Source organism: Arvicanthis niloticus, chromosome 1 (genome assembly GCF_011762505.2).
Source record: "Arvicanthis niloticus isolate mArvNil1 chromosome 1, mArvNil1.pat.X, whole genome shotgun sequence".
Taxonomy (NCBI): domain Eukaryota; kingdom Metazoa; phylum Chordata; class Mammalia; order Rodentia; family Muridae; genus Arvicanthis; species Arvicanthis niloticus.
The window spans coordinates 20075315-20133218 of NC_047658.1; the positions used below are offsets into that span (position 1 = coordinate 20075315).

General features: G+C 51.2%; 1 protein-coding gene across 2 annotated transcripts; it reads left to right on the forward strand.

The window, feature by feature from the left end:
• Positions 1-15678: 15678 nt before the first annotated feature.
• Positions 15679-57667, forward strand: Kcnc1 (potassium voltage-gated channel subfamily C member 1). Of its 2 annotated transcripts, none has more exons than XM_034501145.2 (4): positions 15679-17275; positions 46392-47325; positions 54366-54554; positions 56251-57667. In XM_034501145.2, the coding sequence occupies exons 1-4, from the start codon at positions 16706-16708 to the stop codon at positions 56319-56321; spliced, it is 1764 nt and encodes a 587-aa protein (XP_034357036.1). In that variant the 5' UTR covers positions 15679-16705; the 3' UTR covers positions 56322-57667. The 2 variants fall into 2 exon arrangements, with proteins under 2 accessions (XP_034357036.1, XP_034357044.1); XM_034501153.2 differs by having other exon boundaries at positions 15724-17275; positions 56487-57667.
• The last annotated feature ends 237 nt before the right edge of the window (positions 57668-57904 follow it).

The window sequence follows — 57904 nt, forward strand, 5'->3', positions numbered from 1 at the left end:
ATATCCGGGGCTCAGTCCCCAGCATCATAGAAACCTGTCGTGGGGGACACAGTTGTAGTTTCAAGGCCCGGGAGGTAGCACAGGAAAATCAGAAGTACATGGTCATCCTCAGCCACACAGCAAATTCCAGGCCACTTATCAGGAGATACATGAAACCCTGCCAATGGAGTAATTTATTAATTAGAAACCTAGTTCTACCCACTTAAGATCCTGGCAGAATGAGTCTGTCCAGGACCAGTTATTGTTGCTTTCCAAAGTCTCCTTTTAGGGACTCTAAAGTATGTGCTAAATTGAGAATGGTTCCCAGCCACACAGTGTGTCCAGAAGGCTCTGTGGGAGCTAATGGCCCTGGAGCCACACAACACCCTCACGCGTGTGGAGGAGGGTGGGATGCTCCAGTCCAAGAAAGGACAGCAAAAGGGCCCTGGGGATGGGCCATGAACCATGTGGCGTATGCAAGCTCTTAAAGATAGTGGAACTGCACAGAGACAGCAGAGTCAGGAGCCAGCCCTCAGAACATCTACCACCAGTCTCATCTCAGCAGAAGGTAGAGGCTCAGAGCCTGCAGGGGAGGGAGGGAGCCTGACCAGCACATCTCCAGAGCTGTGGTGCTTCCATCGGGCTGTGTAGAGGGCAGGAGGAGGCCATTGGTGCAGCCAGAATACAAGGTGAACTTCCTGGACAAAGTGCTATTTCAGATGTGTAAGGAGAGACAAGTGTAGGTAATGGTAATGCACAATGGTTGTGAGGAACACACACACACTCACGCACCTCTATCCTACCCTGGAATGGCCTGGCACAAGTTCTCCCTCCCTCTAATGCTTGTCCCTAGGACCTCAGTCCCCCCTGCACTCCATTTGCTCCTCTCCTTAAATTCCCATAGGCCAGGTTCAAGGCACAGAAAAGACACCTTCAGGAAGGACCAGTGCATCCAGAGAGTGGGCTCTGCTCCCCCAACACCATCCCAGAGGAGATGCTCAAAGCTTTTTCCATTACTCTCATGTTCCATTGGCTCCTCAGAGCTCCTTAGGGTTCCTTACACACTCCCTCAAGGCTTCTCGGGGATCAGACATGACTGTCCATTGGACAGATGCCAAGGCCTGTACTCAAGGGGAGGAGGCCACTGGACACACTTCCTCTCTTTGGAAAGCAACCAGACACTTGGGGGTTGAGTCTCTTCACAGTTGGTCACACTGTGATTGATGACACATAGAACACAGACCTTAGGAGAGGACAGGAGGAGTAGCACAAGCAGAGAGCTGCTAGGGAGAATCCTGCCAGGACTGGACAGCAGAGGGAGCTCAGAGCTGAGGTACAGCGAGCACAAAGGGAGTGGGGCAACCTTGTGGACCTGCAGCTGCTCATGAGGGAGCTAAGGAACACAGAGGTGAGACGGGACCACGTGAGCCTCAGCTGAGCTGCGTTTGGAGGGCAGCAGGGAGTCCCAGAGGGATCAACAGAGGGAAAGAACAGAACTAAATCTGCATTTTAGAACAATCCACTTGGACTGGTAAAACACACAGGAGGGAACAAGATGAGACAGGTGTTTTGTGACTTTCCTGGGGGAGATGTGAACATATATCACTTCATGGAGAGAGGAAGCCAACAGCCCAAAGAATGATTTCATCCAGTCCAGCATGGCAAATGAATGAACGTACTGGGGTTACTTACAGGAGAGTGGGCAACTTGCGGGGAGATGCACAGTGAAATCCCGCCCCTAGAAAAAAAACGTTTAAAATCCTCTTTTAAATATTTGCTTGTTTGTGTGTGCATAGGTATGAATGTGTGTGTGCATGTGAGTGTGCATGTGTGTACACATGTGTATGCGTGTGTGAGTGCCATGGTGCATATGGACAGTCAGAAGACAACTTGAAGGAATTCATTTCCTCCTAATACGTCGGTTCCAGGGATTGAACTCACGCCGTCCACCTGAGCAGCAGGTGCCTTTGCCCACTGAGCCCTCTTGCCAGGCCCCAGCATTTTTTAGGCTCTTATATACTTCAGGACTTTGAAAAAAAAAAAAAGATCGATTTTACTTTTAATTATGTGTCTGTGTGTGGGTATCTGCATGTGTGTCCAGGTGCTCACAGAGGGTATCAGACCCGCCGACTCCCACCCCCACCCCCCAGCGCTGAGATTACAAATGGCTATAAGCTGTCTCACATGGGTGCTGAGAACCAAACACCTAATATCTTAACTATCTCTATGCCAGTGGTTCTCAACCTTCAGGCCACAATTCCTTTCCCAGGGGGTCTCCTAGGACCAACTGGCAACACAGATGTTTACATTATAATTCGTAACGGTTCAAAATCACAGTTGTGAAGTATTAGCGAGAAGTATTTTATGTTTGTAGGGGGTCACCACAACATGAGGAACTGTCCTAAAGGGGCTGAACAGTAGGGAGGTCGAGAAGCACTGGTCAGGCCCTTCTTACATGCTTTAGATTACATGCACTGGGCCAGAAGGGCCTGTGATTGGCTCAGGAAGGAGTGAGTATGGATATTGTGAGCCTTCCTGCCTCTCTCCAAGAAGAAATATTTGCAGCCTTATTACCAGAGACCTAGCTACCAGCTACACAGATTTTCGCTGTTATTTGGGTTTTTTGTTTTGTTTTGGGGGTTGTTTTGTTTTGTTTTGGCATGGGATCTGTCTCACTTTATAGCTAGGCTAGCCTGGGACTCATCAGGTCCTGAGTTGCCCTTGAACACACCATGTCCCAGGCTGCCCTTGAGGTCTCAGCAGTCTTCCTTCTTCATCCTGCCCTAGAGCTGGGGTTACAGGCGTAAGCCACCACACTGGGCTTCCTCCTGCAAAGGACTATTTGCTTTGTTGTTATGGCGACTGGTCAAGGTGTATGCTGCTTTGCGTTGGCAATGATCCTTCCATCAAGGATAATGGAGCAGCTGGACTACAGAGGCTCTGTCCAGAGGCTGCTGGGGTTGCTTGGGTGACTCGTGTCATGTGTTGGACTGGACATGGTTTGTATGTGATCAATGATATCGTGCAGATCCAAAGAAGGGGATTCGTTCAGAGGTGGATATGGGAATAAAAAGATGGCCATCAGGTGAAAGGAAGGTAGCTTCTATGCTGGGAGCCAACTGCCTTTTCTCTCCCTGGGATACTGCCTGGGCTTCAGAATTGATGGCTCAGCAGTAGAGGGCAGGCTGGACACTGGCCCCCGCTCATCTTCAGCCATGCGCGCTTGTGCCATGAACGGCCTGCGAACCTCGTCACTTACAGTGGCTGGTGTGCGGATGCCCTAGATAAGATGAAAGAGGCTCTGTGGAGGACATCAGATCCTGCTTTGCCTCTGAGTGGGCTGTCCTGCCATTACAGAAGGGACACAGTCAGGACATTTCCAGTTGCAAGTGACAGAAACATTATTTAAACTGGCTCCAGCCATACAAAGGCTATATTAGTACCACGGTGTCTATGAACTGAGCCTGGATGCCCTTTGTTTTCCCTGCCCCTCCTTCTCATGTCATTTGCTTAGATACTTTCTTAGTCTGCTCTGGTTCTCCTTAGGAACTTGAGAGTTGCCTTAGATTACAAACTCTGGCCAGAGCGTTCCAAATGGAGGAACTGTGTGCGTGGAGCAGCATAGGTCCCGACAGGATTAAACCCAGGCTAAGCAGCTCCAGAGACTACGTGCTTTTCTTGTCCTCCCTTCCTCTCCTCCCTCTCTTTCTCTGCTTCACATCTGTGGGGAAGGATTATGCTGTGGCCTCTGCAGAGGGACTCTCTAGGGGGAGATGAGAAGAGGGGAGAGTCTAGAAGCTAGGTCACACCTTGAAGGTTGAAAACCAGGCCCCCTGCTTTCTGTCCCTCACCTCAGTCACCTCAGAAGCACCGACTGCCTCCCTGTTTTCAACACAGGTGAGACTCTCCCTGGCTTCTGGGGTCATTTTCACGTGGCTGCGTCTGAAGAATCCCAGAGTCCTGCTGCCCAGCACGTATGCACACACCTGCACATGTGTGTTCACATGATAGCTGTCTTAGTGACTTTACTATTGCTGTGGAGAAACGCCACATTGAGGCGACTTATAGAAGGAAGAGTTTTGGGGGTCTTTCCAACAGTTCCAGAGGGTTAGAGACCATGGCCATCATGGTGGGGAACATGGCAACAAGCTGGCAGGCATGGTGCTGGAGCGGTAGCTGACAGCATACACCCTTCTCCACAAGTGTGAAGCAGAGAGAGCCAGGGAGAGGGAGGGAAGGAGGAATGGTGGGGAGGGAGAGAGAGAGAGAGAGAGAAAGAGAGAGGCGGGGGGGGGGGGGGCACGACTTTAGAAACCATAAAGCCCATCCCAGCAGCATTCCTCTTCCAATAATGCCACACCTCCTAATCCTTCCTAAATAGTTGCACAACTAATTGGGGACCAAGTATTCAAGTAAATGAGTTTATGGGGTCTGTTCTCATTCAAACCACCAAAATAACATAAATATGCTTAAAATGCTTACCCAGAAGCTAATGTACCATGACATAGAGAGAGATGAGAGGCTAAGGCTTCAGATCCCCTCTCCTGCATGAGCCTCTTCAAAGGCCTCGGGAAGAAGCCTAAATGGCCTAGGTTTTGACTTAATTTTCAGAATAAATCACTTTAAGTAATCTGTCATGGTTACTGTCTATTTCTCTTCTGGCTTATTCTTGGGTTTGGTGACATTTATGGGCATGTTGAAGTCCTACGTAAATAAATAAATAAATCTCCTTTGGGTTAAGTGGAATGTTTTGTTTAAAAAAAAATAAAATATAACATAAAAGCAGTAACATTGAATGGTGAAGTAAATTAAAATAGTTCTGACATTGTGAAGATGACTGGATCTAACTGGATCTAAAAATACTTAGAGCACTGTTGTAATTTGAATTTGAAGTGTACCTTGTAGGTGCATGTGTATGAATGCTGGTGGCCAAGTTTTTGGAAGGTCGTGAGACCCTTAAAAGGTGAAGCCTGGCTGGTGTGTCACTGGGTGCTGGGGGTGCCTGCTGGTCTTATAGCTGGCCTCACTTCCTGTTCGCCTCTTCGTTCTTGACTGTAGGTGCTTTATGGCCAGTAGCCTCTTGCTCCTGTTGCAATGCCTTCCCTGACAGGATGGACTGTACCCTCAACGTGTAAACCAAAATAGACTCTTCCTCCCTTGAGGTGCCTCTTGTCAGGTGTTTAGTCACAGCAGTGAGAAAGGTAATTAATGTAAACGAAGAAAGGCATAGGGCTGCTGAGTGCACCTCAGTGGTGAAATCCTGGGCTTGATGCCCAGCACAGAACAGAAAGAAGTGGAGAAACCAGAAAGATAAAGAAAACTTATTATTATTATTATTATTATTATTATTATTATTATTATTATTATCAACTTTTTATTGATTCTTTGTGGGTTTCACATCACGCACCCAATCTCACTCATCTCCTTGTCCCTGCATAACCACCCCCTGCCCTTGCAACCCCCCACCAAAAGAAAAAAGTATCATTATGGAAGCTGTGGTGTGTCACAGTGTGTCCCACAGTACACCCTTTTGTCTACACTTCCTCAATTGCAAATGTGCCTTGCACTGAGTCATTGACCTGGTTTGGGGCCTCTGGCTCCTGCTACACTATCTCACTGGAACTCTTTTCAGATATCCGGTCGTTGCCCTGTGTCATGAAGATCCTACAGCTTTGGATCTGTAGGACCAGTCCCTTAACATGCTTGCAGTTCATCAATGATGCAGATGTCAGGATGGCCCAACTCAAGGTCCTGGAGCTGGGCCTGGGTGGTAGCTGAGCTGGTCAGCCCACCAGTCATCCCATACCCACACCATCAGGGCGAGCTCTCCAGCACTGCCCCAGCCAGCTCATCCAATGCCACAGCAGGCAAGGGAAGAGCCAGCTCCCATGCCTTCTGGGCCAGCCCACCTGCACCCATGCCAGCAAGGCCAGCTCTATTGCACTGCCCAGGTGAGGTGCAAGACCTACTCTCCTGAGTACTGTAGCTGGTGAGGGGTGGATCAACTCTCCTCCTCTTGTGTCTTCCTAGCCAGCTCTCCCATCATGTTCAGGAAAGAGGTGGGGCCAGCTGTGCACAGCCCTCAGACATTGACCTGGTCCCAAGCTGTAGCCCAGACCAGGGATGCCTGCTTGGCTGTTGGTGGTAACAGACCATGATGGGGCACAGGTTGTCTCTGGCATTGTCTGCCCACCTGGACACTATGGAACCCGACTGGGGGTCATCTCAGGTTTCCTCACAGCCTACGCTGGATGGCACCGAGCTGAGGGTTGTCTAGGACATACTCTGCCTGCCCGGCTGTATGGAGCCAGACTGGTGGTTGTCTCAGGCTTGCTGCCCTCCTGGGTACCATGGTGTTGGACTGTCAAGGAAAAAAAAAAATCTTTTTAATGGAGTTCTGTTGAAGACTCTGATCTGGTTGTTAATCCAGCCAAGGAAGAAAAGTACATTATATGAACATTTTAGGAAAATATTTTTTGCTGACTTAACACCAACAAGACAACATAAAATTCGTAAGATGCCACTGTAGCAAGATCTCAACACCAACAAAAGTTTTTTGAGGATTAACCATCAGGCAATATTTAAAATTATCACCATATGGGATAATCCTTTGAATCCTCACAGCCCACAGAGGAAAGAAACTTGAAGTTTGTCCAAATATGACACCAATCTTGAAAATGTATATAATGTTTTCAATATAGGTGTGAGCCTGAAAGAAATACCCTAAAATTATCAATGTCACAAAAGAAGATCAACCAGGTTGAACGATTGCTCTACTCTCTGTATGGAAAACAATATAACAAAAACATTGTCAATAGAGGAGTCTCTCAAAGGGTGAAAGATTGTGCACTTGATATAGGCAGAAAAAGGGAGCAAGACAAGAGAACACAAGAAACACGGAAGGAACAGAAACGGGATAATAATAGGGTAGTGATTCAGAACAAGTCTGCTTGGTTATTTTGTTTTTGTTTTCTTGTCTTAGAAACACTTGAACAGCCTACATACAAGTCATTATTATCTTAAAATTTTACATTTGAAGTCTGGGAAGATGGCTGGGCCGGTGAAGTGTTTGCCTCCTGTCCTGAGGACCTGGGCCCCATCCCTAGCGTCCACAGAAGAGCCAGGCACAGAGATGAGTATGGTAATCCCAGGCTCAGTGGGAGCAGAGGCAGGAAGGAAGGTCCCTGAGGCTACTCAGTTAACTTAGCTTAATCAACAAGCCCCAGGATCGGTGAGAGAGCATGACTCAAAATGTGAGGTGGGAGTGTGAGCATGCATGGAGGTGTGTGAGTGTGAGCATGCATGGAGGTGTGTGAGTGTGAGCATGCATGGAGGTGTGTGAGTGTGAGCATGCATGGAGGTGTGGGAGTGTGAGCATGCATGGAGGTGTGGGAGTGTGAGCATGCATGGAGGTGTGGGAGTGTGAGCATGCATGGAGGTGTGTGAGTGTGAGCATGCATGGAGGTGTGGGAATGTGAGCATGCATGGAGGTGTGTGCATACACAGGAGCCAGAGGTCAGTGCCTAGTGTCTTCCTCCATCACCCTCCACCTTACTGTACACACGTTTAGACTTGAAATTTCTCTTTGCGGGAAAACTGGTGTTTTTAAAAGGTGCATCAGGGCCTGTAAGATGGCTCAGGGGTTGAAGGTGCTTTCCACCAAACCTGAAAACCTCAGTTTAATCTCTGGAACCGACAGGGTGGAAGGAGAGAACCAATTCCCACAAGCTGTCCCTTAACCTTCACATGTGTGTTGTGGCACACACACACACACACACACACACACACGCATGCACACACTCACTCGTTTGCACACATTCGCACACTCTCACATGTGCGCACACGTGCACACACTCATGCACACGCGCGCACAGGCACACACATTCACACCCCAAATAAATAAATGTAATATTTTGTGAAAGGCATACTCGTGTTCTGAAATTTAACTGAAGCATTTCAGAAAAAGAAAAACAAATATTACAAAGTAGAACTTTCACAGAAAACCAATCAAAGACCAGGCTTTGACTGAGCTTTGCCTCAGCATTGACTATTTATAGGCTCCTGGTCACCTGATCCTTTATTGTCTCCCACTATTTTATAGCTCATGAGGATGGAGAGATGGCTCCGCAGTTGAGAACACTGGCTGCTCTTGCAGAGACTCAGGTTAGGTTCCAGCATCCACATGATGGCTCACAACCATCCTTAACTCCTGGAGAGCTAATGGTCTCTCTGGCCTCTACAGGTACTGAGGACATGTGGTGTACATACACACATACACAGACAGACAGACAGACAGACAGACAGACAGAAAATGCTCATATACATCCAATAAAATAAATAAATCTTAAAAGTATTTTTTAAAGGTAAAACTCACATGATATAAAATCCACCTCTTTAATTTTTTCTAGGTATAGTGGTGCACATTTGTACTCGAGAAGTTGAAGCAGGGGGATTGCTATAATACTAAAGCCAGTCTGGGCTAAAGCATGAGACTCTTTTAAAAAAAAAAAAAACCTAGTTAATACATAAATAAAAACAATAATAAAGTTCATATTTCAGTGGCTTGTGCCATTACCACTGTCTAATTCCAGAACATTCTATTATTCTCTAAGAAGCATGTGACCATAAGCAGTCCCTCACCATTATCCTCCCTCCCCCAGCTCTGGATACCATTAGCCTATCCCCATGGCTCTGCCTGTTTGGGGGACATTTTATATGAATAGAGTCACACACTGCATAGTCTTTTGTGTGTGGCTTCTCTCATTCAGCAGGTTGCTAAAGTTTATCCACATCGTACATGTTATGATGTGACCACCATGTATGAATAGAATATCATATGAAAATATCGAATCTTATCTATTCATCAGTTGATGGACGTGGGGGGGCTACTTCCAACTCTTAGCCTTAATGAGCAGTGATACTGTGAGCAACACAAAGCTTTGTATATAAAAGTAGAGTTCCAAGTCCCTTAGATGCACATCTGCCATGGCTAATCTTACCAGCTTCAGAGATTTTAAACCATATAAGAGAAACCCTCCTGGGCATGTCTGCAAGAGTTTCCAGGAAGGTTCAGCCAAGGTAGAAATGCTCCCTTGAACGTGGGTGTCACTATTCCAGTGCTGGGGTCCCAGAATGGGAAGAAAATACATAGAGGCTCTGTCTGTCTGTCTCTGCCCCACACCCCGAATTCAGAGGCAGTGTGACCAACCACCTCGTGTTCCTGCCACACAATTGTGAGCCCAAGCAAATGGTTAAGTTGCTTTTGCCAGGTATTTTGAATAACTAGTGGAACACCTAAAACTAAAATCTTCCATCTTTCCACCTCCCCTGACAACACATATTATTGCCTGTGTTGCAACTGTCATAGAGAATATAGTTCAGTACTGAATATGGTTTAAACTAACGGTGTTTGCTATTTCCCCATGTCTGACTTAAGGCCATTCCCACACTCTCTTTCCAGTATGGTCATGCAAATCACTTGCCCGTGTTTAAACCGGGTTGTCTTTTTCTTGCCTGGGGAGAGTTCTTTCCACATTTTCCATCCTCGATCCTCGCCCAGCAACACAGCCTGCAGGGAGCTCTCTCGTTCTGCTGTCTTTCCATTTTCTTGGATTTTCATTTCCTTTGAAGCACAAATTTCTGTTTTCAATGAAAACCAACTTTTGCTTATATTTTTATATCATAACAAGAAAAATATTTCCTACCTGGAGCTTGAGAACCATATAGTTTTAGGCCTTGCATTTTGGAATCTGATCTAGTTTTTAAAAAAGAAAAAAAAAAAAAACACTGCCTGCTTAAAACAGGAATCCCAAATTGCTTTGCTTTGTGTAGATTTCCAGTTGCTTCAGCTTCATTTCTTGAAAAGACTTTCTTTCCCGTAGGCTGTCCTGACACTCTTGCCAAAAAAACAATTGCCCATAACTCAGTGAGTTTACATCTGGTTGTCCAGTTCCACTCCACTGGTTTATGCACCAATCCTTATACTGGGACAGAACAATGTTGATATCAGAAACTTTGTAGTCAGTTTCAAAACTTTGGGGGGGGGGGAGGTCTGAGTCCTTCATATTTAAAACTCTACAGAACTTATTGGGGGTTGTTTGCTTGCTTTTTGTTTTTATCTGGTGTTAAGCATGGTGGTACGCACCTTCAGTGCCAGCTTCTTAGAAGTGGAGGCCTGGACAGCACAGTGAGGTGCTATCCCTAAGAGGGAAGGGGAGGTACTGCTTTGTGTATTCTGGACTGCCTCTTTAAATGGTGCCACCCACTTGTCAGGACACTGTCACCTGTGTGGAGATTTAAAGCTGTTTCTTGGTGCACATAAGAAGTTCCCTGGGGGAGGAACAGGGCGGTTGTTCATTTTTAAGTCCTCTTGGTGCAACCCCTCTAAAATTCAGGGCTCTGTTAACTGGGTGTCATTCCCCACGATTACCAGTAAATGTGACTGCTGGGTGGTGGTGGTGGTGGTTGTTGTTTGCTTGTTTGTTTGCTTGTCTGAATGTGAATGCTTCTGAGTCAATAGAACTGACTGGCATAATGCTAGACAATGAGTGAGTATTCGGCTTTTAGAACTGTCAGGATGGCTCAGCAGGTAAAGGCGCTCACTGCCAAGCCTGAGGCCCGAGCTGGACCCTGAGGAGCTACATGATTGGCTATACAAGCTGTTCTCTGATCTCCATGTACATGCCATGCTCTCTCTCTCTCTCTCTCTCTCTCTCTCTCTCTCTCTCTCTCTCTGTCTCTCTCTCTGTCTCTCTCTCTCTCTCTCTCTCTCTCTCTCTCTCTCTGTGTGTGTATGTGTGCACATGCATGCACATGTGTGGGGGGGGAGGGGGTTGTTAAGAAACAAAGCTTTGCCCTGGATTTATAAATGTTGGTGGTACCTATCAGCTTTCAAAAGATTTAAATGTCATCTTGAATTTTTCTGTGTAAATAAATATTCCTTTTAATCTCCAATGTCCTATTCTTTTTTGCCATTTTTTTAAAAAGTGTAACCATCAAGAAGCCTTGCCTTCAGGCCCACCCAATGACACCTGGCCCTGGCCCTCCACAACTGCTGATCCATCCACTGTCAGGCACTCAGGCACTCACTAGTGTGCCACAAAGCACCCCACAGAGAACGGCAGATGCACTGCAGAGAGAGAGATACTCTGGGGCAGCAGGCAGTCTCCAGCTAGTTCTGTTGGAGACTCAGGGGCCCCTGCTCACATTCCCCTCTGTGCGATGCTCTCCTGATCATCTTTCTGTGCCATCTAGGGAGTTGCATGTGAAGTCTATAGTGATGTATGCTGTCGACAGGAGTGCAGCCACGACAAAAACCAAGGCCGTGGACTCGTGGGAAATGGTCTTGCTGTTTCCCAACATGAGTCGGGCTCAAGAGTGATGTCAAAGCCTTCCTCCAGAGTCGGATCAAGGGGACACTATGTGAAAAAGTTAGCAACTGCAGTTTCTCCCTCCTGGATGTTTACAAGCTGAGAGAGCTCACCTAGACTTCGTAAAGCTTAGCTAGCCACTTCCCTCTACTGTACCCAATAAACAGGCTGAGGTTCTGTGTTGCCAGCAGTAGTATCAGAGTGTATACTCCCCTATATGGACCCCAGATTTTCTATACATGTGTCTATGCCTGCCCTTTCTCCATTTCCTTGTTGACCCCAGTCAGGGTTCAGTCGGTAAGTTGCCCTCATCGTTCTGCATCTCACTCATATCTTAGAGGCAGCAAGAAGGGGGGGGGGTCCTTTCCCACTCAAAGGCCAAACTCAAGGAGGGCTGATCTCCTGTCCCCCAACCATACTGATGTTCTCTGGCTGTGGATTGACAGGAATCTAGGAGAGAGAGACAGGATCGGAGCTGGTCTAAGAGGTGTGTGTGTGTGTGTGTGTGTGTGTGTGTGTGTGTGTATAGCCCATGGTTCTAGAGTAGAAATGTCACACAAAATAAAAACATGTATACTCCAGTAACCCACAGCCTATATGATTAGACACCCTTCAACTTTCCATGTGTAGCCCAAAACAGTTTTTTATCCTATGTAATTGAGAGAAACCAAGAGATTGATGGACATTCATGTTAGTTGTTTTTGACGGTTATGGCTAGGAACGGAGCTTCTAATGACATCTAGTGGATAGAAAGAACCTGTTAACTTGCTTATTATAAGAGCATGGCATCTCAGTTCTCTGGTGCAGTGTCTTCAGTGCAGAGGTTAAGAGGCTCTGGTCTAATCACACACACACACACACACACACACACACACACACACACACACACACACAGAGTGTTTTTTATCTTAGCCCTTTTCTGCTCTGAAGCCTCTGTCTCACTGTAAGAAGAAGCAACTGCATGCAGCCCAGCCCAGCACCATAGTCACCACGAAAGCTATAAACCGGTGGTCAGGGTCATCGATTACCCACAGTGTCCCTTCTATCCCCTAGGTTTGTTCTCCATTCCCCAGTAGAAGGAGTTCTGACTTGGGAAGAGGACATCTGCCAGCTCCATGACCCATCATCCCAGCAAGTAGCCAGAAGCTGTTCAGCTGGCCAGTGTAGGTTACATTCCAGGCCCAGCCACAAGATGGCAGCCCAACCCACCAGGAACACAGAAGCTCTTGACCTGGGAGAGGAGCACAAACCCTGTGCCAACCTGGACAAAAGCCTGAGGGGCTGGACTTGGGCCAGTTCCTGAGCCCAGCAGGTGTGCAAGTGCCAGGTATAGCTTAGGTATAGCTTGCCTTCGATACCCCTCACATATTTCTACTCCCCATCCAGCCCAGTTCTTCCTTTGAGCTATTCCCGCAGCAGGTGGTTGGAGTGGGGGTAATGGAGGGAGGTGGGGAAGTTGCAGGGGGGGAATCTTTCTGCATCCCAGCACCCCTTCCTCTGCAGCCTGAACAAGAATCATCCCAGCGCATAGGAGCTAAAGATGCAGAGACAAGTGTTAATCCCACCTAGTGATAAGTCTCTGAAGCATGGGGGAAGGGGTGAGTAGCTTTCCTGGGGTTACAGTTAGTCAGAGGTAGACCACTAGAGACCAGAACCCAGGCAGTCTGTTCCAGTTCATACTCAGAACCCTGAGACAGGACTGATCATCCTCAAGCAGCCACAGCTACCAGAGACATTTTTTTTGTGTGGGGGACTGAAAGCCTTCCCTTGTGAAAAGGCAAGCAGCTATACTATGGATGTCTGAAAGGCAGAAAGGGGTGAGGTTTTAGTATTTCTGAGGAAGCGTCTGGGCTTGGTCAGCCATCCCCACCCCGTTCTCGTGCAACTTTGTTTCTCTGTTCCTTGTTTTATTTTTTTTCCCCTTGTGCTTTCATCTTGGTTTTTCTGGGCTTTCTGTGAATGTCAGCCTTCTCCTGGTGTGAAGGGGAGGTGTGAGAAGGGACTGTTATGCCCTGCTTAGGGTACAGAAGAGGGAGAGCTCCTTGAAGCCTAGGACCAGGAGGTGTCATCAGAGATCAAAGTGAGACTCTGAAAGTGGGGCACTTGGGGGGGGGGGGGGCTCCCCTCTGAGCCCAGTCTGCTTAACTCTCAGAGTGTGCTGTGATCCCTTTCCCATGGTCTTTCCCTCCAGCCCTGGCACAACCATGTTATTCTAGCACATCTTCCAAGGTTAGAGTCTTCATTACCCAACTTTCTCCTACCAGGAATTTTTGTCTCTGTCCTTGCAAGACCTGATCCCTTCTCCACCTGCTGTCCCCCACACTCAGGTCCCATCATGGAGTAGGGTCTGATTGGAGCTTAGTAACTACCCCTCAGAGGTTCTTGGTAAGTCCCCACTCAAGACTCAGCCTCAGTTAGAGTCTAGATATCTGGAGCCTCTAAAGCTGGGGCTTTAGGGTCCCAAACCTGTTTCCTTTCCCAAATCACTTAGACCTAAGTGAGGGGTTTCCCTGTTTAGGGCTTTGTGGAGAGAAGCAGAGGAGAGTTCTGGAGGCACAGGTAGTCCTTTGATAAAGAGAGCTGAACTAGAGAGACATTTGGAGAGCCAAGCTCTGCTTCTATGTGGCTTTGCAGAGAGGAAAGAGGGGGCAGCCTGACTGAGCTCCTGTGTCTGGCTCCTCAGGTTTCCTGAGGAAGAGTCTAGGAAAGCTCCTTTTTTGGCCTCTTGACCATTCACAGCTGAGGTTGTATGTGTCCTTGTCTCTGCATGCCTCTTTAAAAAGAAAAAAAAATAATCTCACTTCTGGGGTCTCTGTCTTTATTCTATCAATCCTAGGGTTGGGCCAAGCATCCCGAGATCCAGTGTCCTGGGGATCTGAATCAGGGCCAGGCCAGAATACACCACACTGGACCTCCTTGTGGTCAGGGGATGGGACTGACATTGGCCAGAGTGAGAAGGACACTGAAAGCCATTCTATCCTGCCTCGCTCTGGGACCAAAGGGAATGGCTGTCTGGAGGAACACTGTCACTAGTTTCTGGAGGGAAGAGGTCTCTTCACCTCCTCCCCCTCTTTGTCCATCTCTGCCCCTTTCTGATAACTCTGCCTCTCTGCATCCTGCCTCTCACCCCTCTCTACCTCCCCACACTTTCCCCCTGTGACATGAAGATCTGTTTTAATTAATGCTGTGGTTCCCGTAATCAGGTGAGGAGATCTGTCACAGGTTTGTCCCTAGGCTCGCAACAGTGTCTGCGGGTCAGTATAGACAGACAGCTGTCTGCACCGTTAGCAAGCGCCAACAGGTAAGTAAGAGCCTCTCGCTTCTTAATTAAATCCCCTTTGCCGGGGCAGCCTGTTCGATTGCAATGGGCAGGGATCAATAAGCATCCTTCATAGCCCAGCGGCCTCTGGAGCTGGGCCTGACCCTCCAGTTCCTCTCAATCCCACCTGCCCACTTCTTTAAAAAAGCTGGGGGCCCCTGGAGGTTGAGAGCTGAGTCTGATTTGCCCCTTGTGACTTTGTGCTGGAGCAAGTAAGGAATGAGTCATTCGGTTTTCTGGGTAAACTGAGGTCTGTCTGTCATTGTTGTGACTAAGTCACCCCGGAGTCAGGAAGGGTTCAGGGTCTGAACGGGGCCAAAGAGATTAAGAGGGGCTCAAGATTAGTTCATCAATGGTGAGTTAGATCAAGGGGATGGTGAGAAAGGTACTATTTTGGAGTCCATGTAAGAAGTTATCTCTGAAAGGATCATTGAGCCCTCAGGTTTCCCGGGGAAGGGGTGGTATTAAAGGATTCCTTGAGAGGTCAGTACTCGTCCTGGTCAAGGAATGGCTTGTCTGCTCAAGGTATCAGATGGCTCCTGGGTTAGAAGAGGAGCTGGCCGACGCCCTTCTCACCTCGGTGTGACCCGGGGGCGCGGGCCCAGACGTCGCTGGGAGCCTCCGCCCAACTAGTGGAGCTCCCCTAGGGCGGAGCGTCGGCGGGTCCCCACCGAACAAGAGGCAAGGAAGGGCGGCGGGCGCCCCCAGCGCCAGGGTTGAGGGAGGCGGGGTTCGGTGCCGGCCTAGGAGGGGGGCGCAGAATCAGGGCTTTTTAGGACCCAGCGCGGCGCCTCCCTCCGGGGGCGAGTGCGGCTGCGCGCGCCGTGTGCCCGTGTCCGGAGAGCCGCGGGCTGGACGCGGACCGCGCGAACGAGCGAGCGAGCGAGCAGGCAGCGGAGCAGCAGCCCGGAGGCAGCAGCGGCGCGGCGGCGGCGGTGGCGGCAGTGGCCGCTCCGCGCCTCGCCTCCCTGGCCTCGCCAGCCTCGCTGCGCCGCGCCCGGACCTGCCACCCCCGCCTACCGGGCCCGACCTCGGCAGCGCCCCTCGCCTCGGCTGCCAGCGCCACCCGCCCTCCCAGAGCAGGGAGCGGAGTGCGGGGCGCAGAGACACCGGAGCCAGTGCCCGCCGGCCCCGCCAAGCAAACCCAGCCGGGAGAACCTTCGCTCGGCCCAGCGCGGCTCGGCAGCCGTCCGGGAGCTGTCCTTTCAGCACCGCCGCGGAAGCCTGAGTCCCAGTGCAGCCCAGCGGAACCCCCGACCCAGCCCGAGCGCACCAGGCGCTGCGCTCCTCGGCCGCCCCGCCGGGCAGCACCCTGGTGCCCCTACCCAGGGGACCCGCCATCTCCTCCGGGAGGCGGGGAGAAGGAACGAGGAGGGAGGTCGGGCAGCTTCACCCGCCACCGAGGGGAGTAGGCAGACAGGCAAGGAGAGCCGAAGGGGACCGGTCACGCAGGGAGGAGAGCAAGCCGCATCCGTCCCCACCGCACCGGGAGCGCGCTGCGGCGACCACCGCAGAGCCGAGCGCGGATTTTTCGTAACCCCCTGTTTCCCAGCTGGGGCTGGTCTATCGGTCCGGCCCCCGAAACGGAGCAGCTGACCTTCCCCTAAAAAGCTTTGTGTCGGTTTCTCCATTTTCCCGCTGAGATGGTACCGAGAGCCCGGCCCCCCCATCCTCTCTCCCCTCCTCCCGGGCCTCGCCGCTGAGCGCCGCCCCACTCCCTTCCTCCCTCCCTCTTTACCTCCCTCCTCTCTTCCACTGCCTCCTCCGCAGCCAGGCCAGCTCCCTCTCACACTAGGCGCCTTAAAGACCCTAGGGAGCCCGCGCACACACCCCTGGACCCGCACCTGACTGACAGCTTCCCCTGAAGGGGCTTGGCTTGTTGGTTGGGGTGGGTGGCCAGAGCCGCGGTCCTCTGTGCCCCCCGACGGCTGGGGGGAGGGGGGAAGAGGCCCTGCGCCCCCCTCCCCGTCGCCAACTCCCCCTGGCGGCAGCTCCCATGGGTGTCGCTGGGCCGCGCCATGCCTAAGGGGGCGCCGCGATGGGCCAAGGGGACGAGAGCGAGCGCATCGTGATCAACGTGGGCGGCACGCGCCACCAGACGTACCGCTCGACGCTGCGCACGCTGCCCGGCACGCGGCTTGCCTGGCTGGCGGAGCCGGACGCCCACAGCCACTTTGACTATGACCCGCGCGCCGACGAGTTCTTCTTCGACCGCCACCCGGGCGTCTTCGCTCATATCCTGAACTATTACCGCACTGGCAAGTTACACTGCCCGGCCGACGTGTGCGGGCCGCTCTACGAGGAGGAGCTGGCCTTCTGGGGCATCGACGAGACGGACGTGGAGCCCTGCTGCTGGATGACGTATCGCCAGCACCGCGACGCTGAGGAGGCGCTGGACAGCTTTGGCGGCGCGCCCTTGGACAACAGCGCCGACGACGCGGACGCCGACGGCCCCGGCGACTCAGGCGACGGCGAGGACGAGCTGGAGATGACCAAGAGATTGGCGCTCAGTGACTCCCCAGATGGCCGGCCTGGCGGCTTCTGGCGCCGCTGGCAGCCGCGCATCTGGGCGCTGTTCGAGGACCCCTACTCATCCCGCTATGCGCGGGTAAGTGACTGCTTATCCATCTGAAGAACCTGACCCGGAAAAGCAGCCTTTGCCGCTTCCCGCGGGCAGGGTGCAATGGACAGTGAGTGCCCAGAGTGTTCTGAACTGAAGGGGGTGTGTACGTGTACGAGTGTAAGAGAAGGGGTGGTTTTGCCATGATAACTGGGTTTGTACACATGAATCTGTATTGCTGGGTGGATGTGAGTGCATGCGTGTGTGTGTGTGTGTGTGTGTGTGTGTGTGCGCGCGCGCGCGCGCGCGTGTGTACTGTGCATGCATGTTTATGTAAGTGTGCCGATGTGTATTTGGATGGATAAAGTTCATAAGAACAAGTAAGCATATGTGTATGTTTGAATGTTTGTGACCCCACCCCCACCCCTCTCCTGTTAGTGCCCATCCGTGCCATTGGCAGATGTTCACTATGAAGGTGTAAATTGCCCTTTGGTTTGGGGAAGGTGGGAAGACTCCCTACTTCTTCCCAGGTCAGGGAGCCTTTGGAGTAGAGACAGTGCCTCGGCCTGCTGGGAAGCTAGAGACAGACACTCCATCTATCCTCAGGGACCACCTTCAAGCCATTTGAGGAGGTGGTCTTGGGAAGGCTCATAGTTAATAGCTTAGTGCTTGGTGTGAGTCTGGGCTGGGTGGGGGAGGTAAGAGAATGGTGATCTCTGGGACACCTGCCTTCCCTGGACTAGGAAGAGCCTGGAGGAGGTCAAAGCCTTAAGCTCCTGTTTCTCTGGCCCCTGGGAAGAGGCTGGCAGAGAGGAAAGCATGAAGGGGAATGTACCCAGAAGGAGTGTGTGCGTGCACGTGTGTGTGTGTGTGTGTGTGTGTGTGTGTGTGTGTGTGTGTATGAAGTGGGTGTGTCTTCCTCAGTCACACCCCTTTAGAAATAGCAAATTGTTACAAGGGAGAAAGGACATCCTGTTGCTGACCTTGGCCCTTCCGATGGCCTCCTAGGATTAGTTTCCTCTGTAAAATGGGGAGAGCAGTGGACTGTGAGGTCCATCTGATGGACCATCTGTTGCTGAGCCCAAAAAACAGACCCCCCCCAGAGAGACAGCTACCCTGGTCTCTGTTCTCTAGCCTGAAGAGTACGAAAGATGAGAGAGATGTGTAGAGTTGGAAATTTGAAACACTCCCTCCCCGTCTATAAGCCACCTCTGCCTCTCCCAGGCAAAAACACTACCTCTGCGCATTTATTCACTGCCTGCTCCAGACCCCTTCTCTTCTGCTGACAGGAGGGGCTGAGGTGGGGGTGAGGAATAAGGAGAAGCTAGAATCTGAAAATCAGTGGACAAACAAGATTTGGGAACTAGGGGGAGAGTTCTGAGGTGCCCAAGGACAAGGAAGGGCTGTACAGGCAGGCACCTGACAGATTTGATGCTAATATAAAACAAAGACGTATGGGGCAGGGACAGCAGTTCAAAAGCTCATACCTGGAATCCTAGAATAGGTATTGTGGGTAGGGACGGAGAGAACTTGGTCTCCCATGTTGCCACTGAGGATCTTGGCCAAGGTCGGGTAGGAAGCAGAAGGCCAAGTAAATTTTGAATCAGAGCCTCCTGAGACCCTACTCTTCCCCGAGATGGCTACCGACTCCCTGTCAGTCTCCAGAATGGCCTGGGACCCTTAGAGGAGGCCTCTCCTCTTCCGCGTCTCCTTGATGACAGAGGCCACTACAGCTAGAAGATTATGTAACTGAAGGCTATGCTGAGCTGTGGGGAGGGGCTGGAGCATGGGACTGGGAGAATGAACCAGCATATGCTGGGAGAGAGAGATGCCTGGCAGGCTAGGCCAAGCCCTGGGTTAGAGCAGCCCCTCTACTCACATTTGACCTTGGTCCCTGGAAGCTAGGCCAAGTAGGCTCAACTTCTTTGAGGTAGTTGCAGGAGGCTGGACCCCTCCACCTGCCACTATGGACTCCACTTTGATCAGTGTGCCCATGTTTTAGGGCATGTGAGGATCAGTAGGTGTATCCATCCTCCACGCATGCGCTTTCCACCCACTAGCCATTCCTAGGTGATGAGGTGGCCTTCACTCAATGGAGACAGACAGACCACCTAAGCACAGCTTGAGGGCCTGTCAGTATAAAACCACAAGGCTGAAAAGTCGGGAAACTATCACGAGTGTCTACTGAAGAACAGATGCAGGGGAAAGCTGAACAGTCAGAAGTGGAAGGTAGGGCACTGGGGTGCAGTGGGTACCCCCTGAGAATACCGGAACTACTGTCTTTTTCCGGTAGCCTCACAGAGAGGCCACAAACATGGGTACCACATGAGGACACTGAGACCCACAGAAGGAGAAGTGAAGGCAGAGCAGGGATTAGAACCAGGCTCCTGCTGCCCGCCCGCCAGGCCGGCCTAGCTGCATTGCGCTGCCTCGCTGCAGCCCTGCGCAGAGACCAGCCTGCTGCTTACCTCCTCCCCCTTCCATCTCTGCTCTGCCGCTGTTGCCTGCCCGCCCGCTGTCACCTTCCTTTGCTCCTCCCCCTCACAGCCTGGAAAAGCCTTCTCAGATTGGTGGGTCTAGGTTTAGGATTCTTTTTTTTTTTTTTTTTTTCCTTCTAGATTTCAGACCCGAATCTCATGTGTGATACAGTCTGTGTGTGTAAAACAAAAACTAGAGAGGCTCGTGTGTGAGATTCTGTGTGGGTGTGTGAGAGACTCCTCGTGTGTAAAGATAAAAATATGTTAGTGAATGTGACTCTGGGAGCACACAAGTGTGTGTTCCTGTGTTCTCATGTGTGTGTGCGCGTGCGTGTGCGTATGCGCGTGTGAGTGACTATAAGAGATATCCCTGTGTCAAAGAAAATGGATGTGAAATTGCATGTGGGTTGATAAATGGTGTGTGTGTGTGTGTATGCATATGTGTGTGTGTGTGTGTGTGTGTGTGTGTGTGTGAGAGAGAGAGAGAGAGAGACTCTGTGCGAGGAAATGTGCATGTGTAAGACCCCCAGGTCAGTGTATGTCTGAGAGGCATGTGGGCAGGTGTGGATGTGGGTGTATGAAGCTGTGTACATGTGTAACTATGTGTTCAACATCATCTATGCACGTGCAAGGTGTTCTGTGTGACAGGCCGTGTGGCTATGTGTTATGTGTGAGGCCCCGTGTGTGGCAATGTGTGCTTTATATGAGAGGGATCCTGTCTGTGTGTCACTGTTGCTATTAGTGCTCGTACGGGAGAGAAACCTGGTGTGGCCTGGGGGTATCTGAAGGGAGATATTATTCTGTGGGTTCCGTGCCTGCTGTCTCCACCTCCTGAGACTCTCAGAAGTCTGACTGAAGGCATTTCCCTGAATGTCACAGCTCAGAAGACCCATGTCCCAGCCAGGCTAGTTGTGCATGTTTGGGCCAGCAGTGAGGTCACATCCCCCAGGGAGCTGTCAGGATGTTGGCTTTGGGACATAGGAGCTCCTTGGTTGGAGAAGGAAGGCCCATCAGAGCTACAAGGGGTAACAGTGCTGGCTAGAACAGCTAGCTCCCTGACCTTCCAGAGTGGGGGTTGGGTAGTGAGGTGAGCTGGGGCAAGCTGAGCCCCACCTGAGATCTAGAATGGGGGTTGCAGCCTCAGACATACATAGGGTGTGAGTGGTGATGTAACTATGGAGCTATGGAGGTGAGGGGCTAAGGGGCTTCCTGGAATGAGCTGCTTCCTGGAGTCATGCTGGGCAGACGCTAAGGGGTGAGCAGGTGTTGGCAGGGAGAGGCAGAGGAAGAGCAGTATGCAAAGTCACAGGCCTGGGAGAGCTGGTGTGTAGAGCCAGCTGGCTGGGAACCTGCCCTCCTCACTTCCTTGAGAGTCAGCTGAGGTCAGAGGCCATAAGCCTTTGTCTGTGATTTACATGTCACTAGGAGCATCATTTATTGTCATATCAAGGCCAAGGATGGTCTCTAGGTTGCAGGCCAGAAAGTGTCCCTAACATGTGTGTGTGTGCATGTGTGTGTGTGTGTGTGTGTGTGTGTGTGTGTTGACATCAGTCTCCTCAAGTCATTTGACCTGATGAATGCCAATGACTTCGAAGTTGGGGAAGCCCTACCTCTGTGAACTCCACTGTCCATCTCTCCTGACTCTCTGTCCTTCTCTGCCTCTTTGCCCTGTCCCTTAGACTTTGGGACCTGATGTAGCCCAAACTCTTCTTGGCTCTCTTGTGAAGGAGTCACCTAATGGTTACAATGGAGAGCGAGCCCAGCTAAAGACTTCTCTTTCTTCCTTGGGTCCCACTTCTGAGACAACTCTGGGGGTCCTGAGTGGGGCATGAGGTAAAGATGGATCTATTAACAGGGACTTCTTAGGAAGCTCGCTCTTCCCCAGGCAAGGCATACTTGGAGACACGGTAGCATGTAATGAAAACCCATGCAGTATGGCCCATCCAGCCACTGGGATTCTTTACCAGGAGAATTTTTTGTTTTTTGCATTTTGTTTTTGTTTTTGTTTTTTTTTTTAAATTGTGACTTCAAGCCCCCAAGGCCCTTTTGGTAAAGAAAACCACAGAGCAAGTATCAGGTAAGTAAGACATCTTCAGCTCCATCACTGAGGAAGAGTTGCTGGGAGGGCTGACCATAGAGGTTCATAGACAGAATATCTGAGATGATCGTGGATGGTCACGGCACATAGGAAACAGGAAATGCAGGCTGCGGCTGTGGCTTGTCGGCTCCTTTTGCTGGTATTTCTGCTGCAGCGGCTTTCTATTGTCTCACCTCACAAGTGGCTCTGAACTTCACCCTCCCCTCTATCGTCATGCCTGCCATTGTGCTGCAAAGCGCCATGGTCCCCTCAGGCCCACCTCTTCAGTACCTTGTGACTATTTTCCCAGCTCTACTCCCAGGACCTTCTAGTCCATTTTTTTTTCCATTTGGCAAGCACAAAGTCCTTTTCAACTGGAAAAGTGGTCAGGTCGCCAAAGCCTGCGGGACTTTCCAGGTTCATGCTGGGACCTCTTGGGTTCAGCCTGATTCCAGTGTGTGATTGTCTGGCTTTAGTCAATGCTTGCTTAAATGATCATCTGGCTGGCTTAGTTGCTCACAATTGCTAGGTCATGTACAGTTCCCTCTGGAGGGTTCTTTCTGCCTACCTTACTGCCCCTCCTTTATTCTTTACATCAACCCACAAAACGGTTCTGTAGCAGTATCCTTCCTGGCCCCGACAGACGGCACCAAAGTTCAGTCCCAGGGTCCTCCTCTTCAGAGCAACAATCTGGTCGGTGACTGGCTGTTCATTAGAAGTTTTGCTCAATTTAGTTTACTCTCCACCAAGTTCTAAGCTTCCCCTGCAACCAATGTTGTATGAGCTTTTATGATGGGGGCAGGGGGAAGGTTGAGGTCCAGGGAGAAGGACAGATTTCTCAAGGTCACAGGTGAGCAGGTTGTCTGTCATCTCCTAACTCCAAGCTCAGCAGGTCCTTGGGGAAGGATTGGAGTCTGGCACACTTCAGTGTCTGGAAGTTTGGTACTGGCTCCCAGAAGCTTTGAAGGTTGTTGGCCTAAGTCTCTCGGGGAAGACAAGATATCTCAGGGGTGGGGGAGGGTTCTGGTAGGGGCTCATTCCAGGGCCCACTGCCTGAGCCAGAGACCTCAGGCCTCCCACGACAGCTGAATTTAGTGCCTCTGGCTATTCTGAGCAGTCTCATGACCAGCATATTCCACTCTGGACCAAAAGGTCAGGGCCTTAAGCCACACCCTGCTGTCACTCCTGGGTCAGCCTGGCCACCACCCCAGTCCCAACTGGATCTGTGAGGGTGGCTCAGAGGCAAAGGAGAACCCAAGAGACTCCAGGGCAGGTGGCTGCCAGCCTTTGTTCAGGCCTTTCCATGAGCATAGGCTATAGCAGAAATAGCTGTTCTCTGAACACCTCCAGTCACTACAATTAAAGCAAATTTCTTCAAGGGTATGGATTAAATTGCAAGACAATAGGAAAGCAGACCTTTTTCTGGACTGTGACAATAAGTATAGGAACCCATGCAATGGGACCTCGAAGTAGGGGCTAGATAGACAGTGGGCTCATCCGTGAAGAAAGCACTAGGGCAGGGTGTGGGTCAGGGTAGCGGAGTCCGTGAATGGAAAATTACCATCAGGGAACATAAGGCTAAATCATCTGGAGCAGGACGCACACTGAAGGCAGACTAGCGTGACCAGACACCACCAAGCATGGGGTTCAGACTACACCCATTGAATTCTTTCCCTAAAGTGAGTGGCATTTTGCAGGAAATGCACAGGTGGGCTGGCATGAGGTGCTTAGGGAAGAATGGTTGCCATGTTCTTCATCCAGGCAGATGGTACAGGCTTAGTGAGCAGAAGACACCATTGCCACCACATGTGTCAGTGGGGGACAAACGCGCAGCCCAGGCTTTCTCCTGCTCTTGGTTCCCAGTTTTAAAGAAACACAGGGCACACCTCAGTGTACTTCCTGTCTTACTACTGCACCCCCAGTCCACTCTGGATGGAGGGAGAATAAGCAGTTATTTGTCCTTGCAGAGCCTCCGCTCGCCACACACTGCCTTGGTTCATGGATTCTCACCCAGTTCTCCCAGTGCTCCCCAGGACCACATTATTATTTCCAAGCCCTCAACGCAGTGAGGCCACTAACACTCAAAGAGGTGGAGTCACGAGCTCAGGAGGCAGAGCAGCCAACATTCAGAGCCTGCCTCCTGTCTGTGTTCCAGAGATGTTAGGGTCTGCCACCTGCCATGCTCCAGGCCTGGACTTCCATCTGGTTCCCAGTCAGGGGATCCTGCTCAGCAAGTCCTGACCAGATCGAAGGATCGGAGCAGGAGGGCCACGTCCCAGTTGGGTTAATGGAGCTCATAAAGAACAAAGTGTCTCCATAGTGCCAAGCCATCTCCCATCCCCACTCATACTAGCTGGATCCCGCAGGAAATGGCAGAGAAACCAGGGAAGAGGAAATTTATCTCATGCTGTGGAAAGAACACTAGCTGATCCTTAGCTCTGAGTTTGAGGCCTGCCGTGTCTCCTGCTGTCCCTGTTGGTCTGGTTCCCTCAGACCTCCTGGTCTCCAGGTTTTGTCTTCACCTCCAGGCTTCAGCCCCACATTTGGTGTGCGTTCTGCTCCCTACTGAGCATGCAATCTACCCTCCTCAGTTCCCAATTCTCAGCCTGGCTGGCTGCCTGAGCCAAACCTCCTCCCTTTGGACTGAGGGCTCTGAGTACCTCGGCACCCAGCTTGCACAATTTAGACTAGACATGACTGGATAAGTTCTGAAGGCCTGGAGTTAGGGATGCACAGACCATCGGGTGTGAACAGATGATATCTCAAACAAACTCCAGGTTGTAGGCATCAGCCAACTAAAGCAAAACAAGATTTATAGCTTCCCACTGAAGCTACTGAGATGTTCTGGGCAAGACCCAACTCCTTGGATCATTCAGGAAGGTTGGTGTCAGTGAGCACTAAGAATCTCCTAGCCATTTTGGGAATTTAAGAATCCTGGACTTCGGCTTCTCAAAGAAGCTGTAGGACCAGTGTGGTAAGGGTCTTACTGCTGGCTGTCATGGAGACTTAGCGATAGATGCTGCAGAATCATCCTACCCAGGGTGACCCTTGAGAACTGCCCAGGGTCCTTCAAGAAGTTAAGATTATTAAGCTGTGTCCTAAAAAGGTTCCATTCCTAGAACTGTCCTTTCCTAAGTGACATAAATGTTAGCCAGGGAGCGGTCCTGTCATGGGGACTACATAGGCAGCTGCCGTTCCAAGCATGGCCCCTTGTCCAAAAGCAACGGGAGTTGGTGGGAGTAGGTTTGAGACATGCTAGAAATGAGGCCTCAGGCCCCAGCCCAAATGGCCTAGTCAGAACCTACACTCTTAACAGGCTCCCCGATGACTCGAGCGCATTGCAGGCTGAGAGGAGCTGAGGTAGGCAGTGGTTCATAGCCTAGGAGGGGAAGTGACAGGATCCATGGAGCACTAGATAGTATGTGTAGATTGTCTGTGCTATGACTCTGACCTTCCGTGTAGCCTGGGGGTGGGACCCCTTCTCAGCAATTCCAATCGCCTCTGTCCATCTACTCAGGCATAATGCTTTGGGCTGGGCTGTTCTCCGGGTACTTTTCCTCACATTCCAGCTTCAAACACATCCAGCGTCCATCCACACACCATCACCCCTAACCTCTCTAACTGAAGGTACCATCTCTTTTGTAAATTATTGCTGCAGCCGTCTGTCCTCCTCCCTCAGACCTGGTCACCCTGCCCAAGGTCCTTCTCTACAGGGTAGTAGGCTACCGTGACCCCATCAATCCTTCATTCTGTCTCACTGTGGATTTGGTCTCCCTCAGAGGAGAAGCCTAACTCTTTCCAGGGACCTTATGGTGTGTGTAAGGATGCTCCCGCACCCCAGCCTTCTCTCTTATGCCCTCCCGCCCAGCTTCCACTCACTCAGCTTGTGACCTCCTCTTCTCCTTCATCTCACTTCCCTCCGACTCCCCTCCATTTTGGTATCCCAGGTTTCTTTTGGGCATTTGACATTCTGTGCGTTTTCCCTACTCACCTTGCTTGTTTGTTCTCCTAGTGCGTGGGTTCCATGACGTCAGTAATCTTAGCCCCTTTCGACCAATCGTGGCATAAAACCTAGAGCAGTACCTGAAACGAGATGGGTGCTGAATAAATATTTGCTGAAGGTGAAGTGACCTGTGTGGGGGCGGGGTGGGGGCGTGTCCATAATTCCCTCACGGAGGAGGCAGAGGCGGGAGGGGCTCCAGTGTAAGGCTTCATAGCAAGGCTTTGTCTGAAAACAAACAAAATTATGGAATGAAGTAAACAATTCTGGGACCTGAGTTCAAGGTCAGACAGGGCTTGCGTGCCTTTGAGTCCACCCCTCACTGAGCCACTTCCTTCCCTGCCTACCTGGAAATTGCTTCCTCTTCCCTACTGGGGCCATAATGAACAGACCAAGGTGGGGTGGCAGACCGTGGTGATGTCTAGATCTGAGTATGGTTACCTGCTACTGCAGGCACTCCAGGCCTACAGATGGAGGGGTTCACATCCATGGCTCTCTCCACACTCCTGTCCCTGACTCCCAACCAGAGCCCCGAGATGAACACACACGAGCTCCCAAGTCCTGCATGGTACAGCCTAGGTGGACTTCTCCTGGGACTCTCTTTCTCTTGAGGGTCAGCCAGGTTTTCTACCTTTCCCTCCACAACCTCCCCCGCCCTCTCATCCTCCTCCCTTCATCAACTGTGTTTGTGGGAAGTTCTAGGTATTAGTCACTGGATTTCAAAACAGACTCCTTCTCCTGAAGGCCTAGAAAGGATTAATTTCTTTTTTATCCTGCATTCCTCTGCTTGGAGCCTCAGTCATGCATTCAGTAAAAGAAAATGTGGAACAGCCGGCTCTCATCAGTTCCTGGCTGTTTGATCCTTGCAATGTGACTCAAAGCCCAATCTCTCTTGAGGGCAGGCCTCTTGAATGGGGAGACCTGAGTTCAAATCTCAGCCCCACTACTCACCAGCTGTGTGACCTTGGACAAGTTCCCTAACCTGTCTGTGCCTCAAGAGAATGCTATTAATAGCTCCTGACTCATAGAGAAGTTGGGAGGATTAAATGTGTTAAGCACTCGGCCCAGAACCCGGAACGCAATCAGTGTTTAATTACTGTGGCTCTCATTATCTTTTTACTAGCTCGTGGCCCTGGAAGACCCAAACCTTTACCTTGTTCCCACCCACTTTCTTCTTTGAATCCCAACTAACCTAAAAAAATATTTCTTTGAGGGGTCACCCAACCTACTTTGGCCCCTAGAACCCCATTTTCCAGACTTGGACTCCCAGGATCTGGTTTTCATACTGTCAGTCTGGGAGACAGGCCTGGATGCTCCCATGAGACCCCTGTGTATTGCAGGCAGGTCACATTCCCTTTGAACCTCAGTCTCCCTGTCTGTGCAATGGGCTGTTTATCCTCTCTCTTCCTCCCTCCGTAGAGGGAGATGACAGAATTCCACCTGCTGGATGAAAGGGAGGGAGGGCAGGCAGGCAGCTGACATCAGGTTCTGGCTAGGAGCCAAACATTTCAATAACAATAACAATAACAAATAATTTCAATAACCGCTGACAGGTATGTGAATGTGGTGGGCCTGGCATTGGAGGAGGCCACGCCCCTTAGCGCCAAGCATTGTAGCTTCACAGCAGGGAATGTTCAGGCTCAGGGAGGGGCGGTGGCAGGGGTCTCTTAGACCTTGGAGCTGCAGGATCCTGGGACCAGGGATAAAGGCTGCTGTGGGTGCCAGTGGACAGTGCCCACTCTCAGGCGGGGCTACCCCGTCATGCTGACGCCAGGCTGAGTGAGGACAGGCTAATATTAGCAGGGGCAGCCCCAGACAGCTGAGCTCAGGGGGCCTCAGGAGCCAGCCTCACTGTGCCCAGGCTGAGGCCACGGCAGGCAGCGTCATAGCAGACGAGGGAAACTGTCCCAGCCTCAAATGCCCCTTCCACCTCTCACCCGATGGCTGCCAGCCCTGTTTCTATCTTCCCCATGGCCCATAGCATCCCATACACTCCCTTCCTCCACCACGGTACAGGAAGGGACTCCTGCATCTCACCTGCACATAGAGAGCCTTCCTGGGCTACAGTTAGTACTCAGTATTTATTTATTCATTTATTTATCCAGCAGAATTGAGAAGCACCTACTGTGTGGTGAGCACCGCCGTCCATGCTAGGAATCATGTTAGGAATCAAGCCAGAAAGAAAACTGTCAGACACTGGTGTCCTTGGAACCTTACATCCCAGTGTGGGAAACTGAAAAGGAAACAGTGGAGGTGCACCATGTCCCTGGGGACTAGTGCCACCGAGATGGCGATTTTTAGCAGCGGTGGCATTGAAAGAAATGTGGGAGAGGGCCACATGACAGCTGGGCAGCGGAGTGGGTTAGATGTAAACCTGTGAGCAGCAGGTGTGTGCAGGGGCTCTGGGAATGGCCAGGCATATCAGGGACAGGGGACAGTGGCAGGTCAGGAAGTGTTGTGCTCCCCCACAGACGACTTCCTGCAGGGTGTCAAGAGTGAGGCTCCTGTCCTTGGTGTCCCCCAAGCCCGCCAGCTCAAGAGCTCCCTCCTCTGACCTCCCCCTCCATGGCCACAGCAGCCCTCACAGGCTGGATCTTCACAGAGCTCCTGCTTGGCTATAGGGTGACTACTGTCTTCTTGCTGAAGACCAGTCATGCCTAGTTGCCATCAGACTGAGACACTGGACTGGCTCCAGAGCTGGGTGTGAAACTGAAGGGAAGTTAGTGAGGGGTCCTGGCAGACGAACCATAGGCACTTCCAACCCCACGGCTGCTTATAAGCTTCCTACTACAGCGTATGTCATGAAGGTGGCTAAGGAAAGGTGATGGGGCCACAGTAGCCATACTGCTTGGGTCCATCCTGGATCTGCAGATCAGAAGCTGTGTGACCCCTGAAGTACTCAGCTAGCTTGGCTCATGGATGGGAGGAAGAAGAAAGAGATGCAAGGAGCTTCTCAGAATTCCAGCGGCCGGGGACAGGTGCAAATTAGTTCCTTCTCAGTAGTTCTTCAGGAAGGTGTTTTGTAAGCATGTTCTGAAGTCACTAGCCTTGGTGGTTCTTAGAGCACAAACCTATTGTCCACAAATAAAGTTGGTTATTGCTGTAGTGACTTCCGTGGATCCTCAGGCCTGCTGGGTAGGATGGTTCCCTGAGGACATTTCCTTCCCTCTTAGATGGTAGAGGAGACCCCTTCTGAGTCTCGTCGCCAGGCCAGGGTTGGAGACATACCTCAGACCACAGCTGCACACCAGGGCCAATGTCTCACTCATCAAAGAGGAATTAGTATGCTCAACCTCAGGGGCTCTCTGAGCCGCTGTGAAGAACATGGCTGCCTGCTGGGCCATGGCGAGCCAGCCGGAGCCCTGGAGTGAAGGCCACAGCTGGGCTCCCTGTCATCTGCTGAAGGTGAGCCCTGTACAGGGTGCTGCCTCACGGAGCCATGGATCCCCCTGACTTGGCTCCTAAGAATCAACCCTACACATTTGGTGCCCAGCCAGTGCATCTCTGCACCTTCAGTTCCTTAGCCAAAGACCTACATAGTGGGGTTGGAGAACCCAGCAGGAGGAAGATTTTAGGGAGAGAATATAGTTCCTAGTAAGGCCATGTATGGGAGTGGGGAGACTCCCATGTCAAAGGCGAAGAATTGATGTCGGGAGGAGACAAGGCTAGAGGGAAGGCCTTTGGCCATGGCCAGGGCTGGATTGTGGTATTCCCTCTGTCGTGGTATGGAATGAGCAGATGACATCTGACTGAGTAGGAGTTTGTATCCTGTGGTAGGGTGAGCATCTGAGGAGTATAGCCTCTGGCCTGGCTCCTGAAAGCTGGGATAGCACCTACTAAGGGCTGGGTCTGGCAGCACCCGCTAAGCCTGCGCTTAGATTCTTCAGTATACAGTGAGGCCTTGGCCGAGCCAAGAGATGCAGAATGTACAAGCCTGGCGGCCTCACAGCCTCAGGGCCGTGAACCACCATCACCAATGATATATTTAGTGGCACAAAGGTCAGAAATGCCAGGCCCTGGCTTCCCTTCTGGGCAGCAGGAATTGTGTCTCCTGAGGCCTGGCTGTCACCAGGCAGATGTATTTTTTTTTTTTTCTCTCTCTCTCAGTCTGGGGATTTGAGTGCAAGCCTGGGAGTTAGGAAGCATGGTGGCTTCCTGTGCCCTCAGCCCTCTCTGAAGCCTGGAGGCTACCCTTGAAATCCTATGCACTGGCTCTGGCAGCCCACCCACCCTTCCCTTCCAGGTTCTTCCTCAGCTTCCTCTAGCTCCCAGCCTCCCTGCCTGCCCTTGCTTGCTGTTTCCTGTGATGAAGGTGTTTTTGCTTCATTTGTAAAGTGGATGTAGCCTTGGTGGCAAGTTTTGGTTTCCCCTCCCTTGTGGAACAGTTCCCAAACTTTACTCCTGGAACAGCCTGGGCTGTCCTCGGTGCTCCCAGAGAGCGTTTCCTTACCCCAGCCTTCTAAACACTCTACTGGAGTATATGTTTCTTGGACTCAACAGAAACCCACAAAGGTACAAAGTACACCTAAGAGCATGGAGTGCCTGGATAGACCAGGAAATCAATAGATTTTTGTTCACATGGTGTGTTTCCAAATAGTCTTACAAGGCAGAAGGATTTGACATTATGCCCATGTTGTTGATGAAGGGAGAAAAAACGGTCCAGAGAGATTAACTTATGTGTCTAAGGTCACCTAGTAAGTAATTAGTAGATGAGACCCAGGTCTTATCTTGAAAGTTATGGTAACCGGCAGCTGGGCCAGTCTGAGTTCTTTCTTGCTGTGAGATGTGATGGTTCTATGGTCAAGAATGACATGTCAGATGGACAGATGAGTGACAGATGAAAGAGATAATGAATGAAGAGGTGAATGTGTGGGTGCACGTAGATGAATGGAGAGAAGGAGGAGCGTACAATTAAATGGGTACACAGCTGGACAGGAACTAGGTGGATGGATAAATGGGCGGGTTCGTGGGAAATCGTATGGGTGGGCAGGTAGATGGATAGATGGATGAACAGAGGAATGGATAGATGGATGAATAGATGTATGGTGGTGTGAAGGCAGGAAGGGGTGGATGGATGGGGGGCTGAGTAAATGGGAGGGTGTTGTGAGTGTGTTTGTGGGGGAGGGGTGGTAGTGCACATGGGTATGTGCGTGGGGATGGGTACTTAGTCTTCTGCACACATACCCATGCACAGAGGTCAGAGGAAGACATCTGGCTTCCTGTTGTCTGAATGGATATATTTCTGTTTCTGGCCTTCGAGGCTAATGAGGAAGTACTGCCTCCCATCATAGGAACACATCCTAGAGAATGGGGCTTGAAAGCTGAGGGCTTCAGGGAGGAGCATTGAAGCACACAGATACAGGAAGTGTGGCTGCCAGACGCGGAGGTGGGCTCTGAGGTGGACTGAGAGGGGTGAGAGCTAGGGTTGGAGGCTGATCTCAAAGGCCTGGCCCAGCCTCAGAAGGAAAGGGAAAACCGGATCAACCTGGGAAGGCGTGAGAAGCAGAGCTTCGTGGTGGGACACGCCTGGGGTTGCTCAGGCCGGCCTCCCCACGGCCACTGGAAGGCAGATGGAGAATGATGTCTGGCCACAGTGAGCATGCTATGATTTCATTCTTTGAGAGGGGCGTCGCTATTTCTCCTTTCTCCTGGTCACCAGCCTGGGTGAGCTTCGCTGGCAGGGGACGTGGCACAGAGAATGAGGTCTTCCTGAGGCACAGAGCTTAGATTAGGTTCTACCATCTTCCTGCCATTTTTCCTAACACTCCCAGACTCTTGCCGTGACCCAGGACTTCATTCCAGTTACCTGGCAAGGGCAATAAAGGGACTGTGGGCCTGCATGGCCAATCAGTGAGCTGAGTGTCGCAGGACCTGCATGAAGGCTTTGGTGCTGCAGTCTGGAGCACACTTTTCCAGCTGGGGCTAAGGCTGTGTATTTGCACAAAGCACAACAACGTGAGCTCCAGCCGCCACCACCACCCCTCAGCTCTGTTCCAGCATTCCCCAGCACTATGCTGCACCCCCCACCCCCCACCCCGCACATACACATACACTGGCCCCAGCAGTCTCCCTGGGAAACCAGGTCCCAGTGAGTGCCTGGTGTGCAGCTAACTGCTCATTACAGTCACGGCTGCGGCTAAGTATAGCTCCTGCACACACAAGACCAAGACAACAAGGGAAAGCCTTTCCATAAAAAAAAAAAAAAAAAAAAAGGCCCCCCTCACAGACACCCAGACAGCCACACATACATGCTCCCACACTCACACACAGTGGTGGCCATGTGCACATGGACACACACTTGTGCCAACACAGTGTTACCTCATCAACCCATTCATTCAGTAGAATGTCTATTGGGTGATGGGGGTGTGGTCAAAAGCAGATGTTCTGGAGCCAGAAAGCCGAGTTTCCAGTCCTGACTGTCATCGCTACCGGATTATATGATCATGGGTGACTTACTTAGTGTCTTTGAGCCTCAGTTTCCTTTGTAAAATTGAGCAGGTAACCATGGCTGCCAGGGAAATGCCTCTGTGGATAAGAGCACTTGCTGTGCAAGGAAGAGGACCTGAGTTCAAATCCTTAGCATTGGCATAGAAGTTGAGTGTGGCCACACAAGCAGCTTGTATCCAGGTCTGGGGAAGGTGGAGATGGAAGGATTTCTGATGCTTCTGGCTGCCAGTGCAGCTTCAAGCTCAATGAGAGACTCCATCTCTAGGGAACACAGAGAGCAAAAGGGCAAGCAAGACACTGAATGTCCTTCTGTGACCTCCCTGACACATGTGGACATGCAGACTCACCTACAACCCATGCATGGGGGTGGGGGACAACGCATCTATGAGTGAACCTTAGAGTGTCAGACTGAATGAGAAGCAACAGAGGGTGAGTGTGGCTCAGAATGTGTCACCACCAGTACTTACCAACTGTGTGTCTGGCCATGTTATGGAAGCATTATCTAGAGATGCTGTTTCCAAAGGGATATCCTGTGATGTCCGGTGCACAGTAGGTACTCAGTCAATAGACTATTTTAATGACTGAATGAGTGAATGTTTTAATGCTATATCAAATGGGGGCCAGATGTCCTCTGAGCTTTCTCCTCCCAGGAAGTATCCACCCACCCATTTGTCCATCCCAGGCCAAACAGTCATCAGCCTGTGGCAGAGCCCAGGCAGCTTCCAAGAGCCAGCCTGTCAGAGTGGGTGGGGCTTGATCAAGCTGCAGCCCCTGAACTTCAGGCAGCTGGATGCTAGACCCAAACCCAGAGCCAACTCTGGCCAACTCCTAGTCCTAACTTGGGTAGACACGGGAGTCCCACAAGCTCTGACAGAGCCTGGTACAGATGTAAGGTAGGCTGGGGCCTCTGGCTTGGCGCAGGGCATGTTTGCATTTGCTGAGGAAGAAACTTGGTTCCAGTCTGGGTACAAAACAAGCTTCAGGATTTGGAGACGCTGTCACTGGCTGTCACTGTTCCCAACCTTTGAATAAACCGACTGTTAAACTACCCAGGCCATCTCCTCCCTTCACACCTCCTCAAAAGGAAAGTGACATTTCCTCGTGCTTTTTAAAGCCCAGACTGGCTGGGCCAGGCCTGGGTGTGGGGTGGGGAGGGAGTGGGTGGCACTGGGAGTCACACAGCCCATGTCTCTCCTCACCTTGAGTGATCTCAGGATGCTGGGAATAGACATGGTCTCATCACCTCACTGTGCGCCCCAGATTCCAGTGCCGGTGCCCAGATTTCAAAGTCCCCAATCTTGCTCCCGTATCCAGGCTTTGAATTCCCTCCTCTGTTGCTGTTCTGTCCCATAGATGGGCCAGAAGCCATTGAACAGCAGCATAAATACCTTCAACTGACTGGTATCCTCACTGGAAAGGTACCATAGCCACCTTGTGTCCACCTCCATGAGTGATACACGCCATGCTTGTGTCAGATGGACACTGAGGTCTTTGTGTAGTAGCTGTTCCTGTTGTCAAGGAGATGAAAGGGGTTGTGCCCACTGCCACTTTATACAGGTCCAACATGTGGGGCTGAGTGTGCCTGTTTCCAATGGCAGCCTAGAGAATGGTTACAGAGGGTGTTAGTGGCCACAGAGTTGTGGAGAAAGACAATCCTTATGCGAGTTTGGAAACAGATGTGCTGTCATAGTGACAAAGTCCATGTGGACCCAGACAGGAGCGGTACCTGTGAACCCATGATTGTGTGTGTGCAGCATTGTGCAGACAGGAGCCATGGTTCACTTCCTCTGAAGGCTGCAGGGAGAAGCTGTGCCCAACATGCAGACAGAGGACTTAGGCCCACGGATCAGGAGGTGTGTGTGCCCATGACCACCTCTGCACAGATGGGAAAATGGTGCTCTATGGTTTGGGGAAGGGTCCGTCTTTCTCCTACTAATTAGAAAACTTGGTTGGACCCTGAGACAGAGCCAGGCAAGATTTATGAAGCTAGCTACATCCTCGACCTTGTATCCTTATGAAAACTAAGAGCATGTGAATCACTAACACCCATCCGACTGGACTCTGAATGTGGGTGAATGTTATTGTATGTAAATTGCATCTCAGTGAAGCTTGGGTATAGTGTAAGATGATTCACAAGTACCCTGGGAGGAAAAAAAAAAAGGAAGGTCAGCTTACTGGGGAGGCTGGCTCAGATTCTAACCTTATCAGCTGTTGAGGGAACAGACCATAGAGATGCTGAGAAGAGGGCATTCTAGGCAGAGGGCACAGCTGGTGTAGAGCCCCAAGGCAGACATGTATCCAATATGTTTGAGGGACATGTCTGAGGATGCAGATGTAGGCAGGAAGGACAACGTACATTTTACTAGGCAGGAAGACTGGATGGGACAACAGCTCACATCAAGCAGGGTATCTCCTACAGGAGAAAGGGATGCTTGCTGCACCCTCTACAAAGACTGACACAGCTGAGTGCAGCAGCCATGTGGGAAACAGGAGATGAGTCCAGAGACCGTGGCCACGGAGCCATGGGAAAGATCATGGTGTGGGGGACAGGGGATAGATGGCTCAGAGAGGGGTTGGGTTTAAGCAGAACCACCAGGATTTCCTTACAGATTAAATGCGAAGTGCGACAGAAAGGGATGCTGAGGATGACTGCGAGGTTTTTGGCAAGAACGTCCTGGAAGGATGGAGCTGGAGAAGCCTGCGGGGGTGGCGGGTGCTCGGGAGTTTAGCTGCCAGGTTAAGCTTGAGCGAGTTACTAGAACAGCACTTGGGGATGCCAGGGAGGTGGGTGCAGGAGACCTGCATTCAGGGGAAGTGCTGGGCTGGAGGGAAGCCTTCGGGAGTGTGCTGTGCGATGTTCTCACGATGGGGAAACAGCATTGGAGTCATAACTGAATCAGCCTGTGTGTGTGGCGGGGAGGAGGGGTGATGGGGAGATGGAGAAGAGGAGCCAGGGCATCCTTCAAGTGTGAGGCTGGGTGCAGGGTGTGGAGAAGGAGAGGGAAGGTTATCAGGAGGCCGTGGGGTCCCACGAACGATACCAGAAGGGAATGAGTGGAAAAGGAGCAGCTGGTAGTGCTGGAACCCCAGGGGAACCCCAGGGGAAACTGGCTCCATTCTCTGCTCATCCTGTGGCCTCTGTGCACACCAGTGCTTCCTCTGGGAAGCCACTCTAGCCTCAGGGCTTGATAAAGGCCCATTGGATACCCTGTGCACTTGCCTCTGGACCTTTGTCAGCATAGGTAGGTGCATTTCTCTCTGCATAGCCACTTAACAATGTCAGCTCACCTGCCCATCTATGTTTGCGTCCTCATTCAGTGTCCTGCACAGGCTGTGAGCACTCAACAGTGGCCCCTCGTAGTCAATGTCCACTGCTCTCTCTGTGCCTCCTAGAAGCGCCTTTTATTGCACTCCCCCAAACACACACACACACACACACACACACACACACACACGTCCAGATATCCCATATGACATAAAGTGGACATTGGAGCAAGAGCAAGTTTCCCTAGTGGGTTTCTGATAAACTTTTTTTTTTACCTCTTCCTTGGAGCTCAGAACCTCAGTTTTCTCGTATGTAGAATGGAGACAATTGAAACTACATTGGTAATGACCCAATTTGCTTGGTGTGTGTGTGTGTTGGTGGGTGTGTGTTGTTCACATAGAGATTCAAAGTGAGAAGATCAGAAGTAAATGATTGAAAGCTGTGTCTACTACCACCATTATGGAAAGACTTTTTTCCTTCAAGGGCAACTTGGGATAAATGTGAAGACAAGGTATAGAGAGTAAGTGGAGAGGCACAGAACTTTCTGAGAAACCTGTTTCAAGCCCTGCATGCCACATTTTAGGCGAACATGTCTCAGGGACACACAGAATCTAAATTTTCTTTTTCTGCAAAATAGGGGTTAAAAGGTTTCCTAGAGAGAAACGAATAGTCCTGCGCGCTGGTGAGCATGCAGGATGATGACGTTCAGTTGAGCTGTGTATCACCGTGACTGTGGTGGCTGTGGGGATGGGGGCAGCATGTGCCAGACCTGGCCACCTATTGTGGGTGTTTAACATCAGCAGGCCTGAGCTGGTTTGAGGACGCTCGAAGCTGGAGTGTGGAGAGAGCCTGGTGGGAAGGTGGCTAACTCAGCTGGGTCCCAGCACCTTCCAGTAAAGGCTATCACTGTGTTCTGTCCACTCGAGAGAGCAGCGCTGGAGAGGAAGGGGTGGAAGTGGATTTAGACAAGAGATTACATCTCTTGAAGGTGTCCAAAGGCTGAGTGAGTGGCTGTGTCAGTGACCCCTTGCAGGTGGGGCTTACTTGCAGAAGGGATGGCAAATGCCCCCTCTGGAGATCCTATAGGAGACTCTTCACTTCCTGATCTGAGGTCCTGTTTATTTTATTCCAGTCTGTGGGTTTTTTTTTTTTTTTCTAGGATAGGTTTGAGGTGTGTAAGACACACCTCCAGAAAAAATAGATAAAAACAGTACAGTTAGCTGAGTTCCCAGGCAGTCAATAGGGCCGCTGACTCATGCCTCTCAGACAGCAAGCAGAGGAACACATGCACCAGGAGACTGGGCTTGTCCCAGTATCCGAGGAAGGTCCCATGTGGGACACTGGTGTGCTTCAGAGTCTGACATATTACTGGAGAGGTGAGAGCAGTCCACCACCTGTCACCTCTACTGCCTGCTTCTCAGTATGCATTCCAGGAGAGCGTCTCAGGCCTCTTCTGAACATGGGGGACACAGTAAGATAATGCAGAAATGCCTCTGTTACTCTGTATGACAAAGGCTGGAGCCACACTGGAGCATCCAGATGGGCTCGCAGGGACACTACCATGATGACTTGTGTCACATGGCCGTGCCCATCTGGCTGCTTGAAGGAGCTGATGAGATGCAGGGAAGCATGTGGCTGTAGAGCAGAGTGGGAACTGACCTACCACTGAGAATACTCAGATACTTTGGGGTCAGGATCCTTCCCCAGAGACCTCACGCTCCTCCAAACAGAATGTCTTGCTGGGTTGGCAGAGCCTTCTATGCCAGTGTGTGGGAAGCACCAGAAAAGCGGGGCCCACTTGAGACCCATTGGCTAGAAATTGGGATAGAAATTCACAGGCAGCTATGGCTCAGTCTCCACTTACCCTGTAATCTTGTTTGTCCTTCACCCCAACCCCAAGTCCTCCCAGCCCCAAGTCAGGCACTCAACACTCAATGCAGAAAGCTTGTATTTCCAGGGATGTTCCGTCTGCATCCTCCGTTCTGGGCCTTGGATACAGCTAGTGTGGTCCATGCAGCACAGTCCACGAGGACTGTGCCTTCAGCTCTCATGAGGAGAAGGCTGTCTCCTGCTGTTGATCTGTAGTTAGTAGGCAGGTGGCAAACAGAATTCAGGAGGAAAAAAAAAAACCTCTCCTCTTAGCTGTTGTTGTAGTTCTTCTCCCCCTTCTCTGGTAATTTGGGGGAAAAAAACAAAACCCTAAACCCTGTGTTAGAAGAGAAACTGTGGTCTGACTCTTGTTCTACAGAGCAGGGAACTGGCAGTTCGGGTGATTTCTGCATGCCCTAATTCTTCCCTGAATCTGAGGGAATCTCAGGCCTCAGGGCATTTCCTCTGTTCCCCTCAATTATGTCTGAAGTGTGTTTATCACTGTTCAATCTAAGGCCCATAGGACTAAAGTTCCCAGATGTTACCACCCTGCTATCAGACTATACGTGGCAGAGCTGGGTTTCAAACTCCATACTGGATGGAAGTCATCCCCAGCCCCCCCCACCCCCACCCCCGCTATCTCAGATGATTTTGCTTTCCAGTCTCTCTTCTTGTGCTTCCTTGAACATCAGATAGAGCTATGTGAAGTGCCAGCCTCATCTTATCTCATGAATCCCAAATGCCATGTGGACATGTGGACCTCAGGCCACCTGGGACACAAATGCAAAGAATATCTCTGCTCTTGTCCACACTTGCTGAGCCAAGACTCCTTCCTGGGTGGGCCAGGGCTCTGCATTTGTGTATCTGGTTTCTCAGTCTCCTCAAAGCCTCCACTGCCACCCTGGTCACATGAGCCTGTCCCATCTTCTCTTGCTCCTTTCCCTACCAGATTCCTCCTTGAAAGAGGTCTAACTGCAGCTTTCTGTCCACACTCCCATGGAGTCTGGGTCCACCCCTTTGTCCTTGTTGCTAACTTCTGGGGTCCTTTGCCCTAGCTTGTCAAAATGTCCCCCAGGCTGTGCCTTAAGCACACAGCCTGACACTGGGGCCAAGGCTGGCCTTATCAGACTGTGTCCCTCTATGACTTGGTCACTGTGCTAATCATCTAGATAGGAAGTGGCCTTATGTTTTGTGCCTCAGTTTCCCTGGCGACCCTCCAGATCAATAGCCTTCTTTCCCTGGCTGTCAGCTACTACGCTTCTCTGCTGCTGAGCAGTGGGCAATAGTGGATGGTCCAAGTAGATGGTGAACTGGGCAAGTTGGGCAGGACTAACAACACATCTGAATGTCTCTTTGCTCCTGATTTCTCTTGGCACTAGTGCCCTCTCTCTCCGCCCTTTCCCTCCCTCTCTTTGCATGTACTTGTTTATGGTATGTGTGCACACGTGAGCCATAGCTTGTATGTAGGGGGTCAGAAGGAGTCGGTTTCCTCCTGCAACTGTGTGTACTCCAGGGATCAAACCCCAAATGTAAGGCCTGGTGGAAAAGTGCTCTGACCTGAGGAAACATCTCACTAGTCCCTGTATGTAGTCTTGTTCCACCATTGTCACCTGGAAAGGAGCAAGGAGCTATCCAAGGCCACCCAGTAGAACTGGGACTAAAATTCAGCCTGGCTGTCTTCAAGGTCATGTAATTTCTGTTCAGCTGCTGCCTCCTTTGACAGAAGGACCTGATCTGCTCTTGGCCCGGGGCAGAGAAGGCGGGGGCACTTGGAACCAGAAGGGTTGGAAGAGGGAGGCATGGCAGAGCATTGCCCAAGCAAAGGCTCAGAGCTCTTCGTGGTAAGAACCCCATGCCAGAGCCTCGTGTGACCCCTTAGGCATCACGGGTCCTGTCTCTGCTCTTTTCAAGAGCCCCTCTGCCTTAGGCAGCTCGTGTCCCCGGCTGTGACTCCATCTGTATTCCTGCACAAAGGGTGGCTTTTCACAAAAGACCTTGCAGATCACCTCTGTCTCAGTGCCCCGAGTTTCTAAGATCCACATTTCTACAGTTTGGAGTAGAAATCATCTCAAGACACCATAAGTTCAATGGCACGACAGTCAGGATATGGGTAGAAATAGCTTTTTAAGGATTTATGCATGTTATGATTTAATAAAGTCCAAAGGGTGAAAGTACAAGATTCATCTGAGATGAGAGCATATGATAGCTTCTGCCACCTTAGGACTTTGTAGCACCTTTGTCATTGCTGCCTGGTTAGAGTGTGACCAAGGACAGGGCCATAAAGGGGTTGTGTCTGTCCTGGCGTCTGACTTCTATGAGGCCTGAGCACTGTCTTTCCTGGTCCTGGCCTAGCTCTGGATTGAGAATCCTGGCGTGTGTAGGCCAAGTGCTCAGAAAAAAAGATTCTGAACTATGTTCAACCACGCCACTCTGCTGGGCCTGCCTCTGCTCCTACATGTCTGATCTCTTCCTTCTTGGAGTGAGGTGTGGGTGACCATTTCTGGTATGGAAAAGCATCTGGATTCTGAGCTGAATCTCCCCTTGGTCTTTGACATACCAGCCCCACGCTGACCTCTCCAGGACATGGTCTATCCATGTACACACACACTACAACCCACACATGCACACACTTAGTCTTTTTTTTTTTTTTTTTTTTTTTACATTTTTACTGTCATTGTTTATTACTGTTTGGCTACATTCTCTATAATTCCAGCAGCATCTTAAACAGACAATGTGTCTATGTACAATGAAAAGAAACAAACAAAATGGCTTGCAACACCAGGTAAGAGCCACAGTTTAACTGTATTTGTTAAGGGATGTCTGGCAGGGATAGCCTGTTTTCTGCACCATGGACAACTTACATGTAAGTCTCAGCATTATGAATGGCACACACTTATTCTTGAACGTGCCTCCCCCTTGCACACAAACACACCATAGACAACACATGAGCCATATACATGCACACTCATGCACATACCACACTTCATGTAAGCCCGTGTGTGTGTGTGTGTGTGTATGTCCATTCAATACCACATAGATGCATCCATGTACCTCACACATGTCTCCCCAAGTACATTTCTCCAACACACAGGAATTATACACTGTACACAGCCACCACTTAATTCTCCCTGAGCCCAGAGAGAATTCACATACATTTTCACCATGCACACAACCAGCTCCGAAGTTACCCGGTACTTCCCTGGATGCCTTTTCCAGCACACACTTTCCAAACAGCCTCCCTCGGGCACACTCTGCCGTGCACACACACTCCCAGCTCATACCACCTCAGAGCCCTGCAGGGAGCTCCTTCCACCTACTGCTCCCTGAGCAGGTGCCAGCAGGGGAGGAGTAGGGAGCAGGAGCGGGCGTCAGGACCCAAGCAGAGCATTGGGACCACTCTAGGCTTAGTGCTGGAGGCTGTAGAGAAAACAAACAAATAGAAAGGATTCCAGCTCTCCAAGGCTGTAGCTTTGTACACTGTGGGTGTTCCCAACCAAAGGAAGTCCAGATGAGACTAATTCAGTTTCTAAACCCAACTCAACTGACAATTTATTTAAGACAATTGGCCGTCCTGTCTGCTCTGCATCACTCACTTCGATGGGTGTTGTGCACCATCGTGGGGGCAGATTCCATTAGGCAGAAGACCTGACCTGCAGTTTCCGGAAGCCTGAAGTCTGGACCATGGGCCTGATTAGTCATCGTGGGCTCCTACTGCCTCAACCTTGATCTCCCTCAGAATCTCCGAAAGAGACCAAGCCTAGCTTTCACTTTCATGGTGGAGGTGGGGGGGGGGAGACTGGTCAAGGTCACACAGCAAGTGAGTGGCCGAGCATCTTGTCAGTCCCTGTTGTGTGTTACAACCAGCGCTTGTTCCTGAAATGCAGATGGTAGGAACACAGATCCCCACAGTGAACCCCTGAACAGATCTGAAAAAGAAGCACAGTTTTCTAAAGGCAAGCGTGGCATAAATAATTCATAAGTGAAAGTCATAGCACATGTTGGTCATTTCAATAGATAGTAGGTTGCCTTTCCGATTTATGGTTTCAGGGGTGGGGCTGTGATAAAAATAACTTGGTGATTTCTAAAACATCTTAAGTCAACAGATCCCTAGTAGGTTTGTCTGACTTTACAGCCAACAGCCTCACCATCCTGGTTACCATAGAAATGGGATGCCTTGCTCTGTTGCTATGGCTACCACTTTCTAGAACACAATTGGTGGGTCTCATGGTTTGTGATTTGGTTCTGGGGGAAAAAAAATTAAAAAAGAGCCAGAAACTACCAGCTTGTGTTTGTGTATCATCATCAAGCAGTTGCAGCTGAGTGTCCTGAATTTTACAAGGCAGCCACCTCGCTGGCCAGGTTGGGGGACAGCTACCTTTGGGCTACCTGACAGAGCTCTTCATCCTCACGTCATAGTCCCCGGAGGGATCAGCTGACCTGGTCCTGACTGTGGTGGGGCTCAGCTGCTCTGGGAAAGGGCTGGATAAAAGAGCCAGCATCACAGGAATGGCAATCTGAGGGTGGCAGGGAAGGCTGAGGGGGCAGAGAGGCAAGACAGGCTGGAGCTGCCCGAGCTGTGGGAAAGTCAGTCGCCCCCTAGCGGGGATGAAATGAAGTGAAGATAAGCAGAGGGCTGAGTGGAAACTGCCAGGAGGGTGCCAGAGCTGGGTGTGCCTTGTGTGTGTGTGTGTGTGTGTGTGTGTGTGTGTGTGTGTGTGTGTGTGTGTCTGTGTGTGTTCTCAAAGAGGGGTAGGAACAGGGGCTGTATGCTATGTGGTTCCACCACTACTCCATGTGCTGCTCTGGGTGTGTACACACTACCAGAGTGTGGCAGGTTGGTGTGAGGTAGCATACTTTGTTGAGGTCTCTGTGGGTTGGCTTTTGTCTTCTGTGTGTGCTCTGGGCATTCTCTACACCTATGCACTCGTGTCTGAGCTTTGGACATTGGCTAGGTGTGCACTCTGGGTTATTGAGTCTACGGTCTGTGGGTGACTTGGCTCACTGTTCATATAGGGCACAGGTCCCACCACTTGCCCTATGGATGACAACCCCAGCATTACTCTGAAACTTTCTGTCCTGGACCTATCAGGAAGAGCATGCCTCCTTGCCTGGGGTCAGTGATCACCATGCTTGTGTGTGTTGTCCTACCCCATTCCCCATCCCCCACCCCACCATTTAGTGAGCTGTGCTCACTAAATACCGAATACTGTGAGGTCTTTTCTACCAGGGGCTCAGAAAAAGGTTGAAGGCTACACAGGATGCAGGCCGGACCATTCAAGGTTACTCTCATCACTGGTCCATCCTCAAAGGGCTGCTACTGCTCCAGAGCTACTGAGTCTGGGTACCAAGGCCTAGGATCCATAAAGGTGCGGCCACAATCAAGTCTAGTTGAATCTAGTCACCTCTGCCCTTCATCAGTTATGGGACAGCACGGCCTGCTCTTACAGGGTCTGGGAAGAGGTGGCCATAGTCAACATCCAATCCAGGGCTGGCTTCTCAACAAAACTCAGGCAGCTTGGTGGTGAGAGAATTTATTGAATGAGTTGATAAATTTGGCCTGTCTCAACCCTTTTAGTCTCTCTGAAGCTGTTGGCTTGGTCTCCAAACCTCTGTTCCTGACTTACCTTTTGGACACAGTAGGGATAAGACTGACTGTTCTACCAAGATAGTATACATAGTAGGTCCTGGAACTTTGGTAGTGTTTCCTCTCTCCTCCCAACATTGGGTCAGGCAAAGGGAGGGGCTGTTTTGGCTTTGGCTGGGCTCCAGCTCCTCTCCTGCCAGCCTCTAAGCTTAATAGAACACTGGGGTGAGCCCGGCAGTGGTGGTGCATGCCTTTAATCCCAGCACTTGGGAGGCAGAGGCAGGCGGATTTTTGAGTTCGAGGCCAGCCTGGTCTACAGAGTGAGTTCCAGGACAGGCAGGGCTACACAGAGAAACCCTGTCTCAAAAAACAAACAAACAAAACAAACAAACAAACAAAGAACACTGGGGTGTCTCAGCACTCCAGAAGTTGCTTCTTTTACAGACCAGAAAGGATCCACATGGACCCAGAAGTCTTCAGGGCCCTGTGCTTGCTTGGTGGCGGTTTGGCCTTGTGGCAGCAGAGGCCAAGAAGGGAGATGTCAGGGAGTCTATCAGGTCTCTTCCTGATGGAGTCTTTGACTGGCTCTAGTCTGGCTCTAGTGTGGGCCCAGGCTGCACCTTGAGCCTTGCTAAGCATGGGTTTTCCCATGCTGATCTTGTGTGTGTTGCATGTACTAATTTCTGGTATCTTTCTTAGTTACTCTCATTTTTTGGAGACAGGGTCTCTCACTTGGCCTGTGGCTCACCGATTCAGCTACAGTAATTGGCCAGTGAGCTCCAGAGTAATTGCCCCTCGGCTCTGGGACTACAAGCACACACCACCACACTTGATTCTTTCTGTTCTTTTTGATGATTTCTTTCCGTTGTATTTCATGTATATGAGTGTTGATCTGCATGTATGTACGCACCATGTGCATACGTGGGACGTGTGGAGGCCATTAGCTTCTCAAGAGCTGAAGTTATAGAGGTTGTGAACTACCACGTAGGTTCTGGGAATTGAATCCAGGCTCTATGAAAGAGCAGCAAGTGCTCTTAACTGCTGAGCCACCTCTCCATCTCCAACTTTTATTTTAAAACATGGGTTCTGGGGATGAATTCCAGGATCCATACTTGCATGGCAAGCACTTTACCAACCGAGTCATCTCCTCAGCCTCTCTGTCCTAATCTTAATAGGATCTGGCCGTTCCCTGGGCATCCATGCCCCTATGAAGATCAGTATTAGGAGGGGACAAATGAGAGATCTCTGAGGGCTTGTGGGACTCCGGGGAGATCAATACCCTGTTTGAGCTATTCTCCTGAGCCTTTGCAAACACTAACGAGCCATCGCTGGAGACAGACTCGTGGCCTCCCTGGGTGTTTATAGAGATTCCTTGAGGAGTGCCTTGGCAAGCTGCCTCCTGAGTACCACAGCTGCCAATGGGAGCCTCACCCCAGGGAAAGGGCTATTAACGGGGCACTGAGGATACATGGGATTTTCCACCAAGAGTGTGTATGGCCAGAAGTCTCTCTGGAAGAAGGAACCTTGAGTGCAAAATCACAACGGTGGTGAGACACTCTGGTCAGAATGGCAGAGAGGTGCATGTGGCAAACATGTTGGGTACATGTAGGGTGAAGATGCTGAGAAATCAAGCGCAGCCAGGGCACAGTGATCCTGGTATGCCAGGCTGGGGACTCTGGGGTTTTCCCTGTGGGTGATGTGGCATCTGGCAGGGGCAGCTCTGGGACCAGGAGCTCATAGGACTGAGCCAGCTTTGATAGCAGTGGCCCTGTTGAGAGATGATACAGGGGAGGGGATTGGCCTGTCCTTAGGGAGTCTAGGCTGTGAGGGCCAAGCTCTAAGGGAGGCGCTGGGGGAGTCCAGGTCCAAATATGTAGCAGATGAAGACGTACTTTTTTGCCCCAGAACGTGGTGACTTGGGAAAGGCTGCAGAGACTTGTGAACTGGGGTTGAAGGTGGTTGACTCTCCTTTTGCCTCTACTTTGCTTTCCTGGTTTGTCCTTCACACATGCCAGGTCTGGAAGAGCTGGATCTTGAGAGAAGAGATTCCTGGAATCAGAAGACCTCTTCTCTGCCTTCCTTCCCTTGGCTTTTGCCAGCCCCATGTGCTTCAAGGGGTGGAAGGGCTCATATTTTCAACCCACTGCCCTGCAGGGGGTCTGTATATGTCTTCTGAGCTCCCAGAGAGCTCCCAGGGAGCTCCCAGAGAGGTGGAGAGGAGCCTTATCTCTGTGCTGGTGCTTGGTGAAAAGAGTCGTGAAGAGAGGATGGATGGGGGAGCCGAAGTCTGCTGAGCGGTGGACGGGTGGGGAAAGGAAAGGGGAGAACGGAAGAAGGAAGGAGGGGGACAGTTTGAATAGAAGAAAGGGAGGGAGATGATAAAAGGAAGAAAGAATGAGCGAATAGCTGGATGGCTGTGTGAATAGAAGAAAGGTGGGTATGTGTGCGGAGGGGAGAGCAGAAGGAAGGAGAGGAGGAAGCAAGAGAGAAAGGAAGGATGCAAATGGGTTGCACTTGTGAGTAGCCCATGAGCAAAGGTTCTGAGAACCACAATGCTATTAAACCAACAGGATGCCAGCACACCGTAACAAGCAGCTTAACCAGGTCTCTCTCCTGTCTGTGGGCTCAGGTAGCATGCAGCATGACCTCCTAAGACTGCTGGTGTTTTAAAGTGCTCTTTCCTGCTCTTCCTCTTCCTCCCTACCTGCAGCCCAGAGCATGGTTTGGAAGGTCCACTTAGTTCTTGGTGCCCAGATCCTTCGGCAGGTTGGGCTCCAGGCCCCGTAGTCTTGGTTAACCCAACTAAGCCATGCTGGGACTCCTAGAGCACACCCCTGGGATGGAGGAAGGGCACCTGTGTCCACCCACACTAAGGCTAAAGCAATCTGATGCTGGTTGGGGTGGGTAGGGGCACCCTTTAAGTAAACAGACTGGAGTCAAAGGAAACAGATACAGCCTCTGGAAGCCGGATTCTGGTAGAGCGGTTTCCTTGTATCTGTTTGCACACACCAGTCCCAGAATCACAGTCAGTGTAGCTAACCATGACAAACACCTCAGATTTCAGACTTTTTTCCTTTTGTTTTTGTTTCTCGTGAGAGTATTTGTATTTAGTGACAGCCAACCCTAATGGAGCCAGGCTCCTTCCTTCCTTCTATGTGGCTCTGCTGGACCCCAGAGCATCAGTGACAGCTGGGGAGGAGCCATAAGTGAACAAAGATACAGGCTTGGCTGTCCAGGCTCAGCAGCAACACCTACCCTACCCCCGCACCCCTGGCTCTGAGGAAGATAACGTGGTGTGTCGGCTTAGGTTGTGTTGGACTCAAGGGACTCTGTGCATTGCCTGTCCCTGATGTGGCACACTGTACCTGGACCTGCAAGGCACTGTAGGTTTCTCCACTCTGAATGGGAAGCCTTTACTCTGACACCCTGTGTTTCTCACCCACAGTATGTGGCCTTTGCCTCCCTCTTCTTCATCCTGGTCTCCATCACAACCTTCTGCCTGGAGACCCATGAGCGCTTCAACCCCATCGTGAACAAGACAGAAATCGAGAACGTTCGAAACGGCACACAAGTACGGTACTACCGGGAAGCGGAGACGGAGGCCTTCCTCACCTATATCGAGGGCGTCTGCGTGGTCTGGTTCACCTTCGAGTTCCTCATGCGTGTTGTCTTCTGTCCCAACAAGGTGGAGTTCATCAAGAACTCTCTCAACATCATTGACTTTGTGGCCATCCTCCCCTTCTACCTGGAGGTGGGCCTGAGTGGCCTGTCCTCCAAAGCTGCCAAGGACGTGCTGGGCTTCCTGCGTGTCGTCCGCTTCGTGCGTATCCTGCGTATCTTCAAGCTCACCCGCCACTTTGTGGGCCTGCGGGTCCTGGGCCACACGCTCCGTGCCAGCACCAACGAGTTCCTGCTGCTCATCATCTTCCTGGCCCTGGGTGTTCTCATCTTTGCCACCATGATCTACTACGCCGAGAGGATAGGGGCACAGCCCAATGACCCCAGCGCCAGCGAACACACACACTTTAAAAATATTCCCATCGGCTTCTGGTGGGCTGTGGTCACCATGACGACACTGGGCTATGGAGACATGTATCCTCAGACGTGGTCGGGGATGTTGGTGGGAGCGCTGTGTGCGCTGGCTGGTGTGCTGACCATCGCCATGCCGGTGCCCGTCATCGTGAACAATTTTGGGATGTACTACTCTTTAGCCATGGCTAAACAGAAACTACCAAAGAAAAAAAAGAAGCATATTCCGCGGCCACCACAGCTGGGATCTCCCAATTACTGTAAATCTGTCGTAAACTCTCCACACCACAGTACTCAGAGTGACACATGTCCGCTGGCCCAGGAAGAAATTTTAGAAATTAACAGAGCAGGTAGGAAACCTCTTAGAGGCATGTCGATCTGACCTTTCACCTCCGCCCCCTGTAGCAATGATTCCAGATTCAGTCAGACTGCTTCCTTAGTTCTACGGGCGACCCAGGACCCTGTGCCCAGTCTTTGAGGTGTGGAGCCTTGGGCCCCAGGGAGATGCTGGGCAGCCAAACTCGGAAGGCAAGAGCTTGCTAGAGGAACCTCACTGGTGGCCCTGGGTAAGGAGGTTGATGTGGTTGGTCTCACGAGTTCTGAAGAGACCCCCAAGGAAGTTTGCTGAGAACTCTCTTAGCAGAAGCCTAGAGGCTGCTGCTCGGTTGGAAGGAGTCAGGCGTGACTCTCTGACAGGCTACTAACCCAGTGGTGGGCAGGGACAGATGGAGTGGGGTTGATTCAGAGACACCATACAGCCTATGATTTGGTCTTTAACATGCGTGCCTTCAGGCTGTGTAGACTGACAGAGTTGTCCGTGAGGTCTGGCAGCTGGGTCCCTAAAAAGGCAGGGTCCCTAAAAAGGCAGTAGCCAGGATTCTCAGCCCTAGCAGAACCTGTCTCTATAGCTGAGTAGATTCCTGCCCTGACGCCTGCCAGCTACCCAGCTCCAGGTCCCTGCTAGGAGTCGCCCCTAGCCTTCCGTGACAAGCTTACTCACCCCATAGCATGCCAAACCAACTCACCCTCTGCCACTACTGTAGAGTTTAGCATTTATCTTTAGGAACCTGTTGGAGTGACTCTGGCTTTCACGTTGTCTGTTTGGGTTGATGGTCCAGTGGGAGTTTCTGGTGACCTTCTGACAGAAGTGGCTGGTGAGCAAAGGACTAGAGGGGGCCACACCCCGGGTAGCTTTGACGAAAGCATTATGGACCAGCAACAGCCTCCCACCGCTGAGAGTTGTCCCCACACCTAGCAGTAGGGACTGTAGCAGCAGCAGCAGCAGCAGCAGCAGCAGCAGCAGCAGCAGCAGCAGCAGCAATACAAGACATCCCAACCACTTACCCACGCATTCACTGGGAGATGGGGGGGGGGGGGGGGGTGGGGGGTAAAACAATACTAGTCACCAAGGGATATATTCTCATATTCCATGGCTAGTGGCTCATTATGGGACTATCTCAGTTTTATGAGAACCTGCTCATAGCACATAAAGTTGACCATGAGGCTCTGGTCCGAAGATGAAAACCCATAGTCTACCTCTACCCATGGAATCCCATTGACTTAACTCTGAGGAGACAGGGATCTCCAAGGAACAGATGATCCAGAGAAGAATGACGACACTGAGCTCAGAGGTACCGGGTGAGTGTGGGGTTGATGTGTGCTGTTCGATTCCTTTCGTCTATGAAGAGCACCCCATGCCTGGGTCTGGCAGGGGGCTTTGAGCTAGCTCAGTCTCAGATGAGGACGGCTCCCTTTCACTTGGGTGGCCTCCCTCAGAGGATGATCGATGTTCTTTGCTGTTGGTGTGCTACTGCATTTACCCTCCCACCCCAGTTCTTTATCCTGCTGGCTGGGGCGGCCTAAACCATGTCTCGAGGCCTACTTCTTTTTCCAGCCTTCTCACCCATTCCTTGCCCTCTCCTTCCTGAGATTCCTGTAGGTACAGAAGCAAAATGTAGCTTGTGTTCTAGGTTGAGGCAGGGGATACAGGGGCCCTGAGGTAGAGATAGGCTCCTGATCAAGCCGTGTCTCCATATTGGGAAGCCCCAGGCCTACCCTTTTGTTTTGAGTTAGCTAGCCAGTTTACACCAGGAGCCATTACCAGGGCAAGGACAATTTCCCCAGCCCTGGATGACCTATCCTCTCCCCGGCTCCACTGTGGGCCCCAGCAGGAAGTGCTCAGCTTGAGGGTTATTACATGACCCTCCTCAGCCCTTCCAGCCCAACTCATCTTCCCCAACACTGTGTCAGTCAGGATTTGGTGCTCAAAAATGGAGCCCCAGGTCAGCCCGTTGGTGATCCCAGCTCACTCTAGCCAGATTCCTCTGCACACCCAGACAGTGACATTATTATCCATGTACTGGGGACACACACACACACACACACACACACACACACAGCTAATCCTAAGGACTTTAGCCCTTTCTTCACATTGCAGCAGATCTGCAAAGCCTACGAATTCCTGTAAAATTTCCTCTGGGTTCCTTAGCCTTGCCGAGCCTCAGCCCTGGCTCCAGGTTTCAGGAATTCAGACATCTCTGGTTTGGGCAGTCTTATGACTAGCTGTCTGAGCTCAAGATCCCTTTCCAACTCTCTCTCTCTCTCTCTCTCTCTCTCTCTCTCTCTCTCTCTCTCTCTCTTTCTCTCTCTCTCTTATCTCTCTCTCTCTCTCTCTCTCTCTCTCTCTCTCTCTCTCTCTCTCTCTCTCAACTCTCTCCTCTCTCTCCTCTCTCTCCTCTGTCTCTCCTCTCTCCTCTCTCTCCTCTCTCCCTTGCTGTTTTGGTGCTGTTCTGATGTTCAGCCCTCCAACCCCTCAGCTGTAAGATTCCAGTGCCACCTTTAGCCTCTTCTCTCACCAGAACACTGCTCACCTCAGTTGCTGGCATATTACACCAGGATTATCTACTTTGGGAGCATATGAGGTCCCCAGAGCTTGTCTTCACCCATTCCTGTACCACAGGCTCCCTTCCTATTTAACCCCTCCTTACATATCTGGATGGGCATGGGCTGGAGGTGATCGAGGGAGGGAGAAGCCAGAGGGTAAGAAAGCAATGTGACCGGTAGAGACTAGGCCCCATGGGAATGTGGGAGACAAGATGATGTCCCATGGGGTTCTTCAGCAGAGGCAGTCAAGCAGATCCCCAAGCAGAGCATTCTCTAGTTCCATTTATAACTCTTGGATTAGGGACTGAGCTAGAATGCTGGGTGTCCAACTGGGTCAGCAGCTCCTAACCCTCACCTCCACCTCTCAGTGAAGCCACACTCTGTCTGTCTGTCTGTCTGTCTGTCTGTCCCAGGGATGTTGTGATCTCTTTCTTTGGGCCATGGCTTGAATGGCCTCAGTATTTATGGGATCTTGTCCTGAGGGGCTGCCAAGGGTTTAGGTCTTGCCTGGCCATGAGCTGGGAGGCACAGGGAGGGATTGTCAGGGACTGAGCCCCCTGGAGCAGCTGCTGTCCTCCAAAAAGGGGTTTACTATCCCCCACCCCACCCCCACTTATAGTGGGGCCAACCACTTGCTCTGGGCAGCTTGGAGTGTCTGCTTTCCCCTGTCCTGCCATGTCCATTCTCGTGTGTCTTATTTCTGCTCCTGTGATGAGTCAGACCTTTGTGGTGTGGGGTCCCAGGGCTACAGGTCCCTGGCATAAGGGACACAGAGGGATACAGGTGGCAGGTTTAGCTCCTTTCTTATCTGTGGGTATACAGAACCAAAGCGCAATATCAGAGATGCCCCACTCCCGCCACCCGCAGGAGCTACCGATGTAGCCTTCAGGTGGTCTTTAGGGGCGTAGTCTGTTTTTTGAGCACCAGAATCCAAAACCCCTATTGCCAGGCCCTCCAGCTGCCCTCTCCTAGGCTACAGTGGCTGCCTGGAACTAGTGCTAGACCACGGAGTGGTCGGGCAGAATTAGGGACAGAATTCTCATGGCATGAGACAGGTGGCCAAAGAGAACCCAGTGGCAAGGTAGGACTGGCAGCATGGACCCAAAGTGGAGTCCACACTGGCTGTGTGGGCAAAGCGAGATCTGAGGAGAAAGGAGATGAGCTTGAAGGCCAGGTATTCTTTTCTGTGTTGTTCATCCCCCCCCCTCCTTGTTTTGTTACATGGGTGTGCTGGTTCCCATGGCCATGCCTCTCACAGCTTGTCCCCTTTAGCCTGGGATGTTTTCCCCTGAGTCCCAGCTGGGCAGACTCCTTTGGGGTAAATCCAAGGCAATGCCCAGCCCACGAATCCCAGTCCAGTCCTGCGTGCGCCCGGTGGCGCTCGCTGCTGGTATGAACAGTAAGTACGTCAGAAGTGTCTAGAGATGTCGGAAAAGCCAGCCTGCTGACAGAGGGCCTGGTCACATAGGTTCTCCTTGCTCCAAAGTTTTAAAAAAAATGACCCTCTCACAGACGTTCATCTCAGTTCATTTCAAAGCCTGGAAACCATCTCTGAGACGCTGACCATGTCGCCATTCCATCATCGAAGGCCTGGGGGTATGGTGTCCTGGGGCCCTGGGCTAAGGAGGCAGGCCCAGCTCTCTGAACGCAAGTAGGAACCTAGGTGTCAGGAAAGATAAGCAGGTGGGTGAGGACTCTGAGGTCTTGTACCTCTGGTCTTTCTCACAGTTTGGACGGTTGGCCCTCTTTGGTTATTCTCTCTTCTGGCCTTCTGCACTGGAGTTTGTGACAGGAAGTGAATGGCCTGGGTGCTGAGAGCATCTTTGACTGCAGATAAAACATCATCCACTCAGCCATAGACCCATTTTTAAAGGTCAAGGCTGAAAGAGAAAGCAGGCTCCAGGGGTATCCTGGAAACTGCCCTCATCCTAGATGGCTGTCCCTTGCTCTTGGAACCCCAGAGGGACTACCCCTGCTTTCAAACTCTTTACAGTTTAAGGTGGGAGCCCTAGGGGCAGGGGACGTGTAGGCAGAGACTCAGGGCCATAGGAGCGGGTGGTCTCAGGCTGCGCTGTCTCTATTGAGGCAGAGACAGGAAAAAGCAGTCACTATTTGACCCTTCTCTGGACAAGAAGAGCAGGCTGTGGACACCCACTCAAGAGCATCTTTACCAGCTGGAGAAGATGCACTTGGAAGCCACCATCCTTCCCCATGCAAGGCACATGGACCCCAGCTTCCGACCCCCACTCCTCATCATACCACTTTCTCATCTCCCCAGCATCCTCCTTCCAGCCCAAGACCCTCCACGAGGGAGACAAGAGCCAAATGGAATGTAAGGGAGAATACACATGTCTGTGGGTACATATGTGTCCCATAGACACACCCCATATGCTAGGCAGCCCCCAGCTTGTCACATGGTGCCGGAGTTTTCCTAGTAACTGGCCTTTCTGGTTCAGAGTCAATCAGGATCGAAGGCCCTGGGATCTTCAAGGAATGCACTGTACGTGAAATGCCTTGCCGTCTTGTACGACAGACTTTTTTAAGTTCCAAAATTATGATGGGAAACTTTTTCTTTTTTCTTTTCTTTTTCTTTTTCCTTTTCTTTTTCTTTTTTCTTTTTTCTTTTCTTTTTCTTTTTCTTTTTTCTTTTTTTTTGGATTTGCTTTACGAATAAACCTGATTGGTCCATTTCTCTTTTGACTGACTGCCTCTTTGTAGTGCCATGATGTACACGGGTGGTGATCCCACTCATGTGCATGCCTTGTGTGCATGTACAGGGAAGGATCACTCCTGCGTGTAGTTACACGATGTGAACAGGATCATGGGAGAAGGTCACACGAAGCTGGGAGTCTCCTGTAGCCTTCTTTCTGAGAGCCTCCCCTAAAATATTCCCCAGGTTGGTTTCTTCCCTCACCAAAGGGCTCTCCCTTAGGTGCAGTGCTTGACTGGGCTTTACCCTAGTAGTGTCCCTAAGAGGGGAAGAGATGGGGGACAGAGCTCAATCAGAGCCATTGCCAGGTGTTGACGGCCTCCAAATCTGCTCTTAAAGTTAGGAGGGCCAAGGTGCTTGGCTGTGGCCACATTTTGTCATTCCTCCTACCATACATGTCCCCCGAGACCTCCTTCCAGGTTCCTTCTTAAACTACTGCAGAAGCCAAGCCTCAAACTCCCCCCGACCCAAGGCCATTAATGTCTGTCGTCTCCCACACATCCATTTGCTCTGCTTTGCCAGCGATGCTGGTAGAAAGGACAGGAATGTGAGCCCCTCCCACATCCCTGTCCAGCAATCACAGTCTCATGCATATGCATATATCTTTGTTGTGCAAGCTGACCAGGTCCCCCAGAGTGGTCTGTGAAAGCACCGCTTGATGTGTGTGTGTGCAGCAGTGTAAGGTCTGCATGGGGACAGAGCAGATGGGATGATGTCATTGGGTCTGTGGGGTGACATAGGAAGCTAATCTGCATGAATGATGGGGTAGAATAATCAGGTTGTGTCCCTGTGGGGGCAGAGAAATGTATGACCAGGCCTAGTCTGTGCAGGAAACGTGAAATGGAAGGGACATGGTTGAGTCTTTGTAGAGACAGTATAGGTGTGGCCAGCGCTTGTCTGTGTATAGGACAAAGTTTCAGAGGGCTGTGTGATCAAACTCAGTCTGCATAGAGCACAGTCTCTGAGAGACCAGATTGGGTTCCTGTAAGGACAGAAAAGAGGTATGGCCAGGCTAGTCTTTCTGGGGCATAGCATGATAAAACAGGGTTTGTTTGGGGGACAGTGTAAAATGCATGTCCAGGCTAGTCTGTAGAGGGGATGGCAAATCTGAGGGACCAGACCTTGTCCCTGTCTGGACAGCAACAGAAGATGTGAATAAACCCAGTTTGTATGGGATAAAGTTCTAGAGGTACCAAATTTGGTCCTCGTAGGGACAGAGAAGTAGCCACGGGCATCTGAATGGTCATATTGGGTCCTACATGGAGAGGTGGGAGCAAGATAAGTGATTAGACTTGGGGAATATACCAGGAACCAAAGGATAAACTGGGAGCTGCGTAGGCAGGAGTGGGGGAGGTCAGGCGGGGTCTAGCTGGGCTTAGGGCTGAACGTTGCTAGGAAGCAGCCTGGTGCTAGTCAGAAGCAGAGGGGTCTGAAAGGCTGCCTTTCTGAGTGTCTGTCTGTCTGTCTTCTCGCTGAGCTGTGTGTCTGACCCCCTCCCCATGAATACATCATATCATTCTGTCTCATTAACACTGCCTTGGGCCCTGGGCCTGCCCCCAGCACCACACGCCGGGCCCATCACCAATTCATCTTTTTGCAAACTTTGAGCAAACCTAGGAGTCTCTTTCTCCCGCATTGTCAGCAGCTTGCCCCAGCCTTGCAACCCCTTTATGGACCACCCACTTTTCTATCCTCAGGAAGGAGAAGCTCTTTGTCGAACGCCCCACCTCCGGCCTGTCACCCCCTCTCACTAAACGGTTTTCAGTGTCTCAATAGCTTCTGCTTATATGTTTGAAGATTCCAAACTGAATGGGGAGGTGGCGAAGGCCGCGCTGGCGAACGAAGACTGCCCCCACATAGACCAGGCCCTCACCCCCGATGAGGGCCTGCCCTTTACCCGCTCGGGCACCCGCGAGAGATACGGACCCTGCTTCCTCTTATCAACCGGGGAGTACGCGTGCCCACCTGGTGGAGGAATGAGAAAGGGTATGTAGAGGAAACTTGGAGCTCTCTGCACTGGCCGGGCCCGCCTTGCGCTCCTGCAGATGGGTGGGCAGGGAGGTGGGCAAGGGGTGCTGAGGGGTAGGTAGGCACACTGAGGGGTGATGGGGGCATTCGTCCCCCAGAGATTGGCCTCTAGAGTTCTTTCTCCAAGGGTGACGGAAGCAAGCTGGTAGAGAGAAGCTCAGGCCCGGGCAGCTGTAGGTTGGTATTCAGCTAAACGGCAGAAAGAGGCTTGGCCAGGGTTGATGACCATGGTCTGTAAACCCAAGCCAAAGGGGTACTCAAGGAGATGGGGGGTGGGGGGGAGTCTCAGCTCCCTCAGATTTCTCCAAGTGGGGCAGAACATGTCCAAAAGGTAAAGTGTTCTCTCCTAGCCTCTAGTTATGGAGGACTATTGGCTTAGCCACTATCCTGTGAGTTTAGTCTAAGGTTAAGCTATGAAAAAAAGTATCCTTTAAAGAGAAACCACAGGCCAGTGGAAAGAGAGGCTTCACAGAAAGGTGCCTTTGGAGCTGGGAGATAAGGCCATTATCCTTGTAGAGGTAAGCTGTGTGCTAGTCAGAATACTGGGAGTGGCAGACAGAGAACTTGACAAGACAAGGTATGTCAACAGGACTTATAAGGCTCTTTCCATGGCCAGAGCACATTATTACTGCCCCGGGGCTAGTCAGTGCCCCCTTGTGGCCGGTGAAGGCTGTGACTAGTGGTGTTCTTGCAGTCAGGATTTGGAGAGGTTTAGCATGGGCTGCCTGGGGAGGAGTTCAGAACACTCCACACAGGGCTGCAGGCTCTGGCCTGGGCCTTTCACAGTGCAGCAGCCGACTAGTTGGGAAGTTCATGCATGTTCCTGTGCACCTCATGCTCACACAGATGCATGACGACAGGGAGCAGGGTGGGCCAGAGGGGAGTCAAAATCTTGAGAGTAACAGCTGGTGTGTAGTCCCAGGCCTTTGTCAACTACACTAGTGTTAGGAATGGTTAAATCAGACACAAGGGAAACAATAGACTTCAAGAATCAAAGGTAGCTCTAGAAGAGGAGAGGTAACCTCTGCCCAGACGAGGGACAGTCCTTTGGGTGATGCGCGACTGCTTAGTTATACTGATCTGATTCAGGCTGGTCTCTGCTTGTTTGCCCTGCCTGAGGTCCCCTGGACCTCAGTGCGGTGTGCTGCTCCCTGCATGGTGCTGCATGGCAGAGGGCTACCAGCCTTGCGGGGAGCCCCATCCTTGGCATGGATGGGGCTGCTGCTCTCTTTGCAGTTGGCTTATTCCCAGGGAAAGCCTGTAGAATGCCCAGGAGCAGGGGTCAGCCTGAAGAGTAGGGGCAAACTATCTCCATGGCTGTCCCCTGCCCAGCAAGGTCCCATGGGCTGCCTGATTCCTTGTCTTGAGTGCTGGATCAGTCGATGTGGCCTAAGAGAACAGAGTGTCTCTACCGTGCTTTCAGAAGTTGAGGGGATGTGGGACAGAAGCACCCCATTTCCTAGTACTTCTAGGGGGCACACCCCACCCCCATCCACAGGTGATCCCCAGTCTCAGAACCCACCCAGGCTTGGGTGCTAGACTCTTTGGGAGGTACCAAGGGTGAAGGCCCCTTCGGTGTCCATCCAGCTCGGCTCTCATGGCTCCTGATAGCACCAAGAACTTGCTTTGCTCTGGCTGATTCGGAGCCCTTTAGGTCTGCAGGTGCAGAGCAGAAGTAGGGACTTCATCTGTCCCCCCCAAGAGGGAAGAGAAAGAGGCTGCTAGGCTGGTCCGCTGCATGGGAAACAAGCCAGCTGGAGAAGACCCTGCCTGCCTCTGCATGCGGCTGTTCAGTCTTTCCTCTTCCTTCCTTAACAACTAAGTGCCGAGCGAGCGGGAGGGGAAGGCAAGAAGAGGAGCTCAAGTGTTAATTGTATTCTCTACATACAGATCTTTGCAAAGAAAGCCCTGTCATTGCTAAGTATATGCCGACAGAGGCTGTGAGAGTGACTTGACCAGGCGGCTTGGCCGAGGACACTGGTGGCTATTAAGCATCTGGGTGGACCTGCAGCCCCTCCTCACCCTCGGACAGAGTAAATTCACGCCATGCAGGTTTGCCGGACGAGTCCGAGTGGCCCGGGCATTGTACTAAGACGGACGTAGCTTTTTCTACGGCCCATGGTAACTGACCGTAGAGGATTCGCCCTTTTTTTCTTTTCATTTTTTTTTTAGAAGTTACCTTTTATTTGGGGAGGGGGGTCAAGGGGAGCCTTAGCATGACTTGCATGAAGTTAAACAGAAAACCCAGCTAAACTACACCCACCAGCCCTTGCTGTGACTGTATGATCACCCCAACCACTACCAAGAATGGAGAGACGAGCAAGAGTCCCTTATTTTCTTTCAGTGCTCTTAGACACATGGTGTCGGAGTCAAACTGGAATGGCGCTCGGTAGAAACCTGTACATTTCCAGGAGTGGGGGTGGGGGAGGTCAGGGACTAAGGATGGGGCTGGGGAGTGAATTGCTTTTTGTATACAAGACCTAGAGGAAAGGTTCCAAAATGGCAGTTGGTCATCGGTCATATTGACCTCACCTTCATAGCCCACCTCTCACGCGGAAAACCAAGAACTTTGCTCCGGATAGGATTGTGGAGAGTCACACTGCCACCCTCTTCCACCTCTGTTTGGCATGCTTGTGACCCAACGGACCTCTCCCCAAGACCCCGACAGCGGTTAGTTTAGGTTGATTCACTCATCTTGGTGTATAGATCCAGTGTGACCAAGTTTCATAACAAATTGTTCATAGTTACACCATATGGATTTTTCCAATGTCATTTTAAAGCCAGGATGTAGAAGACCTCCAGTTCAGGACCACCAGAGGGGTGCCTCCCCCCCACCTTTATTAAGGCGAAAACTGGCACTGTATGCAATTTAGTACTTCAGAGTAAAAAAGAAAAAAAAAAAAAAGAAAAAACTGCATGCCCAATGTTATGCAAAGAGATTCGAGCATGAAATAAATTTTGTAACATGGTTTCTGTCTAGTCTAAAGCAGATTTGTTTTTCTGAAGCAATTGGAGGTTTGCAGAGACACGGTTCTGCATCTCGAATAAATATAGTATTTTCCCAACAGAAACAGAGGACAGTAGCTTGGCTTTGGTCTGATTCTAAAATTAGTGTGTGTGTGTGTGTGTGTGTGTGTGTGTGTGCGGGGAAAGATGATATTTTTGAAAAACACATGCTTGAGTTGAAAAAAAAAATTGCAACATCTCAAGCTTTCGCTGCAGCGTTTCCTGGAAAGAAGGAAGCCTCCCCTCCCTGGGCCCTGGCCTTGGAAATAAAGAGCTGACTTTTGATCTGAAGGAGTGAGTTG

Coding starts and splice junctions, on each gene's coding strand:
- Kcnc1 (XM_034501145.2), top strand. CDS start 16,706: ATGGGCCAAGGGGACGAGAGCGAGCGCATCGTGATCAACGTGGGCGGC. Junction 17,276..46,391: donor ACTCATCCCGCTATGCGCGG/GTAAGTGACTGC, acceptor TCTCACCCACAG/TATGTGGCCTTTGCCTCCCT. Junction 54,555..56,250: donor TGGTGGAGGAATGAGAAAGG/GTATGTAGAGGA, acceptor GGAGCCCTTTAG/GTCTGCAGGTGCAGAGCAGA.